The 72,089-nt window shown below is 46.5% G+C and overlaps 2 protein-coding genes across 2 annotated transcripts in view; both read right to left on the bottom strand.

Annotated features, from left to right (window-relative positions):
- Nucleotides 1–11,979: 11,979 nt before the first annotated feature.
- LOC148473969 (aldo-keto reductase family 1 member C3-like) lies at nucleotides 11,980–39,964 on the bottom strand. The gene is made up of 9 exons (XM_088459289.1): nucleotides 39,837–39,964; nucleotides 36,015–36,182; nucleotides 30,743–30,859; nucleotides 17,551–17,628; nucleotides 15,024–15,146; nucleotides 14,199–14,308; nucleotides 13,034–13,199; nucleotides 12,738–12,820; nucleotides 11,980–12,642 (listed from the first exon to the last, which is right to left on the bottom strand). Exons 1-9 carry the CDS (start codon nucleotides 39,921–39,923, stop codon nucleotides 12,600–12,602), a joined length of 975 nt encoding a protein of 324 aa, XP_088315415.1. The 5' UTR covers nucleotides 39,924–39,964; the 3' UTR covers nucleotides 11,980–12,599.
- Nucleotides 39,965–64,214: 24,250 nt separating this feature from the next.
- The window catches only part of LOC148473968 (aldo-keto reductase family 1 member C1-like), a 12,344-nt gene continuing 4,469 nt past the window's right edge, over nucleotides 64,215–72,089 (bottom strand). The window contains exons 5-9 of the mRNA XM_088459294.1: nucleotides 67,950–68,072; nucleotides 67,658–67,767; nucleotides 64,973–65,138; nucleotides 64,677–64,759; nucleotides 64,215–64,588 (exon numbers count right to left, since the gene is read on the bottom strand). Of these exons, the coding sequence (XP_088315420.1) occupies nucleotides 64,546–64,588; nucleotides 64,677–64,759; nucleotides 64,973–65,138; nucleotides 67,658–67,767; nucleotides 67,950–68,072 (525 nt within the window). The 3' untranslated portion in view covers nucleotides 64,215–64,545. The remainder of the gene's footprint in view (nucleotides 64,589–64,676; nucleotides 64,760–64,972; nucleotides 65,139–67,657; nucleotides 67,768–67,949; nucleotides 68,073–72,089) is intronic.

Below are 72,089 nucleotides of genomic sequence, written 5' to 3'. Positions count from 1 at the left end.
TTGAAATTCAAGGAGACCCCAAGACTACACCTTAAGTACCCTCTTCCAATTATGTCTTAACAGATATGGTTGACAACATGACCCCCCTGTGTTTCCTTTGCTACTATTTTTATTATTTATTCTCACTAATCTGAAATAACTCGCATCTTACTTTAGACTGGACTTAGGACTGATAATTGTCGATATTTGTGCATATGTTTTGAACCTTGTGTTCACTTTCTGTTTTATTGACCTTGTTTGCTACCAGTATGACCTGTATGTGCCTTTTCTCTTTCTGGGCTCTATTTATTAACATTATTTTTACTAAAATAAAGTGATAAAGGGCTCTATTTACTACAATCCGCATATTGAATGCGGATTGTAGTGTGATATTACCGAGTGAATTCGCATTGCGAATTCAGGCAATATCACAGGGATTTACTATAAATCCCTTGCAGGGACAGAGCTTGCGATAAAGCTCTGTCCCTGCGGATCCCATCCGCACTCTAGTCGCGGTATTTTCGGAAAAATACAGCGACTAAGAGCCCGCGCATGCGCCGACCGACCACCGCTACTACCCCCCCCACCGACGCTAAGCCCCGCCCCCGGCGCTAAGCCCCGCCCCCGCGATCGCGTACCCCCGCGTCCCCCCGCGACCCCCCCTCCCTTCATTACACTTACCTGCATCCTCCTGGCCTCCGGTGATCTTCTCCGGGCTTCCCGATCAGGTGATCTCCCATACTGCACTGGGACCCGATCACCTGATGACCGGGCCCCAGTGCACTGTGGGAGACCAGCTGACCGGAGAGGAGCCATCACCGGAGGCCCGATCACCGGTCCCTGGATTCAGGTAAGGAAAAAATAAAATGTTTAATTTTTTTTTCTTTTTTTTACAGTAATCAGCTTGCGGTCTACCTAGACCACATAACTGATTACTGGTACCGGCTCCCGGCTCTGCTCTCTCCGTTAGAGCAGAGTGGGAGCCCGGTAACCGGGGGAGACCCTGGATAACGCCACCTCCAGGTGGCGTTATTATCACAGGGCTTCCCCCGGTATTTTTTTACAATTTATTTTTAGTAACTTAGGTCGGATCACATTTCCCATTACAATTATGGGAAATGCGATCTGCTTTACTAAAAATAAGTGATACTGGGGGTTGGAGTACAATTTTACTAATTCTACTCCAATTGCCCTGTAATAACTACAGGTGAAACTAAAATAATGTGAAAAGGGTGTGAAAACACCCTTTTTCACTTTATTTTAGTAAAAATAATGTTAATAAATAGAGCCCTAAAGGCCTGAAATTATGTGGAATCTGATGGACTTACACTGTGAGGACAAGGAGCTGCAGAAGCCCCAGCACATTATTATGAACTAGTAAACATAATATAAAACACAACTGCCACACATTATAGTTAATTAAAAAAATTAACAATAAAAAAAAACAAAATACGGTTTGTTTTTGGAAGAATCGTGTGTCACCTTTAGATCTCCAACAAAGCTCCCATATTTGTTCTAAAATATAGGCAGATATAAGACATTTGGATTAAATGCAGCGGCGATAGAAACTGCATTACAGTAAGTGTTATAGAACGGTCTGCTCTGATTTCAGTTTTGTGTTCAATAAAATGTATTAAACAATATTTATTATTAAGTGTTTCGGGGGTAAAATGATGGCATGTGTTTTTTTTCCAGTCACCCATTCTATCTGTACCAGTCCCTAACCCCCTTCATTAGGTGAATATAAGTCACAACTCAGATAAAAACCCAAATTTGCGCTGGCTGGCTTCTGGCGGACGGTTCGGGAGGTCTCAGAGAAGATCCCTGGATTCCCGCTTCCTGACACACCCGAATTTTGGCTTTTCGGTCTTATGGATGGGCCCCTTTCCCAATTTAAGAATTCCCTACTGCGCCACCACTTGAATGCGGTGAGAGCGACCATCCCATGCTTTTGGAAGTCCCCATTTGGCCCCCTATCTTTCAGTGCCAGTGGCTCCAGGGGGTTGATCTCTATATGACCATGGAAGACCTTACATCCTCTTCTAACTTGACATCCTCTGTCTTCACTGACACCTTGTCTGATTGGTTGAAATTCAAGGAGACCCCAAGACTACACCTTAAGTACCCTCTTCCAATTATGTCTTAACAGATATGGTTGACAACATGACCCCCCTGTGTTTCCTTTGCTACTATTTTTATTATTTATTCTCACTAATCTGAAATAACTCGCATCTTACTTTAGACTGGACTTAGGACTGATAATTGTCGATATTTGTGCATATGTTTTGAACCTTGTGTTCACTTTCTGTTTTATTGACCTTGTTTGCTACCAGTATGACCTGTATGTGCCTTTTCTCTTTCTGGGCTCTATTTATTAACATTATTTTTACTAAAATAAAGTGATAAAGGGCTCTATTTACTACAATCCGCATATTGAATGCGGATTGTAGTGTGATATTACCGAGTGAATTCGCATTGCGAATTCAGGCAATATCACAGGGATTTACTATAAATCCCTTGCAGGGACAGAGCTTGCGATAAAGCTCTGTCCCTGCGGATCCCATCCGCACTCTAGTCGCGGTATTTTCGGAAAAATACAGCGACTAAGAGCCCGCGCATGCGCCGACCGACCACCGCTACTACCCCCCCACCGACGCTAAGCCCCGCCCCCGGCGCTAAGCCCCGCCCCCGCGATCGCGTACCCCCGCGTCCCCCCGCGACCCCCCCTCCCTTCATTACACTTACCTGCATCCTCCTGGCCTCCGGTGATCTTCTCCGGGCTTCCCGATCAGGTGATCTCCCATACTGCACTGGGACCCGATCACCTGATGACCGGGCCCCAGTGCACTGTGGGAGACCAGCTGACCGGAGAGGAGCCATCACCGGAGGCCCGATCACCGGTCCCTGGATTCAGGTAAGGAAAAAAGAAAATGTTTAATTTTTTTTTCTTTTTTTTACAGTAATCAGCTTGCGGTCTACCTAGACCACATAACTGATTACTGGTACCGGCTCCCGGCTCTGCTCTCTCCGTTAGAGCAGAGTGGGAGCCCGGTAACCGGGGGAGACCCTGGATAACCTCCAGGTGGCGTTATTATTACAGGGCTTCCCCCGGTATTTTTTTACAATTTATTTTTAGTAACTTGCACACAGATCACATTTCCCATTACAATTATGGGAAATGCGATCAGCTTTACTAAAAATAAGTGGTACTGGGGGTTGGAGTAGAATTTTACGAATTCTACTCCAATTGCCCTGTAATAACTACAGGTGAAACTAAAATAATGTGAAAAGGGTGTGAAAACACCCTTTTTCACTTTATTTTAGTAAAAATAATGTTAATAAATAGAGCCCAAAGGCTGTTTTGTGTTTTCACACTCTTTTCACATTATTTTAGTATCACCTATAGTTACTACAGGGCAATTGGAGTAGAATTCGTAAAATTCTACTCCAACCCCTAAGGGCTCTATTTATTAACATTATTTTTACTAAAATAAAGTGAAAAAGGGTGTTTTCACATCCTTTTCACATTATTTTAGTTTCACCTGTAGTTATTACAGGGCAATTGGAGTAGAATTAGTAAAATTCTACTCCAACCCCCAGTATCACTTATTTTTAGTAAAGCAGATCGCATTTCCCATAATTGTAATGGGAAATGTGATCTGTGTGCAAGTTACTAAAAATAAATTGTAAAAAAATACCGGGGGAAGCCCTGTGATAATAACGCCACCTGGAGGTGGCGTTATCCAGGGTCTCCCCCGGTTAACGGGCTCCCACTCTGCTCTAACGGGGAGAGCAGAGGCGGGAGCCGGTACCAGTAATCAGCTATGTGGTCTAAGTAGACCGCAAGCTGATTGCTGTAAAAAAAGAAAAAAAAATTAAACATTTTTTTTTTCCTTACCTGAATCCAGGGACCGGTGATCGGGCCTCCGGTGATGGATCCTCTCCGGTCAGCTGGTCTCCCACAGTGCACTGGGGCCCGGTCATCAGGTGATCGGGTCCCAGTGCAGTATGGGAGATCACCTGATCGGGAAGCCCGGAGAAGATCACCGGAGGCCAGGAGGATGCAGGTAAGTGTAATGAAGGGAGGGGGGGGGGTGGGGTCGCAGGGGTCCGCAATCGCGGGGGGCGGGGCTTAGCGCCGGGGGCGGGGCTTAGCGTTGGTGGGGGGGTAGTAGCGGTGGTCGGTCGGCGCATGCGCGGGCTCTTAGTCGCGGTATTTTTTCCGAAAATACCGCGACTAGAGTGCGGATGGGATCCGCAGGGACAGAGCTTTATCGCAAGCTCTGTCCCTGCAAGGGATTTATAGTAAATCCCTGTGATATTGCCTGAATTCGCAATGCGAATTCACTCGGTAATATCACACTACAATCCGCATTCAATATGCGGATTGTAGTAAATAGAGCCCTCTGTGTCTGCTGCTGGTGTTGGTTTCAATAAAAACAATTGAGGGAATGATAGACCCAAAATCCAAAAGTTAGTTTTAGGTAGAATTCGGTGACCTAAAACATACAGCAGCAGGCAGAGCCGACTCTAAGGGTATTTGACCAGTACGGTTGAACAGGGGTGCCACCCATAGAGGGCGCACCCCTCCCCAACATCCCGATTTTAGCAGGACAGTACTGTCCCGCTGTTCCACCCGTGGGCCGAAGTCATGCGCGGCATCCATTCAGTGATGGGAGAGGGCTGGGGGAAGCCCAGCTAGTGAGGCTCCCCCCAGCCTGACGTTATTTGGAGGCGTGCCATGCGGGCACGCCTCCAAATAAAGTCACACAGGTGACGTGGCTATGGTAATTAGGCCACCCCCCCATTTTTGTTTACGTGATGTGAGGGCGCACTTTGAGGAGCTGGCACAGGGTTCTCTGAACCCTGGATCCTGGCCCTGGTAGCAGGACTTTACCCCAGCTGCGTGTCATACAGGGGGCATGGCACCCCCTCCCATTCCTCCTCACACTAGGTGCCTGCCCAGGGTTCCCTGAGCTATCGTGGCAATGTAAAGCAGCAGGTGAGTGAGAGTGCCCCTTAATACCCCACAAAGAACACTGGGGCCCGCGGCTGAGATGGTGAGACAGCACCCCAAAAAGTCGGACTGTCCTGCCAGAGAGCCTGATTCAGCCAGGACCGTATCTGCATTTACGCACGCAATTGGCAGATTGTTGCGTTCTGCGCATGCGTATGCATCGCAGTATGCGTGCGCGAACACTTCACTGTGATCTGGACTGCGATCGCAGTGACCACACAGACGCATCACAGAGAGATTGACAGGCAGTGACCATTTGGGGGTGGTGACAGGGGGTGGTTGGAAAAACACAGACGTGTCGATGCGTTTGAACGCTGTTACAGGGGCGTGCATAAATTATCCACAACAATGCCATACGCAGCTTGGGCTGTCACTGCGTCCGATGAGGTTAGCAATTCCTGAGTAAGGTCAGACTTTGTGCAAGTGAGCGTGAGGCTGCGATGGTACTCACTGTTACCAATGTTTTCTCAGACTTGCTAAAGATTACGGATGTGTGTAAGGTAAAGTGGGCGTCCTTATGGTAGGCTGCTTGTGGTATTGCGCTCGCAGAGGATCAGCATATCTTCTCAGTGAGACTGTGAGCTTAATCGCTATTGCAATCGCAACTGCGATAAGTACTGAACCTGGCCCACAATCGGGACAGTCAGTTGGCACGTGTGATCAAATACCTCACTAATTAATTGTCATGATGTCATGAATGTTGTCTATAGTGATTTATCAGAGTACATTAGAGAAGACCGTCCTTATCCCACCTGAAGAAATGTCAATATGACAATGATTTCTTCCAGCTTTTATAAAACAAAGGCCCTGATTCAGAGCCGGATGCTCTGACAGAGTGCTCGCTCTGAATCACGGCTGTACACCAGGGGAAGGACTGATACCAGCATTAGCATATAGTCACAGACACATGGCTGTACACCAGGGGAAGGGCTGATACCAGCATTAGCATATAGGGCTCTATTTACTACAATCCGCATATTGAATGCGGATTGTAGTGTGATATTACCGAGTGAATTCGCATAGCGAATTCAGGCAATATCACAGGGATTTACTATAAATCCCTTGCAGGGACAGAGCTTGCGATAAAGCTCTGTCCCTGCGGATCCCATCCGCACTCTAGTCGCGGTATTTCCGGAAAAAATACCGCGACTAAGAGCCCGCGCATGCGCCGTCCGACCACCGCTACTACCCCCCCACCGACGCTAAGCCCCACCCCCGGCACTAAGCCCCGCCCCGCGATTGCGGACCCCCGCGACCCCCCCTCCCTTCATTACACTTACCTGCATCCTCCTGGCCTCCGGTGATCTTCTCCGGGCTTCATGATCAGGTGATCTCCCATACTGCACTGGGGCACGATCACCTGATGACCGGGCACCAGTGCACTGTGGGAGACCAGCTGACCGGAGAGGAGCCATTACCGGAGGCCCGATCACCGGTCCCTGGATTCAGGTAAGTGAAAAAAAAAATGTTTATTTTTTTTTTCTTTTTTTTACAGTAATCAGCTTGCGGTCTGCTTAGACCACATAGCTGATTACTGGTACCGGCTCCCGACTCTGCTCTCCCCGTTAGAGCAGAGTGGGAGCCCGGTAACCGGGGGAGACACTGGATAACGCCACCTCCAGGTGGCGTTATTATCACAGGGCTTCCCCCGGTATTTTTTTTAGGGATGTGCAGGCTCGGATAGGTTCGAGTTTGCACGTTGAGTTCGGATTTTTCCCTCCAAAAAAACGGAACTCAGAATGAGGCTAAACGTCATCTTACATGGACGAACATCATCATTCCTGGACTTTTGTCCAGGAACCTATCCGAGCCTGCACATCCCTAATTTTTTTACAATTTATTTTTATTAACTGTGGTCGGATCACATTTCCCATTACAGTTATGGGAAATGCGATCTGCTTTACTAAAAATAAGTGATACTGGGGGTTGGAGTAGAATTTTACTAATTCTACTCCAATTGCCCTGTAATAACTACAGGTGATACTAAAATAATGTGAAAAGGGTGTGAAAACACCCTTTTTCACATTATTTTAGTAAAAATAATGTTAATAAATAGAGCCCTATATGCTAATGCTGGTATCAGCACTTCCCCTGGTGTACAGCCGTGTGTCTGTGACTATATGCTAATGCCGGTATCAGCCCTTCCCCCGGTTTACAGCCGTGCATCTGTGACCATATGCTAATGCTGGTATCAGCCCTTCCCCCGGTTTACAGCCGTGCATCTGTGAGTATATGCTAATGCTGGTATCAGCCCTTCCCCTGGTGTACAGCCGTGTGTCTGTGACTATATGCTAATGCTGGTATCAGTCCTTCCCCTGGTGTACAGCCGTGTGTCTGTGACTATATGCTAATGCTGGTATCAGTCCTTCCCCTGGTATACAGCCGTGTGTCTGTGACTATATGCTAATGCTGGTATCAGTCCTTCCCCTGGTGTACAGCCGTGTGTCTGTGACTATATGCTAATGCTGGCATCAGTCCTTCCCCCGATGTACAGCCGTGTGTCTGTGACTATATGCTAATGCTGGTATCAGCCCCTCGCACTGGTGTACAGCCGTGTGTCTGTGACTATATGCTAATGCTGGTATCAGTCCTTCCCCCGATGTACAGCTGTGTGTATGTGACTATATGCTAATGCTGGTATCAGCCCTTCCCCTGGTGTACAGCCGTGTGTCTGTGACTATATGCTAATGCTGGTATCAGCCCTTCCCCTGGTGTACAGTAGTGTGTCTGTGACCATATGCTAATGCTGGTATCAGTCCTTCCCCTGGTGTACAGCCGTGTGTCTGTGACTATATTATATACTAATGCTGGTATCAGCTCTTTCCCCGGTGTACAGCCGTGTGTCTGTGACTATATGCTAATGCTGGTATCAGTCCTTCCCCTGGTGTACAGCCCTGTGTCTGTGACTATATGCTAATGCTGGTATCAGCTCTTTCGCCGGTGTACAGCCGTGTGTCTGTGACTATATGCTAATGCTGGTATCAGCCCGTCCCCTGGTGTACAGTAGTGTGTCTGTGATCATATGCTAATGCTGGTACCAGCCCTTCCCCTGGTGTACAGCCGTGTGTCTGTGACTATATGCTAATGTCGGTATCAGCCCTTCCCCCGGTTTACAGCCGTGTGTCTGTGACTATATGCTAATGCTGGTATCAGCCCTTCCCCTGGTGTACAGCCGTGTGTCTGTGACTATATGCTAATGCTGGTATCAGCTCTTCCCCTGGTGTACAGCCGTGTGTCTGTGACTATATGCTAATGCTGGTATCAGCTCTTTCCCCCGTGTACAGCCGTGTGTACGTGACTATATGCTAATGCTGGTATCAGCCCGTCCCCTGGTGTACAGTAGTGTGTCTGTGATCATATGCTAATGCTGGTACCAGCCCTTCCCCTGGTGTACAGCCGTGTGTCTGTGACTATATGCTAATGTCGGTATCAGCCCTTCCCCCCGGTTTACAGCCGTGCATCTGTGACCATATGCTAATGCTGGTATCAGCCCTTCCCCTGGTGTACAGCCATGTGTCTGTGACTATATGCTAATGCTGGTATCAGTCCTTCCCCTGGTGTACAGCCGTGTGTCTGTGACTATATGCTAATGCTGGTACCAGCCCGTCCCCTGGTGTACAGTAGTGTGTCTGTGACCATATGCTAATGCTGGTACCAGCCCTTCCCCTGGTGTACAGCCGTGTGTCTGTGACTATATGCTAATGCTGGTACCAGCCCTTCCCCTGGTGTTCAGGCGTGTGTTTGTGACTATATACTAATGCTGGTTTCAGCCCTTCCTCTGGTGTACAGCCGTGTGTCTGTGACTATATACTAATGCTGGTTTCAGCCCTTCCTCTGGTGTACAGCCGTGTGTCTGTGACTATATGCTAATGCTGGTATCAGTCCTTCCCCTGGTGTACAGCCATGTGTCTGTGACTATATGCTAATGCCGGTATCAGCCCTTCCACCGGTTTACAGCCGTGCATCTGTGACCATATGCTAATGCTGGTATCAGTCCTTCCCCTGGTGTACAGCTGTGTGTCTGTGACTATATGCTAATGCTGGTATCAGCCCTTCCCCTGGTGTACAGCCGTGTGTCTGTGACTATATGCTAATGCTGGTATCAGCCCTTCCCCCGGTGTACAGCCGTGTGTCTGTGACTATATGCTAATGCTGGTATCAGCCCTTCCCCTGGTGTACAGCCGTGTGTCTGTGACTATATGCTAATGCTGGTATCAGCCCTTCCCCTGGTGTACAGCCGTGTGTCTGTGACTATATGCTAATGCTGGTATCAGTCCTTCCCCTGGTGTACAGCTGTGTGTATGTGACTATATGCTAATGCTGGTACCAGCCCTTCCCCTGGTGTACAGCCGTGTGTCTGTGACTATATGTTAATGCCGGTATCAGCCCTTCCCCCGGTTTACAGCCGTGTATCTGTGACCATATGCTAATGCTGGTATCAGTCCTTCCCCTGGTGTACAGCCGTGTGTCTGTGACTATATGCTAATGCTGGTATCAGCCCTTCCCCTGGTGTACAGCCGTGTGTCTGTGACTATATGCTAATGCTGGTATCAGCTCTTTCCCCCGTGTACAGCCGTGTGTACGTGACTATATGCTAATGCTGGTATCAGCCCGTCCCCTGGTGTACAGTAGTGTGTCTGTGATCATATGCTAATGCTGGTACCAGCCCTTCCCCTGGTGTACAGCCGTGTGTCTGTGACTATATGCTAATGTCGGTATCAGCCCTTCCCCCCGGTTTACAGCCGTGAATCTGTGACCATATGCTAATGCTGGTATAAGCCCTTCCCCTGGTGTACAGCCATGTGTCTGTGACTATATGCTAATGCTGGTATCAGTCCTTCCCCTGGTGTACAGCCGTGTGTCTGTGACTATATGCTAATGCTGGTATCAGCTCTTCCCCCGGTGTACAGCCGTGTGTCTGTGACTATATGCTAATGTTGGTATCAGCCCGTCCCCTGGTGTACAGTAGTGTGTCTGTGACCATATGCTAATGCTGGTACCAGTCCTTCCCCTGGTGTACAGCCGTGTGTCTGTGACTATATACTAATGCTGGTATCAGCCCTTCCCCTGGTGTACAGCCATGTGTCTGTGACTATATGCTAATGCCGGTATCAGCCCTTCCACCGGTTTACAGCCGTGCATCTGTGACCATATGCTAATGCTGGTATCAGTCCTTCCCCTGGTGTACAGCTGTGTGTGTGTGACCATATGCTAATGCTGGTATCAGTCCTTCCCCTGGTGTACAGCCGTGTGTCTGTGACTATATGCTAATGCTGGTATCAGCTCTTTTCCCCCGGTGTACAGCCGTGTGTCTGTGACTATATACTAATGCTGGTATCAGCCCTTCCCCTGGTGTACAGCCGTGTGTGTGTGACTATATGCTAATGCTGGTACCAGCCCTTCCCCTGGTGTACAGCCATGTGTCTGTGACCATATGCTAATGCTGGTATCAGCCCTTCCCCTGGTGTACAGCCGTGTGTATGTGACTATATGCTAATGCTGGTACCAGCCCTTCCCCTGGTGTACAGCTGTGTGTCTGTGACTATATGCTAATGCTGGTATCAGCCCTTCCCCTGGTGTACAGCCGTGTGTCTGTGACTATATGCTAATGCTGGTATCAGCCCTTCCCCTGGTGTACAGCCGTGTGTCTGTGACTATATGCTAATGCTGGTATCAGTCCTTCCCCTGGTGTACAGCTGTGTGTATGTGACTATATGCTAATGCTGGTACCAGCCCTTCCCCTGGTGTACAGCCGTGTGTCTGTGACTATATGCTAATGCCGGTATCAGCCCTTCCCCCGGTTTACAGCCGTGCATCTGTGACCATATGCTAATGCTGGTATCAGCCCTTCCCCTGGTGTACAGCCCTGTGTCTGTGACTATATGCTAATGCTGGTATCAGCCCTTCCCCTGGTGTACAGCCGTGTGTCTGTGACTATATGCTAATGCTGGTATCAGCCCTTCCCCCACTGTACAGCCGTGTGTCTGTGACTATATGCTAATGCTGGTATCAGCCCTTCCCCCACTGTACAGCTGTGTGTCTGTGACTATATGCTAATGATGGTATCAGCCCTTCCCCCAGTGTACAGCCGTGTGTCTGTGACTATATGCTAATGCTGGTATCAGCCCTTCCCCTGGTGTACAGCCGTGTGTCTGTGACTATATGCTAATGCTGGTATCAGCCCTTCCCCCAGTGTACAGCCATGTGTATGTGACTATATGCTAATGCCGGTATCAGCCCCTCCCCTGGTGTACAGCCGTGCGTCTGTGACTATATGCTAATGCTGTTATCAGCCCCTCCCCCTGGTGTACAGCCGTGTGTCTGTGACTATATGCTAATGCTGGTATCAGCCCTTCACCTGGTGTACAGCTCTGTGTGTGTGTGACTATATGCTAATGCTGGTATCAGCCCTTCCCCTGGTGTACAGCTGTGTGTGTGTGACTATATGCTAATGCTGGTATCAGCCCTTCCCCTGGTGTACAGCCGTGTGTCTGTGACTATATGCTAATGCTGGTTTCAGCCCTTCAGTGTCCATCTATGGTGTGCTGCACTGTCACGCCTGGAAGCAACTTTTCTGGATGATTTAGGTTTCAGTCTCCCCACTGTCACTCCACAGCCAGGACACCGCTGCTGGTTCTGCTGATGCGGTTTCCCGAAGTCGCACTATAATACACCTCTGACTGTGTCAATCTCTCTGCAAAAATCCCCAGCTCCCTTTACAGGTACCATCTGGTAAAAACCATTTAACTGCTCTCTCCTCCCCTTTTTATAGAGAGTGGCTCATGTTGGCTCCTCCCATTTTCATATCTATTGGCTAATGCTGACTCCTCCTGCAGCCGCCTGGGATATTCAAAGTGTTATTATAGGTACTCGCTGGCGTGTCATACATTTGCCTATTTTTTTTATTTTATAAATTATGTTAATTTACATACTGTACATTTGTAGTTTTGTACATATAATAAACAAGTATTAAAATACAGGTACACCTTCAGTTCATAATAATATATAATAAGAAAGAAGTTTCTTTCAGTCACTTTGGTATTTCTATCCCAAGTGTGCCACTTTAATTATGATACCTTGCTTGGGCAGAGTATCACATATACAGTGAGTAATAAATACCGGCGTGCCTTTATGTCGTTTTCACATGTTGTATCCAGAGGCAAATCCTGACACAGAAACTGTGCTATTTTGTTACCTTTTATTGCATTACACGAAATGCATTGTACTTGAAAGTTAGCACAAATCCTACATTTAACAGCTCGATGGGCAGCATTTGGCACAGAGCGTAAGAACTAGTCGGGGGGGGGGGGATATCTGATTGTAATGTTAGCATTGGGGAGGACGTATTATGTACATCTACATAGATATCGCCCTGCCCAAACAGAGTAACACATTCGTAACAATGAATATGACTTTGTGTAAGTATTGTGACATCCAAACCATCACTTGTTCCTGTTACTGCCAATGCACCCTGAGCAGGTGATCTTCAGTCTCAGATGAAGATACATAGAAATCACAATGTGGGGGCGATCCTGATGTCCGCTGGATTTATGGGGTAACTCATTTCCCACGACGTGGAGCCAGGATGGGAATCCGCTCCCTCCTAATACTCATCATGGAAAGGATATTTGGGGTGTTCCTTCCATCTGAGAGGTAAAATATTAGTTAAGTATTGTTTTCATGTATTTATTAAAAAAAAAAAATCATACATGTATTTTACTTACTAATGGGGCAGACTTACTCGATAATACCGAGGTAACGCATATTCTTATTAACTCCATCCAGGCTTTTCATGTCTTCTGCACTCAGTTCAAAGTCGAAGATCTGGAAGAAATTAATTAAATTAAATGTTGTCAGCTACAAACGTAATCCGCCTACATCCATGTTGATAAGGTGACCGATAATGGCCGCCACTTGTGCGCTCTTCAGAAAGGGAGGGTGACAGAAGAAATCAAATATTTTACAGGCATTTTAAACTTGAACCTATTTCAATGGGTTCATTCCATTGTGCACTTGGCACTAGCCCGATTCTGTCACCTGGAAGTTCTGCTTGATCCTGGCTGGGCTGAAGCTCTTGGCGAGGACGACAATCTCTCTCTGCAGCAGGTAACGCATCGCTACCTGCGCCGGGCTGCGCTTGTGCTTCTTGGCCACTGCATTTAGGACGGGGTCTTCCAGAACTTGCGGAGAGTTTTGATCAACCCTGTTAGATGAGAGAGGGGAGTTTTAAGTTGAGGGTAAATCAAATTTGCCTACACAGGATAACATTGTTTATCCATGTGTATTTTCAGGTATATCTGCTAACCCCACAAAACTAGGCGCACACTGAGGAGCTTATTCAGACCCGGTCGTTAGCTCTACGAGCTCGCGACCGGGTCGATGTTGCTCCAGTGCGCATGCACACGACGGAGCCGGCTCCGTCGTGCGCATGCGCGAGATCCGGCTAACGACAGGTGATCCGTCGTTAGGGGTCTCGTTGCAGACGGGGCGAGCTGTCGATGTTGAGTGACAGCTCGCCCCGTTTGCTGGGCAGGCCGGGGGCGTGCCCGGCCAAACGGAGGCGTTCCTGTCGGAACGCATGCCGTTTGGGGGCGGCCCCACTAACATCATCAGTGATGTCAGTGGGGAGCTTCCTGCTCAAACAGAGCAGGAAGCTCCCTGGGGCTTAAGGTTGACGAGACCCTACCTTACCTTATGGTCTTGACCATCGCAACCATCACCCTTAGCGGCCGTTAGAGCTGTGGGTGTTAACCCACAGCCTAACGACCGACATGGAGGCGGCCGTTCAGGATGCAAGCGGCCGCCCTGTTTCAGAACGACCGCTTGCATCCTACGACCGCCTCTGAATGAGGCCCTGAATCTCCAGGGGCAGGTTGAAGGAGTGTGAAGTGGGTCTGTTCCTTGAAATCCAACAGGCAAAAAGTAGGGGCATTTGCATGTGCAAGGGAACCCCTGCGGATCTGCACTTTTTTATGGTTCAAAAATTATTCTTTCTGAGGGTCACTTACTAACAATGCTCAAAGGTGAGGTGCAACTTGCACTAAAGGCATTGCAGCCAATCAGAAATTTGCTTCCATTGTCTACTTTGATTGCTTGCTTTCAGCAGCCAATTAGGACCTTTATTTATACTGGTGTGTGCAGCAGCCTCACAACTAGGAGGTGGTTCTAGTATGATGAGAATGAAATCACAGTGTTCCCTTACCAGCCTTCTACTCTGCTTGATCCCAGCACACTGTATCCCACCAGCACGATGTCTTTGGACTTGCAGAACTCCAGCATCTTTCCCTGATTCAGGAATATGTGACATTCCACCTGTGGAGGGACAAGGATCACCCCATTAGAGACGGGAATGCTCCCAAGTTTTTTCTAGAGATGAGCGGGTTTGGATTAGTTAGGATTTCCCCGCCAAATTCTGATTTTTGTCCAGGAATGAAGATGTTTGTCCATGAAAGATTTATTTTATTTATTTATTTATTACCAGTTATTTATATAGCGCACACACATATTCCGCAGCGCTTTACAGAGAATATTTGGCCACTCACATCAGTCCCTGCCCCAGTGGAGCTTACAATCTATATTCCCTACCACATGCGCACACACATACACACTATGGTCAATTTGTGTTGGGAGCCAATTAACCTACCAGTATATTTTTGGAGTGTGGGAGGAAACCGGAGTTCCCGGGGGAAACCCACGCAAGCACAGGGAGAATATACAAACTCCACACAGTTAGGGCCGTAGTGGGAATTGAACCCACGACCTCAGTGCTGTGAGGCAGTAACGCTAACCATTACACCATGACGTTTTGCCTCTTTCTGAGACCCAATTTTTGGCGGGAAAAATCCGAAGTTGGCAGGAAAATCAGAACAAATCCGAACCCGCTCATGTCTAGTTTTTTCTTATGTAAAACCGAAGTGAAAGCAAAAAGGTGACCATGTGACTGTATAGGGATGGATGAGACCTGTAATATTTACACACGTCCCGGTCTCAGTGCTCTATCCTTGTATTAATGACAACTAACATTTACCTGGTTACAGACCGGCTTGTACTTCAACCCCGGCATGTTGAGGATCAGTTCCAGTTGTTTGTGGTTAAAATTGGAGACCCCGATGGATCTGACCAACCCGGCGTCCTTGCAGGCTTCCATAGCCTAAAATGCGGAAAGATTTAAAATATCTTACGTTACTATTGTTAATCGATTAGTCAGATTCATAAATTATGCTTGCAAACAGTACTGAATTTCCCATTAGGCCTGTGCTACGCCTGCCTAGGGGGCTCCACTTGCACGGGTCAGTACTCAGAAACTTGTTTTATTCATGACAATCTGAAATATTCCAGTAACTACAAAATATGTCTACTGTACCGTTCACTGTCTTGAGTGAAGTGTGGACAAGTAGGACATGGCTCAGGTGGGCTCAACCTGATTTAGGGCCCAGACCCATTCTCTATACGTGCACAGAAGACAAGTTAAAAGCTAGTTACACCCTCAATGGGCACGGCATGCCCGCAATGTGCTCTGGCCACACCCACTGAGTTCTTGTCATGCCCATAATGGTAGTACACTGTTTCGTGGACCTGCAGAGGTGTAACTAGGGTGGGCCAACTGGGGCACATGCCCTGGGAGCCGTTACAGGCCTGGCAGAGGGGGGCACCTCAGACTAGGGCAGTTTATCTGGTGGGGTGTCCGCTGCTGGACATCCTGCCGGGTGTTTACCAACTCAATTTGCTCTGATTGCTCCACTTCCGCTTCAGACCGTCAAGGGGTGGGCAGGGAACATGGAACTGGGTAGCCGGATGCCACTATCAGGTGGGGAGGTAGCTGCAGCTGGGCCAATAGGGGTATAGTGGGGAGGGGAATTAGCCGGGACGAGCATCACTGGGTGGGTGGGGTGTCCGGAGGTGTCAAAGGTTTGGGTGGGTAGGTATCGTGTCTTCAGCTCTCCTACATGGTGGGCGTGACCGGTGCCACAGCGGGACTGACAGGCATTTCCAAACTGAGTAACTGACGCCATCCGTGGACTGCAGTGAGGCCTCATTTATTAACTAGTTTTATCACTCAAAACGAGTGATAAAACTTGTTACATATGATAAATGGCTGCAGCCAATCAGCTCCCAACTGTCATTTTTCACACAGATGACAGTTGGGAGCTGATTGGCTGGAGCACCATTATCATACAGAACGCGTTGTATCACTCGTTCTGAATGATACATCTCGTAGATAAATGAGGCCCTCAGTCTGAGATTAAGGACAAACCCAATGTCTGTGCTCATCTGCTCCCCCTCTGCCTGCAATGTTATTGTGCAATCTGCATGCAGAACGTCTCATTTCCCGACCGTGCTGCCCAAAAGGAGTAGCTGTGCCCCATATGGCTGCCCAAAAAGAGGAGCTGTGCCCCGTATGGCTGCCCAAAAAGAGGAGCTGTGGAGCGCGGAGAAGCAATGTTAAGAAGTGGAGAAGGAGGGGCAGGTGGAAACGATTAAGCATAGGGGGGAGGCAGGTGGCACAGATTATACAGGGGAGGCAGGTGGCACAGATTAATTATATAGGGGGTGACAGGTGGCACAGATTATTTATATGGAGGGAGGCAGGTGGCACAGATTATACAGGGGGAGGCAGGTGGCACAGATTAATTATAGGAGACAGGTGGCACAGATTAATTATAGGAGACAGGTGGCACAGATTAATTATAGGGGTAAATGGCACAAATTAATTGTACAGGGGAGGCAGGTGGCACAGATTAATTATACAGGGGCAGGCAGCACATATTAATTAGATTAATTATACCTGGGCCATCTGTGGTGCCTGTGGTATGTGACCACACCATTTAAATAGAAAGATTTATTTAATATGCCAGTATTAGGGATGTTAGGGACTCGCCCCATGAGGATCACCATGACGTGGTAGGTGGGCAAACATCTTTGACCAAACATATACTAAAAACTTTACTTAAAAAGTCATGTTAATTGTTGGAGTTTATTATAAATATCTGATCATCAGAATTCTTAGCGCTTAGAGTTGGACCTGCATGTTCCCTTTATTTCTGCATTAGAACTACAGGTCTCAGCATGGTAGCACCTCTTATTTATGTGTAAGATTAAGATGTGCATCCCAGCCCCTTTTTTTCTTTGTTTAGGAAATATACAGGTGCCTGGAACCCATCCACTGAGGCAATCTGTCTCTGAGGGCGCAGAGAAATAAAAAAGGCTGCACTACCACTTAGGACCAGTAGGGGACCATATAAATTGTAACAAGATTATGCTGAAATGCAATTTGACAACAACAAAAAAAGTGCGCCCATGAAAGCACCAAAGGGAATTTCGTGTTGGTCCCTGTCATCGTAACGTCTCTATAAATGTATTTAACACTGTCATCGAGGAGGCCTTGACATGACCTTTTCTGTACTATTTCACCCAAGAACGTTAGACAAAACCAGGCTGATAAATTTACGGATTTTCATTTCTTGATTATATTTATAACCTGCACCAATGTTGCAGACCAGGGTAAGTGACATTTGGTGACCTTATCACCCGAGTGACCAGCTCTCATACCGTACCTTCCAAGTATCCCGGATGTCTGTGTTGTGAAAGATCAATTTGCCGTTCTCATCCTTGGGAAAGATATCATCGCCGGGCTGCATCGGGACAGGAGACACAACACTCAGTCATGCTCAGAACGACTCTACAATGCACCAATAACAATCACAGGCTGCCATTATATAATATACTGGTGATGCTACTAAATAAAGCACCACCCAGTATGTACCAATGTCTTTCTCAAAGGGAAACTAACACATTATTGCACTTTATGGCTATATTACATGGCATGAGATCAATTTCAATCCAATAGGTCTGCACGCAATCCCTTCTGTGTATGGATCTAGCATATTTTTTCGCAAACTGCACATAGGTCGGGGAGCAATCGTGGGAGTTATAGCGCCTTACAGATTTTACTGGGATCTCTATCCATGACTGAGCGGGTGTTACTGGGTGGCAATGGGGCATTGCCACCCAGTAACAGGATAAATGTTCTGAGGGCACGCTGACGGCAGCTATCCAGAGGTGAGCGTACGCAGAGATGCGGCACCAATGATACGGCTAGTGCAAATTCATATAACAGGGGTGATGGCGGATCTCGCAAGCAGTAGGCTGGGGGCGGCGCGGACACATTGACGCGTCCATCTCTGCATACAGAACGAATTCCGCATTTATTTCTGAACATTTAATCCGCATTTATTACCTGTAACTTGCAATCAGGCCCAAAGTGTGTTTATTTCTTTTATAAACCAAAGTTTGTTTGTAGACAGGGGTGGGAACATGAAGAGGAATTGGTGCACAGGAGGAAAGTTGTTCTAACTCATTACAATCAGACATTGAGGTTTTGTTTTTTTTTTAAACATTTTATTGTGACATTTCAAAAACATTATACAAAGTCATCACTCAAAAATATATAAATCTGAGAATTAGAAAAGTACATAAATTGATGCAATAAAAATAACAACAGGAATAGCAAAGCAGTATATTGGACAACAACATGCAATTGAACCAGAAAATGTCACATTGTAGGACTATAAATGTGAGGGATGGGAGGGACAAAAAAAAGAAGCAAGAAAAAAGTAAAAAAAAAAAAAGAATTGGCAAATATAAATAAAAAAGCGGGGGGGGGGGGGGGGGGGCGAGAGGTAAATCATGCCAAAAGAACTAACATGACATCAATAGTTTAAATTGAAAGGGAGGACATAGCCATTAAAAGTATCCAACATGGCAACATGGGAGGTTAGGGTCAGGCACCGGGGAGGGTTAGAGTAGGAAGAGGAGGAGGGTTAGAATACTGACCGAGCGTAGGCATTCTAACCCTGTTAGGATTCTGATTGCTGGGATCCCAAACGCCAGCATCCTGTACCCATCCCTCTATAATAAATATATACAGTATATATACACATATATATAAATAAAAACAGAAAACTGTTTTTATTTATGTAAGCAATGTGGTCACAAGCCACTTGCACCCCAGTCCTAGGAATGGCGAGTATATATACCATGCATAGACAATAATGACCGCAAAGCAGATTGTTTTTTTGGAGAGGGTGAAGGAGATAATGTTGTATGGATAGGAATTCTGCCACTGTTGTCACTTCACACAGTGGAGACTCCAGGCTCCATTCTGGTACCCAGGACATATTTTAACCCCAGCAGCACATAAACAGAGATAGTGGCTCTCTGTGACTCCGACCAGGACAGCACAAACAATTATATCACCATTCATTCCATTTCCTTCCCCTGTCACATACAGCAGCACACATACCCTGTCACATACAGCAACAACACACACATACCCTGTCACATACAGCAACAACACACACACACACACACTGTCACACACAGCAAACAGCACGCACCTCTCTGTACTTCCTTCATCCAAGGAGTTAATCATTCTCGAGTCAGCTTGCCTGGCTGAAGGGGACTCTGGAGAAGTGAAGGGTGAGGAATGCAGGCTGCCTGTGTTACTGCCGGGCTGCTGGGTGTCAGTGATCATCCTTCTCCCACGCTCCCTGCTCTGGGAGGACTGTAAGGTAGTGCCCGAGCAGCTCCGATGGAGGAGGGTGGCCTGCTTGTGGCTGGTGCAGGGACGGAGACAAGGCTGTCTCCGTCTCTGAAAAAAAAAATTGGTCTGTCAGGGGGGGTTTCTAGGTACTCAGAAACCCCCCCTGCGTGCGCTAGTGATATATATATATATATATATATTATATATATTGTGATAGGAGCACTGGTAAAGTGGTCAGTGGTAGATTCATTTGCCCTAGGTTTTTGACCTATGTGTTCTAAAAAAGCCCCCAGGAGAAAGTTTGCACTGAAGCAGATTTGAGTTTCGGCTTTTGGAAAAGCCGGTTTGGGACCTGGGGGTGTGGATGTGAGGAGAGTGAGGGCTCCATCCACAACCCACTCCAGGTTTTGTTTTTTTTGGCCTGTTAGCAGGCTCATTAAGATCTGCACCTGGAACTGGCTGATATAGCCTGTGTGTGATTGTAAGCTGGTGTCTCATACCTGGGAGAGCAAGCAGACTGGCTGGCTCAGAGACACTTGGTGAAAACTACCTGTAAGGCTTGTGCTTGTGCTTGTGCTGATGGTGGAGCCAGTAGGCCCCACCATTTCTTTAGAGAGGGAACCTCTTGTCTAGTTAGTGCCCAGACAGGGCTAGGATTTACTTTTATGTTTTGTTTTTCTTTTTTGATACACAATATAGACTGGTGCTGACCGGCTAGCACGAGACCCAGACTGGAGTACTATTTTCCCGGCTGCCGTGTGTGTGAAGAAGGAGTCCATCTACCCCAGGAGAGGGACTCCTAATCTGGTCCTGTTACAATATGTGTATGTATATATATATATATATATATGCAAAAAACAGCGGCACTCACAGGACTTTTAAAGAAGACTCCAGACTCCCAAGGTCAAGTTCAACGTTTCAGTCAAACGACTTTTATCAAAAACCATAGAACAATGAAATGGTACATACCTATATACCAGAATACATCCCATAGTGACAAATCGTGTAGCCTGCCCAGTGTCTCCCGCCGGAGGAAGTGACGTCATCAGAGCGGGACCCGCCTCCTAAGGATGACGCGGCTGCCGGACGCATCGCTACTATGGAGATGCTCCATAGCAACGGAGCTCACTGCGTGCGGGCATCCAGCCGATCATGTGACCAACCCCTCACATAGCGAGTATGGTCTGCGTGCTGTGTGTCAGATGTCATAGCGACGGCAAAAATGACAACACTACCTATGTTGCGCATGTGCCAAACGATCAGTGACCTAGTGTAATGAGATGTCCACAACGTACATAACGTTGGAGACAGGGTCAGCACACAAAGGTGCAACTAGAGCAAAAGCGCAAGAGATGTAAACATGTATGCTGGATCGGGTGCCTGGGCAGGCTATCATAAAATGTAATAAACTAAGTGATGTGATCATAATGGTGGGTGCCCATTAACTATAGCAGTGACAAAACAAAATAAATCACAATAAAAAACATATACACAAATATGACAAAGTGTACAAAAGTAAACAGAACACCTGCAATAAAGCTGCAATAAAGAATTAGATTATGCATATTAATAAATGGAACTGAAAAAACATGCAACACAAAGATAATAAATAATTACTGGAAACACAAGGATTCGATCACAAAGATCCAAGATCCAGAACCTGTGCTGGTTGAGAACATAGAGAGTATATAACATAATGTATTAAAATGTATATAGAACTGAATGCATCTAAGTGGGCTGAGCATGTGCAAAATATATAGCATGATGTATAAAAATACACAAAACCAGAAACATCCAAATGGGCCCCCTGAAGCCATACAATGGATAATATAAACACCATACCAGTGTACATTGAATATTGACTATTAGTACACCAATCTCGTTACGTTACTCCAATCTAAAGTATGGCCTGTGTCAAATAGGCAATAGTAAATCAAACTGTGCCAAACCCGTGGAGCAAGGATAAATGTCCATGCCACCCCAATGGTAGCTAACCAGCCTGTGGAAAAAACTCTGTAATTAATAAAAAAAAAAAAAAAAATATATGAGAAAGAAAATATAAAACCAGAAGAACAAAGCAAAAGGGACAAGAGGTAAATGATGGATGGAACAGATGAGGCATGACTGTGGATCACAGTATGTTACAGCACAAGGTATTCCATGGGGGTCTCCCACCCAAGTACTAGACTGGCCTACACTGCTTAGCTTCAAAGATCTGACGGTATAGGGCGTATCCAGTGTAGTATGACTGTAACAAAACATGTATACAATCCTGCTTGTTAAGTCCTGGATCACTCTGAACATACCATCTAGAATTACAAGACAGTGAAAAAATAAAGACAAGATATCAAAGAAAAGCAACAAAGAAAAGGAGGAAACACCGGAAAAAACTAAACAGATTATAAACAAATAAGAGAAAGAACATATGATAATGGGTAATGAATACCCGGTAAGTAGTTGCAGAGTCAATAGACTCTGACAAATGATTAATGTAATCTTACTTTCAAAAGAAACATGACTTTATTGAGGCAATGACCCATATAAATTCCATGCACAATCACATCACGTTTACGTTTGAACAAAGTTTCAGTAATGTGCACTACTTGGACATCAATATTCACTGGTCGGGCTCCCAATTCAGTACGTCTGTTTATCACAAACCGACGGACAGCAACACCTTGTTACATGCACAGAGCCATCATCCTACTTCACTCAAGAGGAGTCTACCATATTCGCAGTTCCTAAGAGCACTCAGAATCACAAGCGATCCACAGCTGGCTGACAAAGAAATCGACAATATGATTGAAAAATTCGTACAACGTGGATACAAATACAATGATCTTCATTTAGCTAAACAGAGAGCCATTGTACGCAATAAACAGACTACTGCACCAAATGTCTCCACATCAAAAAACATGAATACCATGCTATTCATAAATCAACATAATATTGCCAGTAAATTCATTAATTCTACTTCAAAACGTCTTTGAACCATTATCAATACAGACAACTCCATTAAACCATTGAGGAATTCTAGAATCATGCTTGGATATAAACGCGGTAAGAACCTTAAGTTGGTCCATAATGACGTCAATTATGGTCCTCGCAAAAGTGAACAGCATTTTCTGGCCAAAAAACCGGGATGTTACCGATGCACTGGTTGCACCACCTGTGGCTTTTTGGAGACAGGTCCGGATGTCGCACATCCACATTCAGGGAAGCGTATACAAATTAATTATGTGTTAACATGCTCCTCCAAATACATCATATATATGATTCGATGTCCTTGCAGTCTTGTTTACATAGGAAAAACAACATGCACAGCGAAAATTAGAATGGCCCAACACAGATCCGCCATAAGACAGTCTTTTGAAGGCAAAGAAGTTGACCAGCCCGTGGCTCGCCACTTTAAGAATTTAAGACATCCTTTATGCAGTTTGGTATACAAATTCATTGACCATATTCCACCTAACAAGAGGGGAGGAGACAGTGAAAAGAAACTTCTTCAGCGTGAGGCGGTTTGGATCCATAAGATGAACACGGTATCCCCTTATGGACTTAACGAACAATTATCTTTCTCATGTTTCTTTTGAAAGTGAGATTACATTAATCATTTGTCAGAGTCTATTGACTCTGCAACTACTTACCGGGTATTCATTACCCATTATCATATGTTCTTTCTCTTATTTGTTTATAATCTATTTCGCTTTTTTCCGTTTTTCCTCCTTTTCTTTGTTGCTTTTCTTTGATATCTTGTCTTTATTTTTTCACTGTCTTGTTATTCTAGATGGTATGTTCAGAGTGATCCAGGACTTAACAAGCAGGATTGTATACATGTTTTGTTACAGTCATACTACACTGGATACGCCCTATACCGTCAGATCTTTGAAGCTAAGCAGTGTAGGCCAGTCTAGTACTTGGGTGGGAGACCCCCATGGAATACCTGGTGCTATAACATACTGTGATCCACAGTCATGCCTCATCTGTTCCATCCATCATTTACCTCTTGTCCCTTTTGCTTTGTTCTTCTGGTTTTATATTTTCTTTCTCATATATTTTTTTTTTTGTTTTTATTAATTACAGAGTTTTTTCCACAGGCTGGTTAGCTACCATTGGTGTGGCATGGACATTTATCCTTGCTCAACGGGTTTGGCACAGTTTGATTTACTATTACCTATTTGACACAGGCCATACTTTAGATTGGAGTAACGTAATGAGATTGGTGTACTAATATTCAATATTCAATGTACACTGGTATGGTGTTTATATTATCCATTGTATGGCTTCAGGGGGCCCATGTGGATGTTTCTGGTTTTGTGTATTTTTATACATCATGCTATATATTTTGCACATGCTCAGCCCACTTAGATGCATTCAGTTCTATATACATTTTAATACATTATGTTATATACTCTCTATGTTCTCAACCAGCACAGGTTCTGGATCTTTGTGATCGAATCCTTGTGTTTCCAGTAATTATTTATTATCTTTGTGTTGCATGTTTTTTCAGTTCCATTTATTAATATGCATAATCTAATTCTTTATTGCAGCTTTATTGCAGGTGTTCTGTTTACTTTTGTACACTTTGTCATATTTGTGTATATGTGTTTTTTATTGTGATTTATTTTGTTTTGTCACTGCTATAGTTAATGGGCACCCACCATTATGATCACATCATGATAGTTTATTACATTTTATGATAGCCTGCCCAGGCACCCGATCCAGCATACATGTTTACATCTCTTGCGCTTTTGCTCTAGTTGCACCTTTGTGTGCTGACCCTGTCTCCAACGTTATGTACGTTGTGGACATCTCATTACACTAGGTCACTGATCGTTTGGCACATGCGCAACATAGGTAGTGTTGTCAGTTTTTGTCGTCGCTATGACATCTGACACACAGCACGCAGACCATACTCGCTATGTGAGGGGTTGGTCACATGATCAGCTGGATGCCCGCACACAGTGAGCTCTGTTGCTATGGAGCATCACCATGGTAGCGATACGTCCGGCAGCCGCGTCATCCTTAGGAGGCGGGTCCCGCTCTGATGACGTCACTTCATCCGGCGGGAGACGCTGGGCAGGCTACACGATTTGTCACTATGGGATGTATTCTGGTATATAGGTATGTCCCATTTCATTGTTCCATGGTTCTTGATCAAAGTCGTTTGACTGAAACGTTGAACTTGACCTTGGGAGTCTGGAGTCTTCTTTACAAGTCCTGTGAGTGCCGCTGTTTTTTGCATATGTACACTTTGGGCCTGATTCAGAGCCGGACGCTATTTGCGCTCGCTCATCCAGAAAAAGGGGTGGCTATTTAAATTAACCGTTCGCTCTTTGCGGTCTGTTCATGCCTCTATGTCTGAACGAGCGAACAAAACATGCGAACGGAATTTTGGAAAAAACGCCCCCTGGCCGCTCGCATCATACGTCATGTCCGCTATTTATTAGATTAATCGAGTACATCGGACGGCATATGAACTGCTCGCTATCTTGTGGTTGGTTTTTCCTACCACAATCATGCGAGCAGTTCTGACTATAAAATAACCAAGTGACGTGGTCGATGATGCTGCTTTGTTAATTATGCACACCCTTAAAACACCCGTTTTGACCGTTTGGCATGCCTGCGTTCTGATCTCCACTCCCCGTTTTCAAGCACCTTCCCCTGTTACCACCCACAAACGCCTCCTCATGTCACTCAAAATAGCAGGCATTCGCTATTTAGCGAGCACACGATTTTCGGCCGCACTGACTGGTTCGCGCATGCGTATTAAAATCCGTATGCATGCGCAGTTGTGCGAACATCGGTCGGAACGAACGAGCGGTCGCTTACGAGCGACTCTGAATCAGGCCCTTTGGCCTGTTTGGACCATCAGAGGGCACCCAGGCATTTGTATGTTATTTAACCTGTGGAGTGCCGGTGTTATTTTGAGATATATATATATATATATATATATAATGCAAAAGGTCCAGCACTCCACTAACAAAATACAGTGCCCTCCAAAGTAGATATATACCAAGAGAAGGGAGAAGGCAGCAGTCGGAGTATTACATAAAAATACCTGTATTAAAGTGTCACAAACAAATTCAGCGTTTTGGAGCACTGAGCTCCTTTATCAAGGTGTATAAGACTCAGGGGGTCATTCAGACCCGGTCGCAAGCACCGATGTGCTCGCAACCGGGTCGTTGGGTAGCCCTGCACACGCGCAGCGGCCGCACTGCGCGTGCGCAAGCTCCGGAGCGAGAGAGAAACTCTCTCGCTCCGGAGCTCGCTACAAAAGGGGCGGCTGTCGATGTTGATCGACAGCTCGCCCCTTTTTGTAGGCGGGCCGGGGGGTGGTTTCCAAAACTGAGGCATTCCTTAAGGAACGCCTACCGTTTTGTGGCCGGCCGCACTGACATCATCAAAGTGGGGACTTTCCTGCTCGATCAGAGCAGAAAGCTCCCTGGGGCTTGCGATTGCCCAGACCCAACCTTAGGGTCTGGTCGCAAGCCCCGATGGTCGCGATGGTGATCACCATCGCGACCATCACCCTGGTCGCTAGCTAAGCTGTGTGTGGTAACCCACAGCTTAGCTTGCGACCAGGAGGCCGAACCAAAAAAAAAGAAGCGCCCGCCCTCATTCAGAGAGAGCGATCGCTTCTTGTGACCGCCTCTGAATGAGGTCATCAGAGTGCTGCCTTCTCCCGTCTTTTGGTATATATCTGCTTTGGAGGGCACTGTATTTTGTTAGTGGAGTGCTGTCACATATTAAAAGTACTAATGCCTTCGAGAAAGACAGATCGATTAAATTTCAGTGGTCGTTTCTGGGACGTGATAAAGCAGAAATATGCGTCTACTTATTTATACACATTAAACAAATATTAATTGGATATCAAAGATGAACTGACCGTAATTATCATTAGTATGTCTTTTACTAAAATATTGATGCAAGCATCTCTTTAGTCCTTATAAATTTATTCAATTAATTTCTGATGTATTTTTTATAAAGTATTATACTGTACCGTAATAGACAGAATTGTAATGCTGTGTAATGTAGCGACTTTAGATAATATTATAATGTAGTGTGTTCTAGGAGAATAAAATAACCTTGAGAAATAAATTCTTTCTTGTCTGTTTAAACATAGCACTCAAGAGAACGAGATTGCTATGGTGACAGAATGAAGAAAGTGATAAGAAAATTACTTTCACTTTTAAAGAACAAATACGAAACTTGCTTTGAGTACTTTGATCAATCTCTGTCATTGTATATATATTTAGATACATAAATACATATGTATGTACCAATAAAGACATAGGGCTCTATTTATTAACATTATTTTTACTAAAATAAAGTGAAAAAGGGTGTTTTCACACCCTTTTCACATTATTTTAGTTTCACCTGTAGTTATTACAGGGCAATTGGAGTAGAATTAGTAAAATTCTACTCCAACCCCCAGTATCACTTATTTTTAGTAAAGCAGATCGCATTTCCCATAATTGTAATGGGAAATGTGATCTGTGTGCAAGTTACTAAAAATAAATTGTAAAAAAATACCGGGGGAAGCCCTGTGATAATAACGCCACCTGGAGGTGGCGTTATCCAGGGTCTCCCCCGGTTACCGGGCTCCCACTCTGCTCTAACGGAGAGAGCAGAGGCGGGAGCCGGTACCAGTAATCAGCTGTGTGGTCTAAATAGACCGCAAGCTGATTGCTGTAAAAGAAAGAAAAAAAAAATGTAAAATTTTTTTTTTACTTACCTGACTCCAGGGACCGGTGATCGGGCCTCCGGTGATGGCTCCTCTCCGGTCAGCTGGTCTCCCACAGTGCACTGGGGCCCGGTCATCAGGTGATCGGGCCCCAGTGCAGTATGGGAGATCACCTGATCGGGAAGCCCGGAGAAGACCACCGGAGGCCAGGAGGATGCAGGTAAGTGTAATGAAGGGAGAGGGGGGGGTCGCGGGGGGGGGATGGGGGGTCGCGGGGTCCGTGATCGCGGGGGGCGGGGCTTAGCACCGGGGGGCGGGGCTTAGCGTCGGTGGGGGGGTAGCAGCGGTGGTCGGTCGGCGCATGCGCGGGCTCTTAGTTGCGGTATTTTTTCCGAAAATACCGCGACTAGAGTGCGGATGGGATCCGCAGGGACAGAGCTTTATCGCAAGCTCTGTCCCTGCAAGGGATTTATAGTAAATCCCTGTGATATTACCTGAATTCGCAATGCGAATTCACTCGGTAATATCACACTACAATCCGCATTCAATATGCGGATTGTAGTAAATAGAGCCCATAGGGACAAATGTAATAGGGTGAGAGTTTAGAACATGTGAGAGTTTAGCAGTAACCTATCACATTGCTCGAGTTTTATCTTCAAAATGGGAAAACATGTGAGTTTCATGTTCCCGGTCTCTATTACATTGGCCGAGTTTAAAAAGTGTGAGAGGTTACTGCCAAACTCCCACATTTTCTAAACTCTCACCCTATTACATTTGGCCCAATAACTGATGTTACAGCTAAAAAGATATACTTTACGAACATATATTAATAACATGTGAATACTAAGGTAGTTACTGTCTGTTTTAAATAGATTTTGAAGAATAGGAAAATATAGAAATAATATAAGATCTTTTCTAAGCTCTAGAAAAGTTTTTAAAATGGTTTATATGAAACTTATGAAGTTCCAGCATAGCCTACTGCTGAGAACGTAACTATAAAATGTTTTCTTTGTACTACAGTATCTTGTATTTCTACTTTACATATTTTCTGTTCATGAATTGTTAAGTATAAGTAAAACTATTATTATCTAATTCTGGACTTGAATAATTTCAAAAATATCTCCTTTTACTGTTTATTTAAAAGACTGTTACAACCTTGTTGACCATCGTATGAATGATTGAGTGTATGTGGGGACTGTATGTGTTTGGGCCAGCCTTTATAGGGTCTGTATGTGTTTGGGCCAGCCTTTATGGGGTCAGTATGTGTTTTGGCCAGCCTTTGTGGGGACTGTATGTGTTTGGGCCAGCCTTTATGGGGTCTGTATGTGTTTGGGCCAGCCTTTATGGGGTCTGTATGTGTTTGGGCCAGCCTTTATAGGGTCTGTATGTGTTTGGGCCAGCCTTTGTGGGGACTGTATGTGTTTGGGCCAGCCTTTGTGGGGACTGTATGTGTTTGGGCCAGCCTTTGTGGGGACTGTACGTGTTTGGGCCAGCCTTTATGGGGTCTGTATGTGTTTGGGCCAGCCTTTATAGGGTCTGTATGTGTTTGGGCCAGCCTTTATGGGGTCTGTATGTGTTTGGGCCAGCCTTTGTGGGGACTGTATGTGTTTGGGCCAGCCTTTGTGGGGACTGTATGTGTTTGGGCCAGCCTTTGTGGGGACTGTATGTGTTTGGGCCAGCCTTTATGGGGTCAGTATGTGTTTGGGCCAGCCATCACGGGGCCTGTATGTGTTTGGGCCAGCTATCACGGGCCCGTATGTGTTTGGGCCAGCCTTCATGGGGTCTGTATGTGTTTGGGCCAGCTATCATGGGCTTGTATGTGTTTGGGCCAGCCTTTGTGGGGTCTGTATGTGTTTGGGCCAGCCTTTATGGGGTCTGTATGTGTTTGGGCCAGCCTTTATGGGGTCTGAATGTGTTTAGGCCAGCCTTTATGGGGTCTGTATGTATTTGGGCCAGCCTTTATGGGGTCTGTACGTGTTTGGGCCAGCCTTTATAGTGTCTGTATGTGTTTAGGCCAGCCTTTATGGGGTCTGTATGTGTTTGGGTCAGCCTTTATGGGGTCTGAATGTGTTTAGGCCAGCCTTTATGGGGTCTGTATGTATTTGGGCCAGCCTTTATGGGGTCTGTATGTGTTTGGGTCAGCCTTTATAGTGTCTGTATGTGTTTAGGCCAGCCTTTATGGGGTCTGTATGTATTTCGGCCAGCCTTTATGGGGTCTGTACGTGTTTGGGCCAGCCTTTATGGGGTCTGTAGATGTTTGGGCCAGCCATCATGGGGCCTGTTTGTGTAATAAGGTTTTCACTTCAAGTATTACTTTGATTAACACTTGAAGGAAGAATAGATACTTCCAAGTCCCAAGTGAAAACACATAATAATAACACTATAAGGCTTTAGACAGCAGAGTGTGAAACACATGTGAGAGAAGGTTGTTGACTGGATGGACAAAGGGAAGGTTTAATATAAATGTGTCAATTATAAAAAAAAAAAAAAGTTCTTCTAAAATAGGGCCCTTATCAGAGGTAACGGGGTGGGGGTGGTGGCTAGGCATATATATAGACAGTGATTACATACATAGACGCAGTCGCACTGACCTTGGCAACCATGTCCAGATGGTGAAACTGCATCCGATGGTGCATCTTATTAAACGCCACGTTGGATTGGCAGCGCAGCCAGTGGGCGTTCTCAGTAGGAATCCCATCGGCTGTGGCATTATCATAAAGAGGGATGTGTTGTAACCCGCAGCAACCAGATTTAGACCCAGATTTGTCAACTAGTGATGTTCTTGTTATCACTTGTTACTAATTATAAATGGTGCTCCAACCAATCTGTCATTTTTCAAACACATGACAGTTAGGAGCTGATTGGTTGGAGTATCATTTAAGATTAGTAACAACAAGTGATAACAAGAATATCACTCGTTGGTAAATCTGGGCCATATAATAATATGTGCTGTAACCGATTGCAACAGAAAACAGCTAAGATGTGCTGTAGCCCATTACAAGATGTAAACAGAGATGTGCTGTATCCAATACTAACCAGATATAAACTGTGTGCTGTTACCCGTAGCAACCAGATATAAAACTGATGTGTGCTGTATTTCATTGCAAACAGATATAAGCTGAGATGTGCTGTTACCCAAAGCAATCAGATATAGGCTGGATGCACTATGCAGATAAATGCGGTCAAACCTGTATGCACTAAGCACTGGAAAGCGAAACATTCCAGAGCTTGGTGTTGCCTAATAGATGCCTAGGGGCTTCTATTTGGAATTTTCTCTGAGAGGGATCCAATAGAATCCATCCCGGGTCCCCCATGGCTCGTGCACGCGCTGGCTCATGGCCAACCATGTGCAGATAGACTCCCAGAAGCCCCCACACCACAAAGGACAGCTCTTATCAGGAATATGGTGTTACTAAACGCCGGTATAATGCAATGATTGGCGGGATGCATGATGCATCTCGACCATAAGCTGAGATGAGAGGTAACCCATAGTAACTAACCATATGTAAAAACAAACCTTTAACTCCACAGGGTTGTGAATAAGGAAGAGATTGATGTAATCCAGTTGAAGATCCTTTAGAGTTTTCTCTAGAGCTGGACGGACCCTGTCAGGGCTTTGATTAGTGCTCCAAAGCTGCCAAAACAATTTGAGAGTGAACAGTTTAACTTGATTTACTAATTTACACTGGACCTACAGTGTCACTTACTGTACACATGTAGAAGCAGTTATATATATTTCGTGAACTTATCCAATATTTTTGAAACTATATCAGACAAAAAGCAGCTCTTTCTATCGTCAGATGATAGATGTGACCCATAAACAAACTATACTTAACTAAGATAAACACACGAGACCAAGTTATGCAGTTGAATAAAATAAGTGGTCAGCTTTATTTTGTTACAATGGTAGGTATGGTGGCAGAAGAAAGAACGGCAAACAACCAGCGTCTACTTGTCTTAGGCCAAAGGATGTAACACTCACGAGGGCTGACTATCCCAGAAGAGGGTAAGTGTGATCTTAAAACTTGCAAGGACCAACTATCCCTTTCAAAGCAAGTGATGCGGCCTGCGACACCCATGCCAATGCACCATTCATCCTGCTCGGTCGAGAGGTGCCGCTGACCCCAATAGGGTGAAATCAGCCTAACCAGTGCATTGAAGGGGTGCGCACTGCTCATACTGCCGCAAGATAGACGCTTCAATATTGCCGGTCTTTCCCTGCCATGAAATAAAGCTGACACAAGACACAATAGGGGAGGGAGGGTGGGAGATCAAATTCAAAGAGGCAGAGTTACAACATCAGATTCCTCACACCCTCTCACATAACACGCCCCCTAACCTCTCATCCTATCACCACACCCCCTCACATAACCACATCCCCTAACCTCTCATCCTATCACCACACCCTCTCACATAACACACCCTCTAACCTCTCATCCTATCACCACACCCTCTCACATAACACGCCCCCTAACCTCTCATCCTATCACCACACCCTCTCACATAACACGCCCCCTAACCTCTCATCCTATCACCACACTCTCTCACATAACACGCCCCCTAACCTCTCATTCTATCACCACACCCTCTCACATAACACGCCCCCTAACCTCTCATCCTATCACCACACCCTCTCACATAACACGCCCCCTAACCTCTCATCCTAACACCACACCCTCTCACATAACACGCCCCCTAACCTCTCATCCTATCACCACACCCTCTCACATAACACGCCCCCTAACCTCTCATCCTATCACCACACCCTCTCACATAACACGCCCCCTAACCTCTCATCTTATCACCACACCCTCACATAACACGCCACCTAACCTCTCATCCTATCACCACACCCTCTCACATAACACGCCCCCTAACCTCTCATCCTATCACCACACCCTCTCACATAACACGCCCCCCTAAATCTCTTCCTACCACCACGCCCTCTCACATAACACGCCCCCTAACCTCTCATCCTATCGCCCCACACCTTCTCACATAACACGCCCCCTAACCTCTCATCCTATCACCACACCCTCTCACATAACACGCCCCCTAACCTCTCATCCTATCACCAGACCCTCTCACATAACATGCCCCTAACCTTTCATCCTATCACCACACCCTCTCACATAACCACACCCCCTAACCTCTCATCCTATCACCACACCCTCTCACATAACACACCCTCTAACCTCTCATCCTATCACCACACCCTCTCACATAACATGCCCCCTAACCTCTCATCCTATCACCACACCCTCTCACATAACACGCCCCCTAACCTCTCATCCTATCACCACACCCTCTCACATAACACGCCCCCTAACCTCTCATCCTATCACCACACCCTCTCACATAACACGCCCCCTAACCTCTCATCCTATCACCACACCCTCTCACATAACACGCCCCCTAACCTCTCATCCTATCACCACACCCTCTCACATAACACGCCCCCTAACCTCTCATCCTATCACCACACCCTCTCACATAACACGCCCCCTAACCTCTCATCCTATCACCACACCCTCTCACATAACACGCCCCCTAACCTCTCATCCTATCACCACACCCTCTCACATAACACGCCCCCTAACCTCTCATCTTATCACCACACCCTCACATAACACGCCACCTAACCTCTCATCCTATCACCACACCCTCTCACATAACACGCCCCCTAACCTCTCATCCTATCACCACACCCTCTCACATAACACGCCCCCCTAAATCTCATCCTACCACCACGCCCTCTCACATAACACGCCCCCTAACCTCTCATCCTATCGCCCCACACCTTCTCACATAACACGCCCCCTAACCTCTCATCCTATCACCACACCCTCTCACATAACACGCCCCCTAACCTCTCATCCTATCACCACACCCTCTCACATAACATGCCCCTAACCTTTCATCCTATCACCACACCCTCTCACATAACCACACCCCCTAACCTCTCATCCTATCACCACACCCTCTCACATAACACGCCCCCTAACCTCTCATCCTATCACCACACCCTCTCACATAACACGCCCCCCTAAATCTCTTCCTACCACCACGCCCTCTCACATAACACGCCCCCTAACCTCTCATCCTATCGCCCCACACCTTCTCACATAACACGCCCCCTAACCTCTCATCCTATCACCACACCCTCTCACATAACACGCCCCCTAACCTCTCATCCTATCACCACACCCTCTCACATAACACGCCCCCTAACCTCTCATCCTATCACCACACCCTCTCACATAACACGCCCCCTAACCTCTCATCCTATCACCACACCCTCTCACATAACACGCCCCCTAACCTCTCATCCTATCACCACACCCTCTCACATAACACGCCCCCTAACCTCTCATCCTATCACCACACCCTCTCACATAACACGCCCCCTAACCTCTCATCTTATCACCACACCCTCACATAACACGCCACCTAACCTCTCATCCTATCACCACACCCTCTCACATAACACGCCCCCTAACCTCTCATCCTATCACCACACCCTCTCACATAACACGCCCCCCTAAATCTCATCCTACCACCACGCCCTCTCACATAACACGCCCCCTAACCTCTCATCCTATCGCCCCACACCTTCTCACATAACACGCCCCCTAACCTCTCATCCTATCACCACACCCTCTCACATAACACGCCCCCTAACCTCTCATCCTATCACCACACCCTCTCACATAACATGCCCCTAACCTTTCATCCTATCACCACACCCTCTCACATAACCACACCCCCTAACCTCTCATCCTATCACCACACCCTCTCACATAACACACCCTCTAACCTCTCATCCTATCACCACACCCTCTCACATAACACGCCCCCTAACCTCTCATCCTATCACCACACCCTCTCACATAACACGCCCCCTAACCTCTCATCCTATCACCACACCCTCTCACATAACACGCCCCCTAACCTCTCATCCTATCACCACACCCTCTCACATAACACGCCCCCTAACCTCTCATCCTATCACCACACCCTCTCACATAACAAGCCCACTAACCTCTCATCCTATCACCACACCCTCTCACATAACACGCCCCCTAACCTCTCATCCTATCACCACACCCTCTCACATAACACGCCCCCTAACCTCTCATCCTATCACCACACCCTCTCACATAACACGCCCCCTAACCTCTCATCCTATCACCACACCCTCTCACATAACACGCCCCCTAACCTCTCATCCTATCACCACACCCTCTCACATAACATGCCCCTAACCTTTCATCCTATCACCACACCCTCTCACATAACCACACCCCCTAACCTCTCATCCTATCACCACACCCTCTCACATAACACACCCTCTAACCTCTCATCCTATCACCACACCCTCTCACATAACACGCCCCCTAACCTCTCATCCTATCACCACACCCTCTCACATAACACGCCCCCTAACCTCTCATCCTATCACCACACCCTCTCACATAACACGCCCCCTAACCTCTCATCCTATCACCACACCCTCTCACATAACATGCCCCTAACCTTTCATCCTATCACCACACCCTCTCACATAACCACACCCCCTAACCTCTCATCCTATCACCACACCCTCTCACATAACACACCCTCTAACCTCTCATCCTATCACCACACCCTCTCACATAACACGCCCCCTAACCTCTCATCCTATCACCACACCCTCTCACATAACACGCCCCCTAACCTCTCATCCTATCACCACACCCTCTCACATAACACGCCCCCTAACCTCTCATCCTATCACCACACCCTCTCACATAACACGCCCCCTAACCTCTCATCCTATCACCACACCCTCTCACATAACATGCCCCTAACCTTTCATCCTATCACCACACCCTCTCACATAACCACACCCCCTAACCTCTCATCCTATCACCACACCCTCTCACATAACACACCCTCTAACCTCTCATCCTATCACCACACCCTCTCACATAACACGCCCCCTAACCTCTCATCCTATCACCACACCCTCTCACATAACACGCCCCCTAACCTCTCATCCTATCACCACACCCTCTCACATAACACGCCCCCTAACCTCTCATCCTATCACCACACCCTCTCACATAACACGCCCCCTAACCTCTCATCCTATCACCACACCCTCTCACATAACACGCCCCCTAACCTCTCATTCTATATTTCTCAGCATTTCTCAGTTGCCCTGTTTATCCCTTTCCCCCCCCATTAAACTGCGTGGGGAAGTGTTTTTCATTTATCTCTTGAGAAGAAAATCATCCTTATCGCTACAGATTGCTAAACGTGCCTCCATGTTACCTGATATTTGTGAGTTTCTGTATGTGCGTTCGTATGTACAGTATGCTACTATGTATACTTTCATGCGTGTCTTTATGTGCAGGCATGCACATGTTTCTGTTTGTGTGTGTGCTTATTGCACGTTTCTGTGTATTCATGCACGTATGCGTAAGTGCATGTGTTTGCATGCACGTTTCTGTGTGTGTGTGTTTGCATGTTTCTGTGTGTGCGTGCATGTCTACACGTGCATTGCTGTATATGCATGATTCTGTGTGCATACATGTTTCTGTGTGTGCCTGTTTATGTGTACATACATGTTTGAATGCATACATGTTTCTGTGTATGTGCATGTTTCTATGTACATGATGTTTCTGTGTGCCTGAATAAATACATTTTTATTTTCATACTAAAATGCTCCAGGTGTGTCAGGAGCGGGATGGATAGAGGATCAGGTGACCGGGCCATTACATTATATCACACACGTGTCCAGTTACCTTCCCAGTATAGAAAATGTCCTCTCTCTTCACCGTCCCATCCGCAATCTTCTCTCTAATGGCCTTGCCAACCTCTACCTCATTGCCGTATATAAACGCGCAGTCTATGTGACGGTATCCCACTTCGATGGCGACCTTTGTGCTGGCGCCAGCCTGTTCCTTGGTATACTGCAAGAAATGAGACAAAGATCACGTTCAGTGTTACAGTTCTGTAATGGCCTATTTATTAGTCAGATTTCCTCTGTATTTTACCATATGGCCTATTTATCAACACAGCAGATTTGGGAGATACAGTATCTGCTGCTGTAACTCCCGTTATGAAGCAAAAGCAGCTCCTGTATGTTTTCTATGGGCACTGCAAAAATACCCAATTTATCTGCATATTGCCCAAATAGGGGCACAGAGGGGCAGAAGGGCGACATACCCTTGTGACGGGCTGAGTGGCGGCTGCTAGTTACCCTGTGGGGTAATGTCAGCTCTGTAATGTGACGAGTCATTGGGGCAGATACTGAGCCGTAAGGCCGTGGCAGGCTGATTACTTCCATACACCAATGCCAGAGGGCCTGATTCAGAGCCGGACGCTCTGACCAGAGCGCTCGCTCTGAATCAGGGCCCTCCTACCTAAAAATGAAGCGGCCTCTTGGACGCTCGCATAGCTGTGGGTTACCACCAACAGCTATAGCGAGCGTCCATGATGATGGTCGCGATGGTCAAGACCATCGCGACCATCGGGCTTGCGACAAGACCCTGCGGTAGGGTCTCGCTGCCGCAAGCCCTGGAGTGATTTTGGCTCTATCAGAGCCAAAATCACTCCCACTGACATCACTACTGATGTCAGTGGGGCCGGACCCAGACGGTAGGCATTCCCATGGGAACGCCTCCGTCTGGCAGCCACGCCCCCGGCACGCACACCAAAGGGGGCGTGTTGTCACTCACCATCGTCAGCACGCCCCTTTGGTGCGAGACCCCGAGCGACGGATTCCTCGTCGCTCGCCGGGTCTCGCGCATGCGCACGACGGAGCTCCCTCCGTCGTGCGCATGCGCATCCGGGCACCATCGACCCGCTTGCAAGCTTCCTGCGCTCGCGAGCGGGTCTGAATCAGCCCCAGACACCGGCCCATGTCACTTACAAAAGATGGAACAGTTCAGAACCATCGCTTAGTTGCCATCCAGTTACCACCCATTTCATGGAAACAGGGCCGTTTCTAGGGGCGGGCAATCCCTGCGGTTGAACGACTCGCAAACCCCACACTAGTGTGCGGTGGTCATACTGTACACCCAGGCCGGGCCACCATCAGGGGAGGACTGGACTGCCGGGACTAGAGTCCCGGGCCCCAGAGAGAAAGGGGGGGGCCCGTCCGCAAGCCCGTGATGTGGGCTGCCAAGGTGTTTCTGCTGGTGAGGGGAGATTATGTAACGGGGTGTAATCAGACCCTCCAACATGACCCCTTCCATCAGGTACAATATGCTCCGCTCCAGGACTTCTCTCTTAAGTTATGATTGCAGCCACCTGTGTTGTATCACCCTTCTCATCAAACAACCAGTTGCAACACAGGTGGCTGCAATCATCAATTAGGTGGGAACCCAGGAGCGGAGCATTGTGTATCTGATGGAAGGGGTGATGTTGGAGGGTAGGATGCAATACAGCAGGAGTAATGAAGGTTATATACCTCCAGTGTGCTGTAACCTCGGCCTTATTAAAGCTAAAGTAAGTGCAAAAGGGACAAAGGAGCTGAATGTATTCTTCTGCTTTGTAGCACAGGTCATGTGCTGGAGGACATCTAAATAAAAAGAGTATTCCGTGTTTTGTGATAAGAGATGGTCTCGCGCCCAACTTCGGGATGTACTAACATTGTGCGGTTCATCCCGCCTGACATCGCATCCTTACTGATCGCATATGTACTGCATTCATCTTCAGGGCCATTGAGATAGATGCTAAAGCTGGCCACACACTAGACCAACTTACATCCAACCAGCCAACTTGTTGATTGGTTGGAATGAAAATCTGGTAATGTATGGGAGTAAATGATGATCAGCAATTTGCTCCTAAATGCCAGAAAACAGATGAAAATGGCGTCAGACAAGTTTGTTAAATGTTTGATCTAAACTATTTGTTCAAACAACAGTTTTGGTCCATTTTCCAGCGTTTGGGAGCAAATTGCTGATTTTATTCCTTACCACATTTTCATTCCAACCAATCAACTAGTTGGCTGGTTGGATGTAAGTTGGTCTAGTGTGTGGCCAGCTTAAGGCCAGGTACTTAAGGAGGCGTGGTCAAATCTGGGAGGTGTGGCCACTGTCTCAAGGTGGTAGCATCCACCAAAACGGCCGTCAGACCATCTGATACTGTGACGGATATGGCTGCTTTGATACAATCGATAAGTAACACGCCTATCTACTATTAAGTACTGTATACATCTGCTGCTAGGTATGCTAATGCACCTTATTATGGACATTTAAATATATCATCTTTTTTGCAACTAATGGTATATAGATATATAGATATATAGATATATAGATATATATATTATATATATATACATACACACACACACACATATATATATATATCTAGCCAGGGCTCTGCCGTATATTTGTCCATGGAAGCTGCTGTCTCTGGGCATACATGGGTGGGAGGGTGAGTGGGGGGAGAGCACCTTGCTTGCTGTCCAGCGGGACCCATATCCAGCGGCTGCAGAGAGGACAGTACAGCCGCTAGGGACCGGTGCCAGGCTGCATCTAGATAGGGGGGGGAGGTGAGGACAGCCGTCTGCTAGTGTGTATTTAGAGGTCCCTCTGAGATTGGAGGCTGATGGAAGATCATCTTCCGCCAGGCACCCACTGGGCGTTTCTGTCTGGTCGCGTCATGTCGGTGTCAGGGAAAGCCCAGCCTGGTGCGGTTGCTTCTGATGCGACCGTGCCAGGCAAGTGGCTAAACTTGTCATAGACTATAAAATATACTCTACTTTACACCAATGCATTGCAGACCAGCTGCAGTGTTTTATGGCCATATAGATCATTTTAATACAGTTTATTATAAACCATGAGCAGTGTTTGTGCTTTTTATACTGTGCCCACGCTGGAACTTGAACTCTTTCAGTGCTGGTGGTACTGGTGCTGCTCTCCCAGTCCCCCAGCATGCAGCCACACTCTACCCACTCTCCCCCGGTGCAGCGCAGCACAACGGGGTTTAACACTCTCCATTGCTGCGGCCCCCGGAGAGGGCTTGGGCCTCGGCAAAACACATAAAAAAAAACATTTAACACTCGGCGCCTAGCGTCAGCTATACATTTACAATGGGCACCTAGCGCCTGTATATTTCAAATATGGCTTCGCAGCCTGGGGGTTAACCCCTTCAGTGCCGCTGTGGCCATTTTACCCACGTGTGGCCGGTCTCCAAGTTTTAATGTACGAGTAGAACACAATTCATAAAAAAGTACAATAGAAAGAATAAAATAAACAAAGACTGCACAAAGCCGACTTACTAAATATGCAGGATGGGAGCAGGTCTACAAATAGGGGACAAACCGGCACTTTACAGCCTTTGACAGAGACTCTCAGTAACAAGTCTGTCAGAACTAAAATACGGGTCAGTTATTAGAAGGAAAGAGACAGAGGGGTTTAGTGAAATAAGATTTTTTTGGGTTTAGCCAGATTCCAGAAAACTAGTTCGTAAAGAAAAGCCTTCCTCAAACCTTTAGTATAAAACTGAACTATAAAGTACGCTATGACTAATGCATAATTAATTACACCAGCTGAATTTCCCAACCAACAAACAGGTTCTTATAATTGGCAGTCAGTCGCCAACCTACACCCACTCACCGTCTCTGGGGCATAGGTGCCAAATCCAACCAGCGGCATTTTATGCCCGTCATTTAGTACAACATAGGAGTCCTGCGTGAAAGCCATGACGGGTTGTGTCCTGCAGCTTAGAAGGTCGAGTGCAAACTGCTCACTGAGATTCTTTATTTTATGTTTAAACAGTACCAGCCCCTCCCTCCCTCCCCGTCTGCATGGACTGATGTGGAGTAAAAGAAACTTTAACCCGCCAATCCCTGCAACTGGAGGGAGCTGTCCTGTGTACAACCAGCCCTGACCCTTCTTACAATGTTCTGCAGTGTCATTCTTACTGTGCAAAATAGAGTCATGGCAGAGAGAACCCAAGTGTCCTATACTCATTATTATTATTATCAATCATGGTAATGTCTAAATCCCCTTCACGGAGAGGACCCTGACATCATCAGCCAGTGTCCAGCATCATTCCCAGTGTCCAGCGACATTCCCTACCATCCGAGTGGGCATAGAGGGGGAATATAACCTTGTGGCGAGCGTAGCTTTCTTCTTTAGGTGGGGACAACTTTCGGTTCTTGTGCACGTAAAGTACACAAATACCATTTAAAACATTCATTGGGTTCTCTCTGCAATGAGTTCGTAAAGTACACAAGTACCCAAAATAGTTATAAAGCAGGTGGAAAAGTGCCGCACACACAGAGGTCACTGCAGAGGTTGTAACATAAATAGGTATTTAATAAGTCTGCTAAAAATATTTACCAGTGTAAAATATAAATCAATAACAATCTAAATTGCATGCAATCTACCCATATAAATAAACATAGATATCCACATAATATAAAATGGCAATGATAAAGCAAGAAAATTCAGCTTAAATGTTCTACTAGAATGCAACAATGGATTGTAATAAAGATATATGCTGTCCAAAGGTGAATTGCTAGAAAACAAATCAGTTCTTGTATAGAACCAGTAATTATGCGTGTAGTGGTGGAAGATGGAATCGGTATGATATGCCAGCGGCTGAAATCATGACAGTGGAAGGCCGCATGGTACAGAATGCCGACAGCAGTAGGTAAGTATTCTAACCTACCTTTTCCCCCCCCTCTAACCCTAACCCTCCCTTAGGGGTGCCTAACCCTAACCTCCCCCTCCAGTGCCTAACCGTAACCTCCACCCCAGGGCGCCTAATCCTAAACCACCCTCCCCAGGGTGCCTAATCCTAACCTCCCCCCCAGGGTGCCTAATCCTAAACCACCCTCCCCGCACCCTAAACTTAACCCTTCTGAGGGGTACCTAACGCTAACCTCCCCCCCAGTTGTGCCTAACTCCCGCTTCCCCTAGCCTAACCCTAACCCTCCCCGGGGGGGTGCCTAACCCTAATTTCCCTCTGGTGGTGGCTAAACCTAACCTCCCCTTCCCCGGGGACACAGCCGTTACTTACCCGTCTGGACGATCGGAATTGCTGCACTTCGAGATGCCGACATAGGTATCCTGTTCACCTTCGGGATATCGGCGTCAGCATATTGCTGGGCGGCGGGATTCAGGCGGCGGTATATCGACGCCCGGCATTCTGTCCGCCGGCAATATGACTGCATCCTGTGGAAGATAGTGACTGCACGGATAAAGGATAGTTCCCAACGGCCTTGACGAAAAGGTATTCCAATGAGTCACTGAAGGTACATGATGTACTGTGTGAAAAAGGGGCCGTGTCACCAACTGCGAGAGTAGGTGTATAGCTGCAGCAGGTCCGTGTCCGGCAGCACAGTGGGATCGCTGCTCCTGCTAGCCAAGTCACCGTTGTGGCTATCCATCTGCCGGCTGTGTCTCTCCACCAGCCCTGTTGTAGAACGTCGCGCTGGGAGGTCAGGCTCGGCTGCGGCTTGGCGATTTGGTATGGCTTGATGGTGCACTAAGCCAGTGTGGAGGTGGTGTGGCCACAGTTCAACAATGGATATGGGAAAATCCAAATTGGAGGCTGGTCCAGAAGTGTAGTCCTGCTGATACTGATCTGGAGGTGTGTTGGCACTTGTCTGTTAATCCTTAACGCGTTTCACCGCAATCAGCGGCTTTCTCATTCTTACTGTGACTATATTAAATGAAGAGTGCATTACAAGTAGGGATGTGCGCCGACCCCCGTGTTTTGGTTTTGGATCTGTATCTCCTTCGTGTTTTGGATCTGGAATGGATTTGCCAAAACTGCCCTTTTGGTTTTGGATCTGTATTTTTTTTTCAAAAATTGATTAAAACTGCTAAAATTACATAATTTGGGCTTTTTTTGTTATTACATTAATTTCCACTCGTTTCCAGTCCATTTTGACCACATCACACAATATTGTTCACCAACATAGGCCAAACCAACTCACAAGTACAAACACAAAACAGAAAAAGGAAGAAGAGTTATTGTATTAGGTGCACTAGAGACATGGGTATATAAACAATTTTAAAATATTCATTTTATTGATATATATTAAAATAAATTGGGAACTCAATATAATGGCAAAAGTATTTTAAAAGAAAAATGTGAAGTAATAGGATATAAAGTGTAATAAAATGAATATGTATAAAATTCTGTGGCTACTGTTCAACAATGTTATACAATATTCAGGGCTGAAACCCTTTTATATTATCATCACTCTGGGTATGTGTAAACAGGTGAAATTCTATTAATATTCCAATAATGATGTTTTATTCCATTAATAAAAAGAATTTCAACTGTGCTCATGTATTGTTTGCTTTTAAGTTTTATACTAAATGCACTTTATGGTCACAATATAGTATTGTTCACTTAGTATTCCTTAAGCCTCTTATATTCAACAAACAATATTAGGCCCAGAATTATCAGATGCAGCTTCCTAATATATACAGTAAATACACTGTATTTCTATCCCAATTTCAGAGTCCAGTACAGGGTCAGGAATGTTTCCTATGTAAACTGTTCAGTTAATTCATCAGATTAGCAGCTACACGCTGTATTTCTCTATCCTATCTGAGCAAGAAACCTCCATTCCACAGTTCTTATACATCTAGATACAATGTTGCAGAGTCTAAAGCTGGGTACACACCTATACAATCATCGGGCCGTTCATCCAATATCGAGAGAACGGACGTTAGGTTGTATAGGTGTGTCCGCTGTCCTGATGCAGCTTTTAACGCTGCTGCAACGGTCGGGATAGGGAAGTCGCAACTTATGTACTGTTTAATATTTATCGGGTCGACCTCCCGATCCCATAGAAGCCTGTACACACTGGGCTATGGCCCTGATTCAGAGCCGGACGCTCTGGATTATGGAGCGTCCTCCTGGACGCTCGTATAGCTGTGGGTCACCACCCACAGCCTATACGAGCGTGCAGGTTGATGGTCGCGATGGTCTTGACCATCGCGACCATCGCTACTGCGAGCCGGAGCCTGCGGTTGAGTTTCTCAACCTCAAGGCCCGGAGTGATTTTGGCTCTATCAGAGCCAAAATCACTCCCACTGACATCACTAGTGATGTCAGTGGGCCGGCTTCTGACGGTAGGCGTTCCCTTGGGAACGCCCCCGTCTGGGAGGCACGCCCCCGGCACGCCCACCAAAGGGGGCGTGCTGTCAATCAACATCGACAGCACGCCCCCTTTGATCAGACACAACGAGCGAAGGAAAGTCCTTCGCTCGTCGCGTCTCGCGCATGCGCACGTCGGAGCTCCCTCCGTCATGCGCATGCTCAGTGCACACCATCGACCCACTTGCGAACGGACAGCCTATGTCCGCACAGTGGGCCTGATTCAGAGCCCACTGATTCTGAACGAGCGCCCGCTCTGAATCAGGGCGTATTATTTTTTTTTTTTGCGACCTCTTGGCCGCTCGCATAGCTGTGGGTTACCACCCACAGCTTATGTGAGCGGCCATGATGATGGTCGCGATGGTCAAGACCATCGCGACCATCGGGTTGTGACGAGACCCTTGCGGTAGGGTTTCGTTGCCGCAAGCCCCAGAGTGCTTTCGGCTCTAACAGAGCCGAAAGCACTCCCACTGACATCACTTGTGATGTCAGTGGGGCCGGCCCCGGACGGTAGGCGTCTGGGCAGCCACGCCCCTGGCCTACCCACCAAAGGGGGCGTGCTGTCACTCAACATCGACAGCACGCCCCCTTTGGTACGAGACCCGGAGCGACAGTTTGGCCGTCGCTATCCGGGTCTCGCGCATGCGCACGACGGAGCCGGCTCCGTCGTGCGCATGCGCACTGGGCCACCATCGACCTGCTTGTGAGCGCATAGCGCTCGCGAGCAGGTCTGAATCAGACCCTGTGTGTATGCGGCTGACGGGGTCACACTGGGGACAGACTGCACGGCTGATCGGAACAGTTTTACCCGATCAGCCTGCAATCGTATAAGTGTGTATGCAGCTTTAGGAATGTATCGTTTGACACAGCTCAGCCTGCTAGTTTGATTAGCAGCTGCACGGTGTGTGTGTTTCTCCTGTCAGAACTGCATACAGCACAGTTTGAAATGTGCATTTCTGTGGCTGCTATCTAAATGTTATGATTATGTCTGTGTATAGTTGGTAATGTGCTGCACACGGAGTTAAATATAGGAGCTCAGTAATGAATATGGACGAGGCACGGCACTTGTATCCCTCCCACCAGATGTAATATAAAAATACTTATGTCTCTGTAATTCCAGCAACAGTGAAACTGTGCTGTATGAGTGGCTGTCCTCCGTATGCAGTTCTGACAGGAGGAACACACACAGCGTGCCGCTGCTAATCAAACTAGCAGGCTGAGCTGTGTAAAACTATACATTCCTAAAGCTCCATACACACGGAGCGACTTAACGATCAGACAACGATCAGACGATCATTGTCTGATCGTCCTGCATGTGCTGGGACGAACATCCAGCACATACAGCAACCCCCAGGGCCGGATTATAGGCAGGGCGACAGGGGCGGTCACATATAGGGGGCCCCCACACACTGTCCCCGGCCACATCCCCCTGATTAACCATTTTATTTTTTCTTTGAACGGAGCCTGCTGGGGACCGTGACTAAACTCCGCCCCTCCCAGCATTTTGCACAGTGGAGCTTGGCATTCGGTGTTTTACTGTATCTTTAGCTCTGCCCCTACAGCTCCTCCCCCTCATTGAGATGCGTAACATTGCTTGCTGCTGGTGCTTTCATGGGGTTTGCCTGCTGGTTGAGCCCTGCTCAACTTCAGCTAATGCCGGACCCAGTTGGGGAGAGTCAGAAGTAGTGGCCACATCGCCGTTGGCTCAGGCAGTCCAGTGGTCACGGGGTGAGTTCAGCATCGCAGTCCTCAATCTTGATCAGAAGTAGTCCTGCATCCAATTTCATAAGAATGACTAAATTCTCTCCTATCCGTGATTCCTTAGAAGGCTCCTTGAGTGCTATGCCTGTTGCTGCTGCTGCTGTTGTGAGTGGTTCTTCATCCCAGAAGGGGACTACTTTTAGTAGTTTAACAGAGCAATTGACTGTCAAACAATCCTTTGCAAGGGGAAACAAGTATGACAGCAGTCACCCAGTTGCACAGCGGATTACTGACGCCATAACAGCTATGCTGGTATTAGATGTGTGTCCAGTATCTGCCATTAATGCAGTTGGTTTTAGAGTGTTAATTGAGGTCCTGTGTCCCGCTACCATGTCCCTTCTAGATTCCACTTCACTAGAACAGCAATTCCCAGTCTCTACAAGAACATTAAAAAACCTTATTAGTGTCCTCCGAAATGCCGTTGTGCCCACTGTCCACATTTCCACAGATATGTGGACAAGTGGGACAGGGCAAACTAAAGATTACATGACTGTGACAGCCCACTGGGCAGGTGTATTGCCTCCAACAGTGCAAACAGCAACAGCATCTAACAAATGCCAGCTCATTCAGAGGCAGGCTACTCTGTGTATCACCGGTTTCATTGAGAGGCATACCTCTGAGAACCTCTTAGAAAAACTCAGGGAAATCATTGCAAAATGGCTTACCCTGCTTGGACTCTCCTCGGGATTTGTGATTTCTGACAATGCCACCAATATTGTGCGAGCATTACATCTGGGCGAATTCCAACACATCCCATATTTTGCTCACACAATTAATTTGGTGGTGCAGTATTTTTTTTTAAAAATGACAGGGGTAGGAGATGCTCTCGGTAGCCCGAAAGATTTCGGAAAATTTTCGACATTCAGCAACTGCATGTCGAAGATTGCAGCACCGGTACTGTTGAATTTGCCCTGCCATCAGATGAAGCAAGAGGTAGTAACTAGGTAGAATTCTACCCTCTATATCAGGGGTTCCCAACCATGGTCCTCAAGGCACACTAACAGTCCAGGTTTTAATGCTAACCATAGCTGGGCACAGGGGACTTGATTAGTACCTCAGTTATTTTGATTTAACCATCTGTGCTTAAGCATGGATATCACTAAAACCAGAACTGTTAGTGTGCCTTGAGGACTGTGGTTGGGAATCACTGCTCTATATGCTTCAGCAGATGGAGGAGCAGCAAAAGGCCATCCAATGCTACACAATGGTTTATGACATAATTTCGTGCCGAAGACTGGAGCGCCAGCAAACACTCTTGAACCTGCCCCGCCATCACCTGAAGCAAGAGGTTGTGACGCGGTGGAACTCAACCCTCTATATGCTTCAGAGGATGGAGGAGCAGCAAAGGGCCATTTAAGCCTATACATCCACCTATGACATAGGCAAAGGAGGGGGTATGCACCTGACTCAAGCGCAGTGGAGAATGATTTCCGTGTTGTGCAAGATTCTCAAACCCTTTGATCTTGCCAAATGTGAAGCTAGTTCAGACACTGCCAGCTTGAGTCAGGTCATTCCCCTAATCAGACTTTTGCAAAAGTAGCTAGAGAAACTGAAGGAGGAGCTGAAACGGAGTGATTCCACTAAGTATGTCAGACTTGTACAGTAGATCAAGCCCTTAATTCGCTTCTCCAGGATCCAAGGGTCGTCAATCTCTTGAAATCAGATCACTATATTTTGGTGACCATACTTGATCCTAGGTTTAAGTCATACCTTGTGTCTTTCTTTCTGACGGACATAAATCTGAAGAGATGCAAAGAGCTGGTGGTGAAAAAATTGTCAGCTCAATGCGGCACATGACACGGCATCTTCTCCTCCTTCAGTTTCTGTGGCTGTTAGGAAAAAACTAAATTTTTCTAAGAGACCCACTGCTGGTGATGCAGATCAGTCAGCAAAACCTAAAGACATCTGGTTGGGTCTGAAAGAACTGCCTGCAGTTAGTGACATGTCTACCGTGACTTTGTCTGATACGGTCACCATTCAGAGAATGGTGGATGATTATTTTAGGGATAGCATCCTAATAGACATGTCAGATAGTCCATTTCACTACTGGCAGGAAAAAGTGGCAATTTGGAGTCCCTTACACAAACTGGCTTTGCTTTATTTAAGTTGCCCACCCTCCAGTGTGTACTCTGAAAGAGTTTTCAGCACAGCCGGGAACCTTGTCAGTTATAGGCGTAGGAGGTTACTTCTCCAAAATGCGGAAAAGATGATGTTCATCAAAATGAATGACAAATTCCACGAGGAAGAACTTTAACGGCAATTAAGTAAAAAAAATACAGTGGCGTCTGTAATGGTGGATTCCAGCGGGGATGAATTAATATTGTGTGAAGAAGAGGATGTACACACTGATGGGGATGACTATGACGACATCTGATCTTACCTAAGTTGTAAAGCCAGTTTGTGTATGGGATCATTGCCACCAATATCTACTGCACTTTGGCAGCTTGTTTTGTGGGGGTTCAAACAAACCAATCATTTCAGCCACAAGTGGCAATCCCTGTCGCTGAAGTGATTGGTTTGTTAAACTGTGACTGTCCTGCTTCATATATACAACATAAGGGTGGGTGGGAAACATTAACAGCTCGAGTCACAGATCAAGAAATTACACAGATTATAAAAACTCTCCCTACGGGAAAGACACCAGGCCCAGACGGCTTATCTGCAGCCTATTATAAACTCCTTTCCCCACAAATTCTTCCTCATCTTTCCAATCTATTTAATGTTATTATTAAGGGTGGACCTGCCCCACATGATTTCAATACCGCACGAATTATTTTGATTCCAAAACCAAATAAAGATCCCACACTGGTCACTTCATATAGACCGATTTCTCTATTGAACCAAGATATAAAAATATTTACTAAATTACTAGCCATGAGACTGCAATCGATTTTTCAAAAAATATTACACCCTGCCCAGATGGGTTTCCTCAAAAATCGTCGCTCGGTACATAATGTTAGAACTCTTATTGCAGCCATGATTAAAACCCATCAAGGACGAGAGAAGGGCAATATAGTTATTAGTGACGCGGACAAAGCCTTTGACAGGGTCTCCTGGGCACATTTAAATAGAATTTTTTCCCATCAGAACTTTGTCTCAAAATTTATCCATATCTTTAACACTATTAGGGGTATTCAATATGGGTGCGATAACATCGTTTTTGCGTTAATATCGCAATTATGACATCATTATCGCAGGTTTTACTTTTACACCCTATTCAATTTCAAAGACTTATCGCAGTTTTGACAAGTCTTTGATAAAAAATGGTGATAAGTTTTCACCATTGAATAGGTGTCGGAAAAAAAGTGCAGAATTGGGGTTTAGGGGTGCAGGCTTAAAAAAAATAGCCTGCACCCCTGAGAATGACATTTAAAAAAGAACTGTGTAAAAAAAAAAAAAAAAATAGGGACACCCCAAAAAATTTACTTAAAAATTGGGGTGCAAAAAAAAAAAAGGGAAAAAATTGTTAAACAATAGGGAAATAGGTTCAGGGCTATTCTGCAAGTATGCGGCAGGTGTTTTGAAGAATAGAATTATAGCGACAGGTGCACAAATGCAGAATTTTTAAAAACTTACTTTAGGGACATCAAAATATGCTAGTACCCATTTTCATGTACCCCAAATTTGATGGGACCACTTAAAAAAATAACCTAAGTGCTCTTCTGCATCACTTCTTCAATGTCGAGAAAAAAACACCTGCTGCGGCTATTTAAATCCCCGACTTTCAATTAAAGGCTAAAACGGGGGTACCCATAGTGATCCCCCATGTTTTTACAACTTTAGGGGGGTCTTACAATTATTTTAAGGAAAAATTCGTAACTTTACGCAAATCCAACTTCGGAGTTTCCCGTTTTCGATAATTTTATATTGAATACGGGGATAAGCGGGAGCGCGCACTAGACTTAACGCAGAAAAAAACTCTGATATGAAAACGTTAACTTCGGCAGTGAAGTTAACGTTTCATATTGAATACCCCTCTATATATCATACACCGAGAGCTTTTCTAACTGTCAACAATCTAAATACTAAACCCTTTACACTTTTTCGGGGTACGAGACAGGGCTGCCCACTCTCGCCGTTGCTATTTGATTTGGCACTGGACCCCCTCATCAGATCCTTTTTCAATGAAACTAGATGGAAAGTTATTCAACTAGCGCAAATGGAAATCAAATGTTCTGCATTTGCAGATGATCTATTACTATACTTTGCGGACCCACACTTATCAATACCATATTTGATGAGTCTATTTGACTCTTTTCAATTGATATCCGGATTTAAAATTAATTGCACAAAAACTGTAGCTTTGGCCTTTTTTCCGGAGGCTAAATTAAGCGGGGGAGATCAATTCCCTTTCAAATGGGCTACCGAGGATTGCATCACTTACTTGGGTATCAAGATACCATTACACCCCACCAAACTATATGATACCAATTTCTCTCCCCTTTTATCGCGGACTATATCGGATTTTAATAAATGGTCACATCTTCCTTTGTCCTACCTGGGCAGATGTCACTTATATAAAATGATTTGTTTTCCTAGATTTCTCTATGTTTTACAAATGCTCCCAATAATACCATCCAAATCAGACATAGTAATTTTAAACAGAGCTCTGACAAAATTTATATGGGCCGGTAAACGCCCGAGAATATCGTTATTTAAATTGGCGCAAAAACGGGACCTGGGAGGTATTAATCTGCCATGTCTCCGCACCTATGCTTTGGCGGCAAACTACAGAGTAGGGGTGAGCGGGTTCGGATTTCTGAAATCCGAACCCCCCCGAGCCCCCCCGATCCGAGTCCGATCCGAGTCAGGCTCGACTTTTCCCGCCTGACTCGGATCTGAAATCGAGGCAAAACGTCATCATCCCGCCTTCCGAGTCTCGCGGGTTTTGGATCCTATATAAGGTACCCGCGTCGGCGCCATTTTCTCACTCGGATGTGGGCAGTGAAGAGGGAGGGTGGGAGTTAGGGCTGGCTGGGCTGTGTAGTGTAGTGTAGTGTAGTGCTGCTGTTGTCCACTACTTCAAAGTCCATAGGGGCTGGCTGTGTTGTGCTGTGCTGCTGTTGTTAATAGGGGCTGTGTCCACTACTTCAAAGTCCATAGGAGCTGGCTGGACTGTGTTGTGCAGTCAGTTCTCCATAGGGGCTGTGTCCACTCCAAAGTCCTGTGCAGTGTCCCAGTCCTAAAGGGGTGCTGTAGTGTTGTCCAGGGGGTGCTCTGTCCATCAGGGGTGCTCCCCCCAAGTGCTAAAAAAATATTATATTTTCTGTGTTTGTGAATTGTGTGCGCAGTAGCCGCACGTGCATCAACAAAGTAGTGCCAAGCGTGCGCCTGTGTCATAAGTAAAGGGCCGGCTGGCTTGACCGTTAAAGGGTGCTGTAACCCCCAAAGTACACTCCAAACCAAAAAAAATATATATTTTCTGTGTTTGTGACTTGTGTGCACTGTGGCTACACGTGCATCAACAAAGGAGCAGCGCCAAGCGTGCGCCTGTGTCCCATAAGTAAAGAGCCGGCTGGCTCATTTCTTAAAGGGTGGTGTAACCCACAAAGTGCACTACTCTCCAGCAAAAATAAAAAAATATTTTCTGTGTTTGTGTGCACTTTAGCCGCACGTATATATCAATATAACATAATTGGAGGACCAAACTTTCTCCGATAAAAATAAAATAGGGAAAGATCAAGAACCACTTCCTCCTAGTGCTGTTGCTGCTGCTGGGAGTTGTTCATCATCCCAGAGAGGAAGTAGGAACATCACTACTTTTACTAAACAATTGACCCTCCAACAGTCCCTAGCGATGAGGATGAAGTACGACAGCAGTCATCCTGAAGCAAAACGTATAACTGAGGCCTTGACTGCTATGTTGGTGTTAGACGTGCGTCCGGTATCCACCATTAGAGCAGTGGGATTTAGACAATTGATGGAGGTAGTGTGTCCCCGGTTCCAAATCCCGTCTAGATTCCACCTGCATCCTCAAAGCAGCAGCAACAAGCGTGCGTCTGTCTGTTAAAGGGTGGTGTAACCCTCAAAGTGCGCTCCACAAACAATAAAAATATTCTTCTTTTTTTTTCTGTCTTTGTGAAATGTGTGGGCTGTAGCCGCACCTGCATCCTTAAAGCAGCAGCGACAAGCGTGCGTTTGTCTGTTAAAGGGTGGTGACACCCTCAAAGTGTGCTACACAAACAATAAAAATATTGTTCTTTTTTCTGTCTTTGTGAATTGTGTGGGCTGTAGCCGCACTTGCATCCTCAAAGCAGCAGCGACAAGCGTGCGTCTGTCTGTTAAAGGGTGGTGTAACTCTCAAAGTGCTCCAAAAAAGAAAAAACTATTTTTTGAATGTGTTTGTGACTTGTGTGCGATGTAGCCGCACTTGCATCCTCAAAGCAGCAGCGACAAGCGTGCGTCTGTCTGTTAAAGGGTGGTGACACCCTCAAAGTGTGCTACACAAACTATAAAAATATTCTTCTTCTTTTTTCTGTCTTTGTGAATTGTGTGGGCTGTAGCCGCACTTGCATCCTCAAAGCAGCAGCGACAAGCGTGCATCTGTCTGTTAAAGGGTGGTGACACCCTCAAAGCGTGCTACACAAACAATAAAAATATTCTTCTTTTTTCTGTCTTTGTGAATTGTGTGGGCTGTAGCTGCACTTGCATCCTCAAAGCAGCAGCGACAAGCGTGCGTCTGTCTGTTAAAGGGTGGTGTAACCCTCAAAGTGCGCTCCACAAACAATAAAAATATTCTTCTTTTTTTTTCTGTCTTTGTGAATTGTGTGGGCTGTAGCCGCACTTGCATCCTCAAAGCAGCAGCGACAAGCGTGCGTCTGTCTGTTAAAGGATTACATCGGTGACAGCATCCAAGTAGGCATGTCAGACAGTCCGTACCAGTACTGGCAGGAAAAAGAAGCAATTTGGAGGTCCCTGTACAAACTGTCTCTATTTTACCTGAGTTGCCCCCCCTCCAGTGTGTACTCGGAAAGAGTGTTTAGTGCAGCCGGGAACCTTGTCAGCGAAAGGCGTAGGAGGTTGCTTCCACAAAATGTGGAGAAGATGATGTTCATAAAATGAATTATCAACTCTTCCAGGGAGACCAGCCTCCAGAATGTACAGAGGGACCTGTGGTTGTGGATTCCAGCGGGGACGAATTAATACTCTGTGAGGATGAGGATGTACACAACACTGAAGAGAGTGAGGAATCGGTGGATGAGGAGGATGAGGATGACATCTTGCCTCCGTAGAGCCAGTTTGTGCAGGGACAGATTAATTGCCAGCTTGTTTTGTGGGGGCCCAAACGAACCAATCATTTCAGCCACAGTCGTGTGGCAGACCCTGGCGCTGAAATGTTTGGTTTGTTAAAGTGTGCATGTCCTGTTTATACAACATAAGGGTGGGTGGGAGGGCCCAAGGACAATTCCATCTTGCACCTCTTTTTTTTCTTTGAATTATGTATAGTTTGGGGCCTAGTTTTTCAAACTGCCATCCTGTCTGCAACTGCAGTGCCACTCCTAGATGGACCACGTGTTTGTGCCGCCCACTCGTATCTCTTAGCATAGTCATCCAGCTACCTCGGTGCAACCTTTTTTACATAAAAACACTATTGTGAGGTGTGAGGTGTTCAGAATAGACTGGAAATGAGTGGAAATGAAGGTTATTGAGGTTAATAATAGCATAGGAGCAGAAAAACCCACAAATTCTGTGATTTTAGCTGTTTTTATGCTTTTTTTCAAAAAAATACAGATCCAAAACACAAAACCCAGAACCCAAAACACGGAAGGGTGGTTTTGGCAAAACCAATCCAGATCCAAAACACGAAGAAAGATCCAGATCCAAAACCAAAACACAAAACACGAAAAGTGGCCGGTGCACACCCCTACTATAGAGTAGCACTTGATTGGATAGGAGGCTCTGATGTTTATACGAAGCGACATATAGAACAGGCCTTTATCCCTGATCGTAACCTGATCTCCTTGTTGCACACCCCCTCAATATCTTTCCCAGTCTCGATAAAGGAAAATATCCTAATACAGTCCACATGTATGGCGTGGAGATTAATTAGATCTAGTTTGAAGGTGTCAAAATTTTACTCATTATTTTTACCACTGTGGGGTAACCCAAATTTTATTCCAAATGTAACCTCATTAATCTTTAAGGTGTGGCACGCAGCAGGACTATGCTATATTAATCAGTTCCTAAATATTGATGATCTCTCCCCTATTTCTAGCTCACAGCTACAAGATAAATTCCCTCTTCTTCCAATACCACTATTTCCTTTCTTACAAGCCGTGAGTTATGCTCAAAAAGTATCACAAGGCTTAAAGCTAGATCAACTTTGCTCCCTAGACAGAATGTTGTTTTTTAAACCTAAAGACCCCCTCTCTACCTCATCCATTTATGCACATTCACGTTCTACTCTAAATGTAGAAACTGGTTTGACAGGATTATTAAAATGGAAGTTAGACTTTCCTGACCTTTCTATGAAAAGTATATTAGAGGCCTATATAAAACGTAATAAAATTTTGTCCTCATCTTCCTACACCGAAATGCACCAGAAAATTTTACATAGAGCATACTTCACCCCAAAATTAAAATTTATTATTGGAGACGCAGTAAATTCCAACTGCTACAAATGTGGTGCTCTGGAAGCAGATATTATACATTGTTTTTGGTATTGCCCTCAGGTTCAAGTGTTCCGGAGGGTTCCTTCAGGATTATATTGTTAACGGTTTGAAGATTAGGTTTAAAATAACTAAAGAATGGTTCTTTTGGGGAATTTACTTCATTGGGAGTAGTGACAGTCTGACTAAGGGCAATCGCATCTTACTTACTAAATTGGCAGCAGCTGCTAAAAAGGTCATTTTATCACAATGGATCTCAACTGATCCACTTCCCGGAAATCTATTCTATACTAAACTTTCTTTTTTATTTTATATGGATTGGACAGAAGTTTCTTTACATAAAGAAAAACAGACAGAAATCTTTTTTGAAACATGGCTCCCCTATATTCATTCATACAGTTTCGGATATATTAAAAGAAGCATTAAGACGGTGCTTTGGTTCAACAGAATGGTATCAATTGGAAGTTTTGGGTTCAGGAATACCTTTCTAAATGATGCGGTTGGCCTTATGACCAAATTTCCAAGTTTCATATATGGGACTCATATTTGTTTACACCCCCCTCCCCCTACCTTTTTGCTGTATATCTTATTGATATTTATTTGTATGTTATTGGATATTTTGTATCTAAAATTTGTATCTGATATTGTATTTTATTTTGTTCTCTTTGTCAATCTGTCAATAAAAATTGTTTGAAAAAAAAAAAAGGGTGGGTGGGAGGCCCCACCCACCCTTTTTTTTTTAAAACAATTTTTATTGACAGATTGACAAAGAGAACAAAATAAAATACAATATCAGATACAAATTCCATCTTGCACCTCTTTTCTTTGCATTATGTGCTGTTTGGGGCATTGCTGCCTGACATTTTTAATTTTATAGTTTATGAATGTACAGAAATTGTAATGGCCACAGACAGCATCTCCTGCATGCCCCTTTTATTTAAAAAAAAAAAAATCTGAACCACCAAGTTAATGGGGTGGGCAAATATGAGCAGCAGCAGCAGCACAGAGCATCTTCCTGCCAGGATGTGTGCAATAAAGTGCAAATATTTTCTTGGGGGGGGCGGGGGCAGAGTGGTTGGGTGGCCACCGGGAGGCTTGCCTGCCTTTCCAGGGGGCCGGTAGTGGCACCCGATTTTCGGGAGGCTCCCGGCCAGATCAGGAGGGTATGCCCTAGTGTAGGTCCGCAAAACACAGTTGGAGAAGAAGATAATCCATTCCTGTAACTCTCATATCCAGATATATATATAAAAAAAACCCGCAAGAACGGGGGCTCTTAAAGAAGCTCGTCCCTGCGATGTGTAAAATCACTTTACTTTCTGATTGGGGGCTGGCCAGAATGCTGCACATACCCAGTCTTTACACCACGCATCCAAAATGGGGGAATTGCAGCAAATATCTCCAATATCTGCTGTGGGGTTTGGGTATGAAATCTCGGCTGTCGGAATGCCGCTGGTCAGAGCCAGAATCCCGACACCCAAAGGAAGTGACGTAAGTGTTTTACTAACCCCTACCCTAACCCTACCTCCCCGGTGCCAACCCTAACATCCCCCTCCCCGCACCTAAACCTAACACCCCCTCCCCGATGCCTAACCCTAACCCTCCTCCTAGTGCCTTACCCTAACCCCACACCCTAACCTCCCCCTAACACTCCCCGATACTTACCTTCGGGATGCCGACGGTCGGGATACTGGTGCCGGGACTACATTCCCTGCTGTGATACTATAGGCAGCTTAGAAGAAGAGGGGGCTGGTGTGCAGTCTCCGTGCCAGCTCACTCCCCTCTCCCCAGCAGCGCAGGTAAGTAGACTCTAGACAGTGAATTTACTAAGAATCGAGTTTGGGTGAGTTTGCAATCTCACGTGAGTTTATGCATGTTTTTCATCTCGCAAATTTACTAAAGACAAACTCGAGTGAGTTTGGAAGTGAGTTCTCTCTTTTCACTGTTAAAACTCATGTGAGTTTGCAAACTTCAAAAACCTCACCATCGGCCAAATTAGGAAGTACTTTACATGAAAAAGATGCAACTCGCAAATTTACTAACAATCGAGTTTCCAATCTCGTGTGAGATTGTAGCAAACTCACTGTGAATTGAAGTTTCAATTAGACCACCTCCTGAGTTGCGAGTTTGGCAGAAACATACACAGATCAGTGTGATTTGTGTATTTTTCTGCCTGTATACCTAATATAAAGTGTTTTTATAAAAAAAAAAAATACGTAGGGTCCTCCCCCAAAAGCCTAACGAGCCCTGGACTTCCCAGCCAGTCCTGGTTCCTAAAATTACGGGGAACAAAATGAGTAGGGTTTGACCGTAATTTAGGTACCAGCACCAGGCTGCAGGGCCAGTCCTGGTTTTAATTAAAGGGGGGAAAAAAAAGGTAGGGGTCCCCCTATAATTAAAACCAGCACCGGACCCAAAATGACCGGGGTGTAATGCCACAGCCCGGAAATCCTATTACTGGGTCTCCAGGGCCAAAGCATTCTCACCCCAAGTTGCTTAGGCCTAGCCGTGGATCTCAGGGAAGGTGGGGACCCCCCCGAAAAGGGGTCCCCCCTCTCCCGTAACCCCAGGCTTGGTCTGCCTTTTAACTTATTGCTGTTTTAAATCTAGTGGCTGAATCACTGGAATCACTCCACGCTCTTGTCTTCATACTGGTTATAGCCACAATCCCTGTTTCTGACTTAGCACTGGTTACTGTTATAAGCCATAACCTATCAATGTTTAAGGAGCAAAGATCTCTATGGTTAAACTTGGGAGGGATATCTGAAGGAGAGCGAATCCCGTCGGGTATAGCCTTTATTGAAAATGCGCAGTAGCGCCCATTGATAGCACAAAAACCGTCTTCTTACCCCAGTAATTGCTTCGTCATGCACAGGTACTGTTATGAACTGCCACAGCGGCTCATCTCTGCGACAGGTCCCGGTAAGGTAGTGTCTAGATTCCCTTCACGGACAGAACCCTGACGTCATCAGATAGTGTCCAACGTCATTCCCTACCATCCATGTGGGCATAGAGGGGGAATCTAATCTTGTGGTTAGCGCAGCTAGCCACCGTGCCTGAACTGTGGCAAGCAGAGCGAGCCCGTGAGGGGACAAGTTTCCTCTTTAGGTGGCCTTTATGGGCATGAAAATGCACTTCCGCCCTCACTCACGTCACTTCCAGGTCCCTAGCGCGAAGGGGAAATAAGCTGTACCGTCCCGGTAATTGCTAGGCGACTGGGACATCGCGTCACTCCACTGCACTGCCTGTTGGTCCCTTTGGTTGCTAGGCAACCCGGACACTGGCCGGCCTTTGAAAACGCTAGGTCTGCCTTTATTTAGATCTGGGACGCTGACTTTGCATGCAGATCTACAGCTGCACAGAATTAGTTAATCAAAGGGGCTGGTCTCTCTGGCTCCCAGTGATTGGTGCAGGTTCTTCTTATAAGGAAGCCAGTTCTGCACACCAATGCCGGTCATAGTTTATGCTCCTGTGTAAGCTTGTGGTCTGTATCCTGGAATCCTGTGTCCTGGTGTCTTCCCTGTGTGTGCCTTGCTGTGTCTGTGTACCTGGAGACTCCAGTCTAACTGGAACTTGGTCCCTGCCTCTTTATTCGTGGGCAATTGCATACTTAAAGCCTCTGCATTCCTTTAGTGATTTACTATCTGCAAGCTATTTTGTATCCTGCTCCACAGTGTTTACCAGTTCTGCTGTTGCATATTTTTGCAAGCTGTCTCTGGTATTCACAGTGATTGTGCACCTCTGCTGTTGTTTTAACATCTGCTTGAAATCAAGTCTGATCCCTGCTCTGCAGATTAACCCTGTGGGTGCTTTTATCATCTATAGCCTCAGTCCTCCCAAGGGAATTCTTATTCATACTACTTCAGCCAACTATCCTGTGATCACCAGTGTATTGTCCTGAGTTTTAAGACCTGGTGGCATCCTAAGTACCAGTGAGTGTGCTCTACTCTAAGGGAACAACGGGCGGTTTATATAGGCAGAAGATCTCTGTAGTGTGGCTCTAGGGGTCTTCTATAAATACTCTGGTGTTTTATAACAGGTACATCATGTATAATGACAAATACATTATATATTTAGAGATTGCCTTTGATTCTTCATACAGAGTACTTTGGGTACTCCAGGCCTGAATCAGAGTTAAGTTGAAGTGCCCAGCGACCTTAGCGGAGCCGCCTAATTTCTGCTGTCCTAACCAGCCGCCTGACCAGACTAATGGATGACCAAGAACAGATCTTCTGGTTTTTAGCAGCTTCACAGGTGTCAGAGCCTGCATTTGAAATAGTGTAAGCAAAATGCGTGTTACTCTATTAGGTCACCGTGCTAGTCAGTAATGGCCATCTAATGGAAGTGTAACACCCTTTGTGTTTACTATAGTATATAATCTATGTATGTACCCTAAGAAGCGATGGGGGGCAGTTAATTATAATATGGAATTCATGTTTTGGGTGATAAAAATGTTTAATATATGTTAATAAGATATAGTATATATATAGTATATATATAGGAGGAGAAAGGGCAGCCATTTATTTGGTTTTGCAATTCATGTCTTAATGAAGGGAACATACTGTATATGGAAACTGTGTGCTCCTTTGTAAGCAGGAGTCTGAGGTGATTCAGTGGATGACCATGAGCGCTGCTCAAGGAAGCTTCTAGGAGAGGCTCGCGCTGTCGGCGGGAGAGGGATAGTGGTCTCGCGTCCAGATCTAAAGTGGGTTTAAAAGGGAGAGCGATTGGCGCAGACAGGCAGAGAGCAGTTCCCCCTCCAGCGTGCACCATTTTGCTAACTTCTTACTGTATTGGATATGTAGGAGTACATTTACTAAAGTGCGGGTATTTATTTAGAAGTGGAGATGTTGCCCATAGCAACCAATCAGAGTCAACTTAGCAATTATCTAGCACCTTCTAGAAGATAATAGCTAGAATCTGATTGGTTGCTATGGGCAACATCTCCACTTCTAAAAACCCGCACTTTAGTAGATTTACCCCATAATATCAATAGATATATAATTGCCAATGTACAAAATAGAAGCACAAAAGGGTCACAATAAAAGTGCAGGATGAGCTCCGACCTGGTGCAAGTTTCAAGCCCTTGCGCAATCATAATGACCGTGTACCGCACCGCCAGTAACTTGCCTGTAATAAACCATCGCCAGCGTCTTGTGGAGGAGATGCACCAACTCCTTGACCAAGTTCTTTAGGCTGGGTACACATCAGAACGATGCCAAAACGATGCAATGGTCATTCCAATTTCCCTTCATCCCAGAACAAACGATATTGAGTGTGCTAACTGGGGCTGATTCAGTCCCGCTGGTAAGCGCTATGCGCTCGCAAGCGGGTCGATGTTTGCCCCCTGCGCATGCGCCGCCTCCGGCGTGCGCGAGACCCGGCCAGCGACGGGCGCTCCGTCGCTACTGGGTCTCGCACCAAAACGGTCGATTGTGATTAACAGCTCGCCCCGTTTTGGAGGCGGGCAGGGGGGAGTGGCTACACAAGCGGAGCCTCAAAACTACATATTGTGCCGATATAGCTCTAGTGTGTACCCGGCCTTGCTAACTAAAGTCTTAAGATTTTTAAGAGACCACATTAAAAATATTTTTTTTCCATTATACATTTTTCAAGACATACCTCTGTAAAGACTGTAATGATAATTCACACTGATAAAAATTATTTTACAACGTCGTGTCGCCGCCGTTGTTGTTACTGAGGCGGCCAGCTTGCGTGACCCTGTGGGTCAATCAGCCGGCCGATGCTCCCCATCCCTTCTCAGGGTACATACATAGATTATACACTATAGTAAACACAAAGGGTGCCTCCGACCGCTTTCCCATATGTGCCTCTGACCCTATCCTCATGTAAAGATTTTTGGACCATAGGGGTTCCTTTTCTTAAGTTCCTCGGACCTCCACAGTTCAGCTGTGGGCGCCAGTGGAACCCAGGACATTTATAAAAGAATCACCAGGATAGCCCATAACATTGCTGGGTGGAGTCCAGTCTGATGGCATGTGGAGAGATCTGATGTGCATGTAAAGAGCATAGAAGATACGTGGTGAGTTCTGAAGGGCATGTATTCATTCTGATGGCATGTGGGGAGGTGTGATGTGCATTCAATATAAGACCCATATGCATACCTGCCGACATTCTGGCTGCTCCTTCCGGGAGGGAGCAGCCAGATCAGCAGGACGGGGGGGCGTGGCTGGGACAAGGGGGAGTGGCCAGGCGGGTGACAGGCACTTGTGAGCGTGGCGGGGGTGGGCCACGCGATCGTGTCAGTTTGGCCCCGCCCCCGCTACACAATGTCGATAATATAGGCATTGTGAAGCAGGGGGCGGGGCCAAAATGACACGAATCGCGTCACTGCCCCCCCCCAGGTGGGGGTTGCGAAGGATATTGCGGGGGGATAGGAGCGGTTGGCGGCAGCCGGGAGTATTGTCTGCCTTCCCAGGAGGTCGGGAGCGGCACCCGATTTTCGGGAGGCTCCCGACCAAATCGGGAGGGTAGGCAAGTATGCCGATATGGTGAGGTCTGATGGCATGTTGTGAGGTCTGAGGCAATTTAAGATGCATGTGTTAGGTCTGATGGCATGTGCAGAGGTCTGGGCATGCGTGTTAAAGTCATGTAACAGTGTCTGAGTTCACATACCATTCATTGACAATCTCATACCATGACCATCTCAGTGCGTCTGAAACGCCACCTCCCAGTCACAGCTCAGGAACGCCCAATGCATCTCTGAGACTGGGGGTCTCAATTGCCAATGAGACTCTGGACCTCAATCAGAGGCGCTCGCAAAATGCGAGCACTCGCTCTGAATGAGGGTGGCTGCTTCCATTTTCTAAGCCGGCCTCCTGGCCGCTCGCTAGGCTGTGGGTGACCACCCACAGCTTTAGCAAGTGGCCAGGTTGATGGTCGCGATGGTCAAGACCATCGCGACCATCGGGGCTTGCGACGAGACCCTTGTGGTAGGGTTTCATCTACCGCAAGCCCCAGTGAGCTTTTGGCTATATTAGAGCCGTAAGCTCACCACTGACATCAGAAGTGGGGCCGCCCCCAAACGGCAGGCGTTCCGCCTACAAAACGGGGCGAGCTGTCGATCACCATCGACAGCCGCCCCTTTTGTAGTGAGTCCCGGAGCGAGAGAATTTCTCTCTCGCTCCAGGGCTTGCGCATGAGCAGTGCGGCCGCTGCGCGTGCGCAGGGACCAACATCGACCCGCTTGCGAGCGCTCAAGCGCTTGCTAGCGGGTCTGAATGAGACCCTCTGTACGTATTCATCCTGGGAAGCATCTGCGACTTTTTAGAAAATTAGACACACACAGGGCCGCCGATAGCTGGGGCCCCTGTACTGGGAAGGGGCATGGTCAAGTTGCGTAGGTGTGGCCAGGCCCCCTTCTTACAAAACATAAAAAATCTAGCATAGCCCCGCACACAGCAGCAGTCTCTTCTCTTTCCCTGCCCAAAATGCTGCATTTTGTTACGGGGGCAGATGTGGGGCTGCCTGACCCAGGACCCCGCCGGGCCCACCAACTGGCCTGGGCTCGGGTATAGAGTATCCAGCCCACCTCTTGTACGTATGGCATGTATGAATTACGCCCCTACTTACTACCATATTGTCACAAGCCACCGCTGCGCCTGTCTGACAATGGTGCTTTGGGTGGTTTTCTCAGGCCCGTTGCTAGGAGACAGGAATGCTGGGCTCTGCTCCACAAGGTCTTCCTACCTGACTGTTCTATCGCCGCCTCCCTGCGCTGATTGGATCACCTTCCTTCTTTACCCCTGCTGGGTCTCTGCTCTGATGCCGGCTATAGCGTTTGTTGTGGCTTCCCGTTCTACTGAGAGGTTATCCTCCTGTGTGTTCCAGCTCCTCGTGTTCAGTGTCTGTGATCTCCCTGCAAGTTACATGTAAGCTGTGGCTGCCGCTTCCCAGCATGAGTGTGATTTACCTGCAAATACTGTACATCAGAGCAGTGCTTGCCACATCTCAGTGTCTGTGTACTCCCTGCAAGTTACATCTAAGCAGTGGCTGCCACTTCCCAGCATGTGTGATTTACCTGCTAGTGACAACAGAACAGTGCCTGCTACACCTCAGTGGGCTCTATTTATTAACATTATTTTTACTAAAATAAAGTGAAAAAGGGTGTTTTCACACCCTTTTCACATTATTTTAGTATCACCTGTAGTTACTATAGGGCAATTGGAGTAGAATTAGTAAAATTCTACTCCAACCCCTAATTATCACTTATTTTTAGTAAAGCAGATCGCATTTCCCATAATTGTAATGGGAAATGTGATCCGACCATAGTTATTAAAAATAAATTGTAAAAAAATACCGGGGGAAGCCCTGTGATAATAACGCCACCAGGAGGTGGCGTTATCCAGGGTCTGCCCCGGTTACCGGGCTCCCACTCTGCTCTAACGGGGAGAGCAGAGGCGGGAGCCAGTACCAGTAATCAGCTGTGTGGTCTAAACAGACCGCAAGCTGATTGCTGTAAAAAAAAGAAAAAAAAAATGAATAATTTTTTTTTTACTTACCTGAATCCAGGGACCGGTGATCGGGGCTCCGGTGATGGCTCCTCTCCGGTCAGCTGGTCTCCCACAGTGCACTGCTGCCCGGTCATCAGGTGATCGGGCCCCAGTGCAGTATGGGAGATCACCTGATCGGGAAGCCCGGAGAAGATCACCGGAGGCCAGGAGGATGCAGGTAAGTGTAATGAAGGGAGGGGGGGGTCGCGTGGGGGGGAGGGGGGGGTCGCGGGGGGTCCACGATCGCGGGGGGCAGGGCTTAGCACCAGGGGCGGGGCTTAGCAGCGACGGTGGGTCGGCGCATGCGCGGGCTCTTAGTCGCGGTATTTTTTCCGAAAATACCGCGATTAGAGTGCGGATGGGATCCGCAGGGACAGAGTTTTATCGCAAGCTCTGTCCCTGCAAGGGATTTATAGTAAATCCCTGTGATATTGCCTGAATTCGCAATGCGAATTCACTCGGTAATATCATTCAATTTGCGGATTGTAGTAAATAGAGCCCAGTGTCTGTGTACTCCCTGCAAGTTACATCTAAGCAGTGGCTGTGGCTTCCCAGCATGTATGATTTACCTGCTAGTGACAACAGAGCAGTGCCTGCCTCACCTCAGCTGCTGTGTACTCCCTGCAATTTACATCTAAGCAGTGGCTGCCACTTCCCAGCGTGTGTGATTTACCTGCTAGTGACAACAGAGCAGTGCCTGCCTCACCTCAGCATCTGTGTACTCCCTGCAAGTTACATCTAAGCAGTGGCTGTGGCTTTCCAGCATGATATGTGTTTTACCTGCTAGTGACAACAGAGCAGTGGCTGCTACACCTCACTGTCTGTGTACTCCCTGCAAGTTACATCTAAGCAGTGGCTGCCACTTCCCAGCGTGTGTGATTTACCTGCTAGTGACATCAGAGCAGTGCCTGCCTCACCTCAGTGTCTGTGTACTCCCTGCAAGTTACATCTAAGCAGTGGCTGCCGCTTCCCAGCATGTATGATTTACCTGCTAGTGACAACAGAGCAGTGCCTAACTGAGGTCTCTGTGTGGATTCCCAGCAAGTACATTTTAGCAGTATCAGCTGCACTTTAGTACTGTGAACTTTCTGTTTATTCATTCCAGCACTCTCAGCAGCTTCTCTGTGTCTATGTGGCCAATCGGCTAATAACACCCAGCTGTCTGCACTGCAATTCAGTGTTATGTGCTCTATCTCCAATTTACAACTTCTCAGTTTCAGTACAAATTCATTGTCTGTATTTTCAAGCAAGCAATAAACTTTTACGGCTATTCCTGATATCCCTCAGTGCATGCCAGCTACTTAGGCTGCAACCAGCCAAGTGTATACCAGCTATTTAGGCTGCAGCTATCCAAGTGCCTACCAGTCCTCAAGACTGCAACTTGCCAAGTGCATACCAGCTATTAAGGCTGCAACTAGCCTAGTGCCTACCAGTCCTCAAGACTGCAACTTGCCAAGCACATTTCAACTCTTAAGGTCATTTCAACTAGGAGCCATCTTATCCTCACAATTCTTTATCAATTGACTTTTCAAGTATCTATTATAAATTGACTTTTGATTAATCAACTCACTACTTTATTGAGCTCCATATTCCTGGTAATGATTCTACTGTGAATCTCCCAGAGGTTCACAACACATATCAGATATTTTATATGTGTATGCTGACAATTCCTGACCCTACCTCAATCTACAGCCCTGCCATAATACAGACGGAGTCACTTTACTTTCTTGTCAGACATCTGTTTGAAGACGGTGGGAGGGGGGAGAGGAGCATCCAGAAGGTCCATCTTGTGTCTCATCACACAGGTAGCAGCGCCCAGGTAAATCCTTACATCCCCCATATTAATATATACAGTGCGTGACAAATAACAGCATGCCTTTATGTAGTTTTCACATGTTGTACCCAGAGGAAAATCCTGACACGGAAACAGTGTTATTTTGTAACCTTTTATTGCATTACATGAAACGCATCGTACTTGAACGTCTGCACAAATCCTACATCTAACATCTGATTGGGGGAAATATCTGATTGTAATGTTAGCATTGGGGAGGACGTATTATGTACATCTACATCGATATCGCCTTGCCCAAACAGAGTAACACATTTGTAACAATTAATTTGATTTGCGTAAGCATTGTAACACTCAAACCATCACTTGTTCCTGTTACCGCCCAATGCACCCAGAGCAGGTGATCTTCAGTCTTAGGTGAGGATACGTAGAACTCACAATGGGGGGGTGATCCTGTTGTCCGCTGGATTTATGGGGTAACTGATTTCCCGGATTAAGGTGCCGTGGAGCCAGGATGGGAGTCCGCACCCCCCTAATACTCATCATCGAATGGATAATTGGTGTGTTCCTTCCATCTGAGGGGTAAAAGATTAGTTGACTATTGTTGTGATGTATTTATTAAAAGACATACATGTATGTTATTTACTAATGGGGCAGACTTACTCGATAAGACCAAAGTAACGCAGATTCTTGTTAACTCCATCCAGGCTTTTCATGTCTTCTGCACTCAGTTCAAAATCGCAGACCTGGAAGAAATCGATAAAATTAAATGTTGTCAGCTACAAACGTAATCCGCCTACATCCATGTTGATAAGGTGACTGACAATGGCCGCCACTCGTGCGCTCTTAAGAAGGAGGGAGGGGAGAGAAGAAATCAAATATTTAACAGACCTTTAAAATTTAACCTATTTCAATGGGTTCGTTCCATTGTGCGCTCGGCACTAGCCCGTTTCTGTCACCTGGAAGTTCTGCTTGATCCTGGCTGGGCTGAAGCTCTTGGCGAGGATGACAATTCCTCTCTGCAGCAGATAACGCATCGCTACCTGCGCCGGGCTGCGCTTGTGCTTCTTGGCCACTGCGTTTAGGACGGGGTCTTCCAGCACTTGAGGAGAGTTTTGATTAACCCTGTTAGACAGTAGGTGAGAGAGGGGAGTTTTAGGTTGAGGGTAAATCCCATTTGCCTACATAGGATAAGGTTGATTATGCAGTAATTAATGAGTAGCGTCATTGTATTAAATGAATACACGGCCTATGGGACTAGCGTTGCCGTGTGGTACTAGCACATCTGTCCTCGGGTCAGTGCAATATTTCTTGCTTTCTGTAGCAGTGACACCTACAGGCTACAACACGTCTCTGCACTTGGATAATAGATGTTCTGCAGCAAAGGACAACAATTTTTCCTTGTTTTCCCTGTAGTTCAATTATCTTTCACAGGTTGAAACTAATTAAGATTTTTTTTTAAATATTCTTTTACACTTCCCCTATATGACATATGGTAGGATGGAGGGCTCCCTTTTAATTTAACTTCATCCTGTGTAAATCGTAGGTGAAAATTAAAAATTAAAATGAAACAACTTAATTATATTTATACCTACAGGGAACGAAGAGGACGGGAACCAAGGGGTAGGTGAGTATGTTTTTTTTCTTTTTACAGGTACCGATGTGGATTCTACTGGAAAAGGGGACAGACTGGCTCTAGGGACAAGGTAAGTATGTAGCGTGAGCGCAGGTGAGTGTGAGTGAATGAGTGAGTGTATGTGTAATAAAAGTTTAAAACCTTCGGGGTGTGTGTCCTGTGTTTTTTTAATATTTCTTTTGCAGGTGAAGTAGAAGTACCAGCGGGTCCTTAATGCCCTGCATGCTGGTACTTGTGGTTCTCCAAGTACCAGCATGTGGGGGAAGCTTACTGGGACCACTAGTTCTCCTGCAAAGGTAATTATTACTTTATCTATTTTTTGCACAATCAACCCGGCACCCACCACCCATGGGTGCCGGGGATAGCACCGGGCTATCAGCCCGGGCCTGGGGTTCCCTGGATAGTGGGGATCTCCGGCCTGGGCTGACTAGCGTGGGAAATACTTTGGCCGGGGGACCATGTGACCGGGTCCCACAGCTGCAGCATTTCACCCCTGCTAGAAAGTTCAGTGCTGGTTGTGGCTGATACGGGGGGGACCCCTACTCATTATGTCCCTCGTAATTCCACAACCAGGACCGGGGCACCCCTCTGTCTTTTTCCCCCAGAATTTTCATAACTGAGATCGGCTCAAAAAAGGCTGGTGCTGGTTGTGCTTTTAGGGGGGACCCCACGTTATTTTTTTGTCATTCAAGGGTGCAGAACCTTTGCAGAACCTTTTTAAGTGTGGCTGCCATAGCGGAGTCTAGCAGATTGGGAACATTGTGTCCAAGTTCTTATCGAAGGTCCCATTTGATGCCAGTAAATTCCTACAACAGTTAGTTTGACAACAGCAACACCTTCTGTAAATAGTAAGTCATTATTTAGAAATGTGTATGTACATGGCAGCTTCATAGTCCAGTTGGGCGCTTCCCATGCAAAGCAGGTGTGGAAGATAGGATCTCATCCAATATTTTACACCTTCTAATTGCTCCCTGTAATAATAGGCTTCAAATACACAAAAACGTTACATCTAAGTTTACATGAATAAAAGGAGCAGTTGCAGGTCAGACTTTGCACCATGTGTATTTTAAATATATCTGCTAACCCCATAATACTAGGAGCACACTAAGGGCCTGATTCAGGAAGGAACGCACGCTAGCAGATGCACGCCACCCAGCCGCTGCGAGAATATGCTAATTAATGCATACGCATAGAGACCGCAGCATATAATGCAGATGCCCAGCCCCATATTAAGCCGCCCATCTCCCTTTACTCACAGCCTGATCAGCACGCAAGATAGCGTAAACATCGGTAACATCGGGAACCATCGACCACATTTGCATAATAATGGTTGACCAGACCTCGTGCAGGATCTTGGCAACTTCCTGTGTGCATGGAGTCTCATCACTGCGTCCGTCGCCACACTGGCTTAATTATGGATGCCCCTAAAACGACGTCCCAACGCACCGGCACGCCTGTGTTCGCCCGACCACCCCCCGTCACCACCCACAAACGGCACTTCCTCTCAATCAATATCGGAAGGGGTCTGCGTTCATGTTGCATGTAGTCTGCGTACGCTTACCCGATCGCACTGGCTAGTTAGCGCATGTGCAGTGCAATGTATACGCAGTATGGAAACATCGGCCAAGTGCGTGCGTTCTCTCCTGTGCGTTCCTTGCTGAATCAGGCCCTAAATCTCCAGGGGTAGGCTGAAGGACTGTGAAGTGGGTCTGTTCCTTGAAATAGAAAAGGCAAATAGTACGCCCACTTGCATGCACAACGGAAGCCCTACCGAGGGTCACTTACTAACTATGCTCAAAGGCGATGTGCAACTTGCACTAAAGGCATCACAACCAATCAGAAATTTGCTTTCATTGTCTAATTTGCAATAGAGAGACAAATGCTCATTGTTGATTGGTTGCTTTCAGCAGCCAATTGGGACCTTTATTTTTATACTGAGGTGTGCAGCAGCCTCACAACTAGGAGGTGGTTCTAGTATGATGAGAATGAAATCACAGTGTTCCCTTACCAGCCCTCTACTCTGCTGGATCCCAGCACACTGTATCCCACCAGCACGATGTCTTTGGACTTGCAGAACTCCAGCATCTTTCCCTGATTCAGGAATATGTGACATTCCACCTGTGGAGGGACAAGGATCACCCCATTATGTACGGGAATGCTCCCAAGTTTTTTCTTTTAAAACCAAATTACAAAACAAAAAGGTGACCATGTGACTGTATAGGGATGGATGAGACCTGTAATATTTATACACGCCCAGGTCTCAGGGTTCTATCCTTGTACTAAGGACATGTGACATTTACCTGGTTACAGACCGGTTTGTACTTCAACCCCGGCATGTTGAGGATCAGTTCCAGTTGTCTGCGGTTAAAATTGGAGACCCCGATGGATCGGACCAACCCGGCGTCCTTGCAGGCCTCCATAGCCTAAGGAGCAGAAAGATTTCTTCCTTTACTATTGTTAATCAATTAGTCAGGTTCATAAATGATGCTAGCAAGCAGTGGTGCATTGCCCATTAGGCCTGTGTGACGCCTGCCTAGGGGGCGCCACTTGCTGGGGTCAGCACTCATAAGCTTGTTTTGTACCTGACAATCTGAAATTTTCCAGCAGCTACAAAATACGACCACTGTAAGTCACTTATCTGGACAAACGTCTATGAACGGCGGCCGCTCACTTTTATCAACACAGCTGCAATGAAACATTCTGCAGCAAGAAGGTAAGCAGGTGTAATTCACTCTACTTTTCCCTGCGGTGAGAATATTACAGGATAGGTTCTCGGTGTGACGATTTCCCCTGGTTTGTGGTACAGTGTCTGGTGGCCGTAGGACGTCCTATCACTCCGTGGTAGAGAGGGAAGCTGAGGGATGATCCCCTTGTTGCAGAAACCTGTAGATTCTGTAAGGATCGTAATAGCAAAGCTGCACTCAGGCATATACTGTGGTGAGTAGTGCACTCAGGCATATACTGTGGTGAGTAGTGCACTCAGGCATATGCTGTGGTGAGTAGTGCACTCAGGCATATACTGTGGTGAGTAGTGCACTCAGGCATATACTGTGGTGAGTAGTGCACTCAGGCATATACTGTGGTGAGTAGTGCACTCAGGCATATACTGTGGTGAGTAGTGCACTCAGGCATATGCTGTGGTGTGTAGTGCACTCAGGCATATACTGTGGTGAGTAGTGCACTCAGGCATATGCTGTGGTGAGTAGTGCACTCAGGCATATACTGTGGTGAGTAGTGCACTCAGGCATATACTGTGGTGAGTAGTGCACTCAGGCATATGCTGTGGTGTGTAGTGCACTCAGGCATATACTGTGGTGAGTAGTGCACTCAGGCATATGCTGTGGTGAGTAGTGCACTCAGGCAGCTTTGCAATTGTGATCCTTTGCAGATATGGTAATGTACAGGAGGCATCACGCCGCCTGTGCATTACTTAACCGAGCTGCGTTATTCAACGCAGCATCGGTTAATCTGTGTACCATCGGCCGGCTGCGGTGACCCATAGGGTCCCGCAGCCAGCTGCCGCAGTTAAGTTTAGAGGAAGAGGCCAGGAAATCTCCGTCACCCGACAGAGATCCTGGCCTCTTCCCTCCCCACCTCCCAACGGTGGTGACACGCCTGCGTTTCAGGTACCGGAGGCTGTCGCCGCCCCCTCTCCGCCCCCAAACGGCAGCAGACTGTCAATCACTGACAGTTTGCAAGCGGACTCGCAGGCCCATAATACACATGCGCAGAACGTGTCTGGCGTCTGCGCAGATTCCCAAACATCGGAAATCTGCGTTCATCAGTGCACTAGCGTGTAACGCTGATTCAGGCCCTGAGACAACATTCTTTGAAAACAGAGCTGTTTACTTACTATAGCTGCGTAGATTCATATCAATTGGAAAAGAAAAGTGTGGAACACACAGGTAGCTGCATGAGAGCCGGACAATTCAATACAATAATAAATATTATTTGTAACAAGATAATTGCACAAAGAAACAATGTAAATACAATGGATATAGCCACTGCCAGGCACCACACAATTCTCAAAGCTACAGTATTATAGGATATGGGTTAGTGACATAAATCAGATTATATCCAGATATAAGCAACACTACAGTGAATGTGTGCACACTACTGTGTATTTCCCTGTGAATTAAGATAAACCGCAAATAGAAGAATGGTGAATGAGGAAAGCACCTGTAGGCCGGATCTATCGACCCCATCTCTGCTACGCTGCAGTAATGTAATTTTCCAGAAATAACAATGGTTACGGCAGAAGTACCGATATACACTTTTGCAAAGTGACAGGTTTAAATGGCGGGAAGCAGTGTGTGCGGCAGAGAAGTAGAAGTACACTTTGCCACTGCAACACTTTAATACACAACAGACAAATTTAACAGGGCACTTCCAGGCCACTTGGATAACACGGGCTTTGCCGGGCTGAACAAATGTAGTTGAAGGGCGAGGCCAAGGTAAACTTTTCAGAATAAACCTATGCAGCATTTTACATAACATAAAAACAGGGAAAGTGCCACAGACAGCACCTTTACCTAATGCAATAACAACACTAATAGCCACAGACAGCACCTTTACCTAATGCAATAACAACACTAATAGCCACAGCGGGCACAATTACACATTTACTGGGATGCAGTCGGGATGCCGACGGTCTAAATGACTGTCTAATCCCGGCAAGTGTCTAATGACCGGCGTCCAAATCCTGACGCCTGTCATTAGACCTATGCCGGGAGCCTGACACCCGGCTTACCGATCGGACAGCCACGCGGGGGGGGGGGGGGAGGGTTAGGTTAGGGGCTCCCGGGGGGGACTTAGGGTTAGGCACTCCCCCGGGAGGTTAGGGTTAGGCTAGGGGCAGGGAGGGTTGTGGTTAGGCACCCCCTGCGGGGAGGTTAGTGTTAGCCACCCCCCCCGGGAGACTTAGGGTTAGGCTGCGGGGAAGGGGGGGGTGGGTTTAGGCACTTAAAAGGGGGTTAGGGTTAGGCACCCCTAAGGGAGGGTTAGGGTTAGGCACTTGGGGGGGAGGTTAGGGTTAGGGGGGGAAGTTAGGTTAGTAAATAGAAAAAATACGTACCTGTCGGGATCTTCACTGCCGGGCTTCTGCTGTCGGGATTTGAACCCGGCGGTAAATCATACTGATCCCCATTAGCTTTAGTGAGTAAATGCAGTAATGAACTCTTTTACCTTTCAATTTATAAACACAGCAGAGGAAATTCTGTCACCAACAATTAAGCTGTTTTAAATGAGCATATACAATGAGCATATACTTTAACACTATGTGGACCAGTACAAGTTTACTCCTAACTCTTTCTCTTTTAGGAGGGCTAACCTAAAATAAACGCACCACCAAATATACTAAACGCACCAGAGAGATCTAGTAACCAGAGGCGTCACCGGGTCTGCTGATACCCGGTGCGTACTCTGACTGTCCCAGTGTTCTTGCGTGCCGGATGCGCGTCCGTGTCCGAAAAGAGGCATGGCCCAAAGTAAAGGGGCTGCGCTGCCCCCGGAGACTGCACTGTCGGCTCCTCTTCTATGATAGAAGCCGGGTGCTGCCGGAGATTGTCGCACTGCAGCACCTGGCTCATTTTGGTGTCACCCCTCTCCGGGATTGACACCCGGGTGCGGCCCGCAACCCCTCATGACGCCACAACTTACTGACCACATAACCAAAAAATAAGGAGGGAGCACAGGACACAACACTGTCCCATGTCCACTGTACCGTCCACCATCTTAAGTGGAATGTGGATAGGTACAATATGCGCCAGTGAGCCCAAAATGATTTACAGCCCAGATTTATGCTCTATACACAGTAGACTAGTCCAAAGCTAGTCACACCCTCAGTGGGCTCGGCAAGCCCACAATCTTTTCTGGCCATGCTCACTATTCCCAAATGGGCCCACTGGTCAGATAAGGGAAGTGTCCCCTCTTTTACACAAGGGTGTACAGAAATTTTCTACCCAAGTAGAACTTGGTTTCCCTCATAGTTGGCATAGGTTAGGCCTTGTCCTGGGCTTTTACTGAGTCATCCTGAGAATGGGCTTATTATTGTTATTAATAATAAAAAAATCTATTTTGTACATCAGTAATGTTTCACTCACCAGGGTGTTTAGGAAATATATACGTGCCTCAAACCCATTAAATGAGGCCGTCTAGCCAAAGGCGGAGAGGACCAAATCAGGCTGCACTACCATGCAGGACCAGTAGGTGATTATAGACATTGCAACAATATATGTAGATTATGCTAAAATGTAATTTAACAAGAAAAAAAAGTGCAGCTAAAAAAGTGCTAAAGAGAATTCCGTGTTGGTCCCTGTCATCGCAACGTCCCTTTAATATATATCACTGTCATAGAGGAGACCCTGAGAGTACCGCGTCTCCTATTTCTCCCAAGAATGTTGGACCAGATTGATACATTTATGAATTTTTATTCCTTGATT

Source organism: Taudactylus pleione, unplaced genomic scaffold, assembly GCF_031769625.1.
Source record: "Taudactylus pleione unplaced genomic scaffold, aTauple2 ptg000903l, whole genome shotgun sequence".
NCBI classification, from domain to species: domain Eukaryota; kingdom Metazoa; phylum Chordata; class Amphibia; order Anura; family Myobatrachidae; genus Taudactylus; species Taudactylus pleione.
The sequence above is the reverse complement of the archived record's forward strand: the minus strand, read 5'-3'. Positions and strand labels throughout refer to the sequence as shown.

Bases quoted from the DNA above. Each gene is read 5' to 3' on its own strand.
- LOC148473969 (XM_088459289.1), bottom strand. From the start codon at position 39,923: ATGGCTTTCACGCAGGACTCCTATGTTGTACTAAATGACGGGCATAAA. The intron at 30,860-36,014 runs GTAACTGGACAC...TTGTTTTGGCAG, and splicing joins ACATTTTCTATACTGGGAAG to CTTTGGAGCACTAATCAAAG. The intron at 14,309-15,023 runs GTAAATGTTAGT...GTCCCTCCACAG, and splicing joins ACAAGCCGGTCTGTAACCAG to GTGGAATGTCACATATTCCT.